General features: G+C 51.0%; 4 protein-coding genes across 6 annotated transcripts in view; all 4 read right to left on the reverse strand.

Moving 5' to 3' along the window:
• Nucleotides 1-3,274: 3,274 nt before the first annotated feature.
• IL2RB (interleukin 2 receptor subunit beta) lies at nucleotides 3,275-17,217 on the reverse strand. Its single transcript, XM_073330225.1, has 10 exons — nucleotides 16,958-17,217; nucleotides 15,647-15,755; nucleotides 15,147-15,267; nucleotides 14,106-14,181; nucleotides 13,228-13,336; nucleotides 12,161-12,309; nucleotides 11,469-11,637; nucleotides 9,048-9,159; nucleotides 7,032-7,116; nucleotides 3,275-6,243 (listed from the first exon to the last, which is right to left on the reverse strand). Exons 2-10 carry the CDS (start codon nucleotides 15,726-15,728, stop codon nucleotides 5,413-5,415), a joined length of 1,734 nt encoding a protein of 577 aa, XP_073186326.1. The 5' UTR covers nucleotides 15,729-15,755; nucleotides 16,958-17,217; the 3' UTR covers nucleotides 3,275-5,412.
• Nucleotides 17,218-38,593: 21,376 nt separating this feature from the next.
• Nucleotides 38,594-42,487, reverse strand: C1QTNF6 (C1q and TNF related 6). The gene is made up of 3 exons (XM_073330238.1): nucleotides 42,331-42,487; nucleotides 40,609-40,858; nucleotides 38,594-39,232 (listed from the first exon to the last, which is right to left on the reverse strand). Exons 2-3 carry the CDS (start codon nucleotides 40,850-40,852, stop codon nucleotides 38,685-38,687), a joined length of 792 nt encoding a protein of 263 aa, XP_073186339.1. The 5' UTR covers nucleotides 40,853-40,858; nucleotides 42,331-42,487; the 3' UTR covers nucleotides 38,594-38,684.
• A 10,373-nt stretch (nucleotides 42,488-52,860) lies between these two features.
• On the reverse strand, nucleotides 52,861-57,994 carry SSTR3 (somatostatin receptor 3). The gene is made up of 2 exons (XM_073325566.1): nucleotides 57,697-57,994; nucleotides 52,861-54,273 (listed from the first exon to the last, which is right to left on the reverse strand). Exon 2 carries the CDS (start codon nucleotides 54,234-54,236, stop codon nucleotides 53,016-53,018), a length of 1,221 nt encoding a protein of 406 aa, XP_073181667.1. The 5' UTR covers nucleotides 54,237-54,273; nucleotides 57,697-57,994; the 3' UTR covers nucleotides 52,861-53,015.
• A 3,687-nt stretch (nucleotides 57,995-61,681) lies between these two features.
• RAC2 (Rac family small GTPase 2) overlaps nucleotides 61,682-69,657 on the reverse strand; it is an 11,081-nt gene continuing 3,105 nt past the window's right edge. Inside the window, exons 3-8 of one of the 3 annotated variants that reach the window (XM_073325579.1) lie at nucleotides 68,544-68,615; nucleotides 66,619-66,736; nucleotides 65,168-65,230; nucleotides 64,141-64,300; nucleotides 62,632-62,764; nucleotides 61,682-61,926 (exon numbers count right to left, since the gene is read on the reverse strand). In XM_073325579.1, the coding sequence (XP_073181680.1) occupies nucleotides 62,634-62,764; nucleotides 64,141-64,300; nucleotides 65,168-65,230; nucleotides 66,619-66,736; nucleotides 68,544-68,615 (544 nt within the window). In that variant the 3' untranslated portion in view covers nucleotides 61,682-61,926; nucleotides 62,632-62,633. The other 2 variants (XM_073325599.1, XM_073325589.1) reach the window with 2 other exon arrangements.

The following is a 69,657-nucleotide window of genomic DNA, read 5'->3' on the forward strand; positions in this document are numbered from 1 at the left end:
AGATTAGAAATTAGACGAAGGTTTCTAACCATCAGAGGAGTGAAGTTTTGGAATAGCCTTCCGAGGGAAGTAGTGGGGGCAAAAGATCTATCTTGCTTTAAGATTAAACTCGATAAGTTTATGGAGGAGATGGTATGATGGGATAACATGGTTTTGGTAATTAAATATTCATGGTAAATAGGCCCAATGGCCTGTGATGGGTTTTTAGATGGGGTAAGATCCAAGTTACCCGGGAAAGAATTTTCTGTAGTATCTGGCTGATGAATCTTGCCCATATGCTCAGGGTTTAGCTGATCGCCATATTTGGGGTCGGGAAGGAATTTTCCTCCAGGGCAGATTGGAAGGCCCTGGAGGTTTTTCGCCTTCCTCTGTAGCATGGGGCACGGGTCACTTGCTGGAGGATTCTCTGCTCCTTGAGGTCTTCAAACTACAATTTGAGGACTTCAATAGCACAGATATAGGTGTGAGGTCTTTTTTAGGAGTGGTGGGTGAAATTCTGTGGCCTGCATTGTGCAGGAGGTCAGACTAGATGATCATAATGGTCCCTTCTGACCTAAATATCTATGAATCTATGAATCTATGAATCTATGTTACCTTACCCACCTCATCTCTGTAATATCCTGGGGCCAACATGGCTACAACAAAGTAAATGGAGTCACCTCAGTGATAATCATTAGTGGAAATTCCCTCTTAGCCGACAGAGGTTACCTTGATATAGCTCTCCCTTGGTATTGTCACTAGTCTGTTATTAGCTGGTGAGGAATAGTCTTTCAGCAGGAAGTCAGGGGTTCAAATCTAGCCTCGGGCCAGCTGAGAATGAAATCTGTTACTATACAGTGTCTTTACCGCAGTTTTTAGTGGACAAGTACTCAGATCACCAAAACTATGTGTTTATTATACAACTCTGGTCACTGTACTATCTGAGCACCTCTCACCCATGAATGAAATTACCCTCCCTACAGCCTGGGACTCAGGGAAGGATCATTATCACCACCATTTTACAGATGGGAAACTGAGGAACAGAGAGACTAAGGGTAAACATTTTAAAAGTGCCTAAAGGACTTAGAAGCCTAAGTCCCATTTTCAAAAGTGATTTAGGGTCATATTTTTAAAGGCATTTAAATGCTTAGCTGCCTTTCTAGGTACCTAATACCTTTATATATCTGGCACTTGAGCACCTAAGGGTAAAATTTTAGAAAACCCCTACATGGCTTAGGAGCTTAAGTCTTATTGAAAGTAAATGGGATGTGGGCTCCTAGGTGCTTAAATTCCTTTTGAAAATGGAACTTAGGCTCCTACATGATTTGGGTGCTTTTGAAAATTGTGCTCCAAGGTCACATGGGAAGTTTGTGACAGTGGGATTGAACCCAGATGTCGTGATTCCCAGGCCAGTGCCTTCAATACGAGATCATCCATCCTTCCTTCCAGAAAACAATTGCCTTGCCTTTGTTTATAGTCTTCGTAGAGAGGCCAAATACTGAGTCCAGGCTAATGTCTACATTACAATTTATGTCAGCAGAAATTATGTTGCACAGGGGTGTGTAAACCATCTCACTGACATAAGCGCCAGTGTGGACAGCAGTGTGTCAGGAGGTGGTTTTGTTATGCCAATGGGAGAGTTCTCTTCCATCAGCATAGAGCATCTTCACGAGACACGCTACTGCAGCACTGCTGCAGCACGGTACGTGTAGACATTAATCTAATCTAACCAATCTGAGTACCACATTCATCACTGTGGTATCTATGAATAAACCAAGAACACAGACCCAAAAGCAAATCTGACTTCAAAGGAGTTGCACCATCAAGGCTGAATTTGGCCCTGAATTACCACTTTCCCATGGTGCGGGATGGGGACTGGCTGTTGTGCAGTTCTCCGCAGGTCAGAAATGAGGTACGTTGGTAGGGATGTCAGGGTAGCGTGTGTGTGTAAACCTGCATTGCTGCTATCTATGTTGTACCTGTGCTCCAGATAGAGGACTCTGTCTCCAGGACTGCTGGCCCAGCACTTTTCACTGGTGCTGGAGTTCAGTTTAATAAGGAAACTATAATTGATGGACACTGTCCTGTGTTGTACTTTTTCTGTGGCTTTGTCCATGCTACATTTGGATCAGCTGGGGGCCCTTTAGACCTTCATGGCACTTCCAAGGAGTCTTCAGGACTCAGCAGAAAAGGGTCGTGAAGCAACTGGCAATGGCTCTTCTACGCCACAACTCAACTAATCTCATATCTGCAGCAACTTTAGACCACATGACCTGGTTTCCTGGAATAAAGGTCCAGTTATCTTCAGATCTTACGCTGAGCACTTCCTGCAACAACACATCACACATTCACACCCCAGAGTGGCTGCTGTCTCACTTCTAGCAGCTTACATGCTTGAAAACCATCAGCATTTTCAGAAGACATTTAGTTGGCCAAGTGATTCTCAGTGGCCTGCGGCAGTTTCGCTGCCAGCAATACTTCCTGAGTCTATCTGGAGGGGATCATAGTGACTAGGTTCTAAAATACAATTTACGTTACTTCTACCCTCCCTATTGCTGTCTGTGACTGAGGGTTAATTCCCCTGAAATGTCTTCCCCTTCCCCTGAAGCTGCTATCAATTACCCAGCTGTCTGTGACTGAAAACTATTCCTCCCGATGCCTCCTTTCTACTCCCTGAGCCCAGTGCTCAGCACATGAATGTCTGTGAATGAGGGTTCATCCCCCTGAAACTGCTATCTGATCCCTACATCTGCTGTCCAAAGGATCTAATTCAAAGCCCACTGAAGTCAATGGGAGTCTTGACATTCTTTTAATAGAGTCATAGAGTATAAGGTAGCCAGAAGGGAGCACAACTAGTCTGACCTCCTGTATAGCCCCAATACCAGCCACACCCTCACATTAAACCCAACAACTGAAATTAGACCAAAGGATTGCAGCCCACAGGAGACTAACTTTGGATCAGGCCCAACAGCTGAACTATCTATGAGTGAAGGACAATCCCCTAAAATACCTCCTTCTGCTCCCTGAGCCTAATCTACCAAGGTCCAACAATCTTTGGCTAAAGGCAAATTCCCTTTCTGCCCCCTGAACTCATTGTTTAGGCAGCAGACTATCTGTGACCAAGAGCTAACCCCCCTCATGCCATCTTCCTGATCCCTGAACTGTGATCAAGAACTAACTTCCATCCAACCAGTAGCATTTGTTAATATCCAAGTTCCCCTACCAAATGGCAAGGAAAAATGTACTATTTTGAAACTGCATTGATTTTTATTTTATTGACAAAAGGGCTGGTATTTGTTACTCATTTTAGCAGCAAGAATGATTAAAAAGCTTATGAAGAAATACGTAGGAACAGAGGAACCGCTATGGGATCATTGGCCATCTAAGCTAGCATTCAGCCTGGCAGTGCTTACTCTTTATGGTGCATCTTGAGAGCTTCCCATAGCACAGTAAATACACTGGGCGGCCTTGTCCTCACTCAGCTGGGAAGCAGTTGTTTCTTCTTTATCCCCAGTCTCTCTGAGATGGTGGGACAACAGGCATCCTGAGACATGTGCAGTGGTTTGGAGAAAGTGCTACAGGAACGGGTTGGCTCCCTGCAACCTTCTCACTGCTAACCAGGCCAGGCTCCATTCTATTGCCATATCAGCAGCACTTTAATGACAAAATCAAACCCAATGGACACCCATTTATCTGACAAGCACAGCGTTCAATTTAATAACTCAGGAGAATGAAAACTGGGAGAATAATTTTGGTGCTGAAACATGAGTACCAGGACAAAGGGGGAAACTCAACTCTAGTGTGGAAATGGGGAACGGTGAATTAAATTTGGGTGAATCTTGGAAGGTTTACAGAAGCGTCCTAAAGATCTGGATAAGTTCCTCAAAAGTTTGGATGCTTACCCAAATTTATTTGGTTTGGAAATCTCATGTGAGAGAGATCAGGTCTTTTTAGCATGAGGTTGGTATTTCCCATGTCTAGACAGGTCTGGAAAGATGGCAAGAAAAAGATACAATAGATACAAAGGATGGTCACAGGAATGGATGGACGGATACCATGGAACCAACATCAGCAGTCTTCCCTCTATCCCCAACCTCCCTGGATATTTCAGCACTTCTGTCCCAAATCAGAAAATATGGAGGCACTACAAAATGCTATCCAAACTTTTTTTGACCCAAATGAACGGACTGAGTTTTGGTTTTAGGCAAAGGTGAGGATCTGTAGTCATTTATCTGGAGCTGATTTACCTGCCTTTACTGCTAATTGGAGAATGATTCCCTCCAAACAAAGGAAGGAATGGGGATTACCAATTAGATGATTTCTACTTACTACAGGATGTGGGATGGACTCTTCCGCAATTATCTTAACATAGTCGAATGACAGGGTTTTGGTTTGTAGGGCAAAGAGGCTTTTGATTTCATTGAAAGATTGCACCAAGAATGGGAAATGTTGTACTCTATTTTATTGCTAGCATCTCACTTGCTTCCCCCACACCTCATAAGATGGGGGAATTTTCCCCAGTATTTTTTGCCGATAGTAGTGATTGTTTTTTTTAATCACATCCCTTGCATGACTTGACTCATTTCTAGCTTTGAATTGTCTTTGAAGACCCAAGCCCAAACCCAGATATCTGGTTGGGACCAAGCTGATTAGAATATTCACTTCACACAGTCTGGAGTGGGAAGGATGCAGGAAATGAAGTAAACCCCAGGCCAATCAGTAAGGACCATCCTTAACCCCTTCCATCACCCCCATCTTCAGCAGCCCCCAGCACTCACTAGCAGCTTAAGTATTTCTACTCCCCTATAGATGCTTACATGCCCTGTAAATTGGTACTTGAGGAATGGAAAGTTTGGCTGCTCAGCCTCAGAGTTTGGTACTATCCTTAAGCTGAGTTGCAGAGCAATCCAATTTCTCTTTCTCCACTTGTCCTATGTACTTTAATAGTTGTAATGCCCCTTTCTGACTTTCTCAATTTCATCTCTATCCATCTGTCTACCCATTCATCTATCTAGTTCTCCTTCCATGGTATCCATCCAGCCACAGTATCTACCAAGATGTTAGCATACCCATGGTGTTGTAAGTACCACAGAATCCATCCATGCACACATCTCTCTTCCTGAGCATCCTTTTTCTTAGGTTTTCATCCCTTCATATGTTCACCCATCCCCAATCCAAAGATGATCTATTAGGGCCTTTACTTTCCCTTCAGGTTGTAGGTTTGGATCACGCTTGTTCCATGTGCCACTAAAGGTCCCATTCCCTTGCAACAGTGAAAAGTACAAGGGTCTCTCTCCACGCTAGTAAAAAGATAGGTCCCACTGGGTTTGTTAAAACTAATGTCCAACTTCTTGTTCTCTCAGACAGTTTGTCTGTTTGTCCATCCCTCCCTCCAGAGAAGGCCTCAAGCTCAGAAGGTTCTCGAGGCAGATCTTAGACCGAATGATGGTTGTATTGGCTTTGGAGCTCACTCAAAGATAGGTAGGCCTCAGTGTTTGGGACCTGGCTGGAGAAAGCTGTCCTGTGGAGATCATCAGTTTGACTTTGCCTCAGAGGCATGGGCTGGGAAAACAAAGAGCTAGCATCTGCCATAGTAGTAGTGGAACTGATTTCAGGGCCTGCGTCCCCAGCCTCTTCTGTGGTTTGAATGGCATCGTTGTCATGCAACCCTGGGATATCTGAGAAGACCATGCCAGGCTTCTGTTGGGATTCAGAGAGCTGTAAAACTGTGACGTTTCCATTCACCTTCTCATCCTGCTCCAATACCGATGCTGGGGATGAGCTCTCGGGTGACAGAAGAGCCTCAGGAAGTGCCCCAAGCCCATTGGTTGTGTTCTGTATCTCTCCCACAAAGGAACTGTTCTGGAAACCTTGGTTTGCTTCGATGCAATGAAGAAATCCGGAAGAGAACAGTGGCAGGTCATTCTCCAGCATGCAGAGATCTGGGGAAGGGAGTGCTCCGTAGGAATCACCATCTTCACTGCCACTGCTCTTCCGGGCGAAAGGCTCGTAGGTGAAATACACCTGGCAGGGCTCAATCTCATAGGAGTCAGGGAGGTGGAAAAAGAAGTAGCCTTGGTTGGTGAAGCAGCTAGTCAGTGAGTGCCCGCTGGTTTCTGGGGGGGCACCAGAGGTGAGAAAAGCCTTGGGAAGGAGAAGCTGGGACTCCTGTTTCTCCTTCTGAATTATCTCTAGCTCTGAGATCTCTGGGGAGATACTGCTCATGCTGAAGAGAGACGTGGAAAATGGAGAGGAGAGCCATTTCTGAAGCGGAAGGAAGGGAAACACAGAAGAGATATTATTATGTTCAAAGTGGCAGCAGTATAACACTCTCACAACAGAGACACAGAGGCCTAGGGTCTCTTTTCCTTCATGCCCATGATGAATACACTCCGGACATCTCCCATACAGAATATACGCCCTTATCATCACTCCTCTGGGATCTCCATAGGGAATAGGTCCCTGGGGATCCCTCGCCAGGCTCTGAGCCATTTTAAAAGAAGGAACCAGCCTCAAGAGCTTTCCATGCGTGATCTCCATAAAAAAAGGGAGGAAGAAAAAGAAAGGGATCTAGAAATAGAGAAAGAGAGAGAGTAGCAGAGAAAAAGAGAGGAGTTGAAGGGAGAGAGAGGAAGAACATGACTAACAGCCAGAGGAGGGACTAGAGGAAGTGAAGAAGAAGGCATAGAAGCAGGATGGGATGGTCTCCAAGAGCCTTGAGCTCTCCTATACTCCTGTGTGCTCTCTCAGCCCTTCCTGTCAGCAGAGCAGAGTGCTGAGGTTTGGTGGTTTGTACTTTCTTGGTTCTTTACTTAGAGATGCAGCAGCCAAGTGGCAGCTTAGAAAGGTCAAAAATAAAACTAAAGCAAATCCCCCAGCAGCAACCAGTGCTGGAGGGTCCAGTGATACACGCACACACTAGATCTGGGAGCCGGACATCCTTCCCATCCATCTGCAGCATGAGGGAGGCAGCCAGTCGTCTCCTTCTTTCCCTCCTCGTCCTTCTCTGACCCCCCTCCCATGAACAGCCCGCCTGCCCCTGGTCCCCATACCTGAACGTCGCCTCTGTGCACAGTGCTCAGCGGGGGAAAGAACTTGTCTGGGTCTGGAATGTAAATCTTCAGCACCTTCTTAAGCCTTCACCAGAGAGAGAGAGAGAGAGAGAAGTGAACGTGATATGTAGACCTACGGTCTTCCAGGGGCCTGACCCTCTGCTCACTGGCACCAGTGTAAATGAATAATATCTCCACTAAAGTCACTGGAGTTATGCTGGTATAAAAATGGTGTAAGTAAGGGAGAACCAAGCCCCAGAGCTCTTTATCCCCCATCCCGCACCCGTAGCCTGAGAAAATCTCTGCATTTGCCGATGGATGTATTAGGGACACAGAAATTGAGAGAGAAAATGGTATTGCAAAAGCTATTTCCCTCAGCCCTATCCCCAGAGCTGATAATGTCGCCATTCACCAACATCCTTGCCTGCCTCTCCCTGTTGCCCAGGCCTGTCCATTCCTTTCATTAGCTGCCAAGCTGGGAGAGTCGCCATCTTTGGTCCAAATTCCTGGTATGGTTTCCAAGGCCTGGTTGCCATGAGCTGATTGTGCCTCACTTGGTTGCCATCACAGCGATGCAGAGATTGCAGAAATTGCAGTGCCATCATGAAATGGCAGCATGAGATGGCAACACTACAATCTCCATGTCCTGTCATCAGGATTCAGCATGGCAGTGTTGTATGGCGTTCACACTGCAGCACCACTTCATGACGCCTTACACCATCATGACATAACAAGCTACACTGGTATTGCCAGACCATACCAGAGCCAAGTCATCCTGTCTGCTTTTCCTGTCTCTCAAAGTGGCCAATACCGAATCCTTCAGATACTTAAAGGTCTCCTAATGCACCTTTACTGTGCAATAATCTATGGTGAGGGGAATTCCTCCTGACCCCCTTCAGCCTGTGCTCTGAAGCAGGAGGATTTGATAGTCCTTGTACATTTATACTAGCTTGCATCACTGCAGATGCTATTTTCATTCCTGCATGACTAATCCTTTTCTGCACAGCATTATCCTGCATCATTGAGTTCCACAGGTTAATTATACATTCCGGGAAGAGGATTAGCTGTGTTTATATGTGTTGTAAACAGAGTGCTCCCTTGCCCTTGCATTATGACACAGGGTAAACAGGAGAGGCCAGTTGGCTTTCTCTAGTCCCATAATCATTTTACACACTCCTAAAATCTCTCCTCCTCTGCAAATGAAATAGTCCCCCTCTGTAATCCATCTTTATAGGCAAGCACCTCCCCCCTCTGATATTTGGATTGCTTTTCCCTGTGTCTTTTTTTATTCTGCTGTGTCCCTTTCTGAAATGAGGTGACTAAAACTGAAACCATTTTCAATGTCCATGATGCTGTCAGGCTATTCTCTATATTATTGTACCGGGTGCCCTTGTGCGGCATGTTCAGCATTAATTCAGAACAATATCAGGACAGAAATGATGGACAGGAAGAGGTTTAAATCAGCATCCCACCAAAAAAAGGTAGAACTATCCTGAGTGCAGGGGCCTGTCCCATGACCTATAATCAGAGGGTGAAATCCAAACCTTATGCAGTGGGCCTGCATGCAGTCCAAGCACTAGTCATGTCCCACTGTAGCACTGTTTTGAGAGATTAAGGGGTGCATAGGCCTTGTTCTGGTTCTTCTACACAAAGGTGAATTTCAGCTAGACGGTCAGATTTCTAAAGGTATTTAGGCACCTAACTCCTATTGATTTCAATGTGAATTCCTTTAAAAATATGGCCCAAAGAGAGAGTGTCCTGTGGCTATTTTGAGCTTGGTGATGTTATGACATCTCGCTGTGTCACAGTGTCTCAGCATCATGGTGCAAACACTGAATTCCCTCACTGTCAGGGCGTCCCTTGGGACAATGCCAGTAGCAACCCAGAGAGGCAGAATGACTCAGCTCCAACTCAGACTAAGGAACTCTGGCCTCATCTGAGAGACAGAAAATGAGGACAGAAAGGCACTCTGGGCTTGGGACAGGGTCTGGAGGGGACCATTCATGTCCCTTTTACCTTTTCAATGGCTGTGAGGTGATGATCAAGACAATGATGACAACAACGAAGATGGTGCAGATGGTCCCCACAAGGGCTGGCATCGTAAGCTGAAGGTCCCCCGGGGCTAGTTCTGCAAGAGGGGAGAGAGAGTTACTGGAAAGAGCCAGCCAGAACAGAGGAAATGGGAACCCCAGTCACTCCAGTTGGTTTTTTTTCACTTCTGAACAAAGAGGTTTGAGATCCAGGTCAGATAAGTGGGTGACTGGCCTTTATGATTAGGAACAGATCTGAGCCCCCCGAGCCTTGCCAATGCACCTCACAGCTCACCTGCAGCCTCTCTCTGCTATTCCTGTCCTGGACTGCCACACAACTGCAATGACCATGCACTTCATCCTTGACTTGCCACCCCCCTGCTATTCCCTCTTCAGCATAGCTCTACAAATGCACCTCAGCTCCGTCCTGCCCCACTCCTGTTACTCTTCATCTTCTGTCCCCTCTGCCAGGGCGCCTCATTTTGGACCTGCCGAGCCCCCTGGAATAGGGGAAAGGGTGCAGAGGAGAGAAGAGGGAAGGGAGCAGTGGGACACCTTTGGAGAAGCTTCTCCCTCATGTCCTTGAGATGTTAATAAGATCCCTTTGTTTCCTCCACCTCGGGGAACTTTGGCTCCCAGTTGCCACGACAGCTGGTTGTAGTTGAATCCTTTTCACTGACATCATATGCTATCAAAGTTTGATAGCCACAGCAAAACACTGCCCCTTCTAAACATAGCTGCTCCGTTTATATCATTACCTGCCTCAGCATGGGGGGACCCACGAGCTGCCTACTTCCTGTGAAGAAACTAAAACTAAAAGGAGCCAAGGACTCACCAGACACTCCTGCTGGAGATGGGATTTGCCAAGGCTGCAGGCTGCACAGGCTTCTGACTGGCCTGGACAGCTAGCCCTGCTCTGCACTGCCCACAGAGGAGTCCTGGGGTAACATTTTGCAGAAGCTGTTTAGACAGCTAACTCCCATTGATTTCAACAGGCGTTAGGCACCTCAGGACATTTAAACATCAGGCCCCACGGCACTTCAGAGCCTAGGTCCCACTGATTTTCAGTGAGCCTTAAGCACTGAAGGGCCCAAGTCACTTTTGAAAATGGGACTTAGGCTCCTAAGTTACAGGGGCTCTCTGGAAAGTGTTCCCCAGGCCTCTTGCTCCCCTGGTCAGGGAGTTGCTCTGCTGCACTTAGTGAGGGGAGGCCCCCACTGGAGTCTGTGACTGGAATCATGGCCCACTCCCATTGACTTTAATGGGGCCAGGCTTTCACTCTGGGGCTCTTGTGCTTTGGACCAGCAGGCCCTGCTCACCTGACCTGGGTCTAGGATTACAGGAAAGGCTCCTCTCAAGCTATTCCCCATCTTTCTATTGTACTTTGATTTGTGCATCCCTCCACTCCCCTACTTTTCCTGCTCCCACATAACTCCAGCCCTTGTTGTCCCCTGTGCCTCTCTCCCAGGGCCAGATTTAGAGGAAGGCGACCCAGGGGCGCCGGGCTTGGGGTGCTGTTTTTGTTGTTAGCGACAAAAGGGAAAATAGAATGTTTGAAGTAAAATGTTTCAGGTATTCCATATGTGGATTCATTTTTGACTGACCCTGTACAATGTTCTGGACCTTTGTAGAATCTCATGGAACATTCCAGACTTTCTGAGAACTACATTTTCCTTGAACATCCTAGAATGTCGTCAGCCGTGCCCTCGTGGGTATATACGGGATGGGGCATCGCCAGTCAGTCAGTGAGATATAAGAACGAAGGGAAGTGATGTGAGATCCCAGCTGCGATACTGTGAACCTTGTTTTATTGTGTAATTGTGAAAGTCTACTTTTGTTTTAAGACTTGAAGAGAGTAAGTAGCGACTAATAAAGGACATATTTAATGAAACATCAGAGATATCTATCAAACCCCTACCTGTAGGGGTTATAATATAAAAGAATATATTGTTACTTCTTTTGAACTAAAGGACTAGCGTTAATAGTCTAAGGCTGTCACCACTGTAACACTAGTTAATACTGCCCCATCCAATGTTGGTGCACTGTTCAATTTCTTGACGTTAGTACACTTCAGTTATTCTTAAAATTAAAAAGTTTCTATAAGCTCAGAGGAAACAAATGTTTTTATTTGCTTATATATAGCATGAATAAATACTGATTTATAGATCCTAGCTTGCAAATTTATCATTTTGTATGCCAGCGACAAATCATGCAGGCAAACCATGCATCAAAGTTATGATATGCCCTACACATTCAATAAAAAATAAGGTACTCAAAAGTTTAACAAAGGGGGGAGGGTGCACCAAAGACGCCCCTCACCTGGGGCACCATTTGGACTAGGGTTGTCCCTGCTCTCTCATCACCTATCTCCAAGCCCTGGCCTACCCACTCCTCTGAGTCTCATTACCTGAATATCCGCTATGATTAGTCCTCCATGCAAGCGTCTTGCTCCAGTTGCTCCACACACCATATGTGTTTGGCTTCACGCGAACTGAAGCCTCATACTCTGAGTCTGGCGAAAGGTTCTCAAGCCTCACCCATTCCTGGTCCTGCTTGATAGAGAGGAGCATGGCAGGCTGGAATGGAGTAAAAGTTACAGAGTGATTGCTATGTTCTCCCATCCACAGTCTACACCATCACACCTCTCCGCTGTCTAATCAGAACAGAATTGGCTCGGGGCCTCTCCCAGCCAGCATATCCTATATCCAAAGCTGTACCAGGAGGGCACCCCTTGCCCACATCAAAGCCCCTCTGCTCCACAGTGGGAGGAGACCCATTCTACCTTTTCCATCGCCGCAGTCTTGTCTGTCCCATACTGGGAGGACACCATTCTGATGCCTCTCATCCCAGCACTGGGCAGACTGGAACTTCCCTTTGCTTCCCTGCCATCACCATACGCTGGCAGATAAAGCTGAAGTAGGAGTCACTGCCCCCTTTGGCCTCTCCTCTGAGGCAAGGGCATTGCAGCCATCTGGGGAAGGGTCTAGAGCACAAGCGGGAATAGCAGGTTCTTTGCAGTAAGGCGGCTCTGTCCTCCTCCACTAGTTACAGGCCTGAGGCCCATCAGCAGGAGAAGCTAGTCTGGGATCCTGCACTCACCTCCCAGGGCTTTGTGCGATCTCTGCACAACACTTCAAATTCCCGTTTCTTTTTTAAGTAGTGAGACGAAATAGGAATTCTCCAAGTTAAATTGTAGCTGGAGTCACTGGTGTTTACCACTTGGAGGTTGTCAGGTGGCCTCAGCTGTACTGGGGAGAGAAGAGTGAGAGAGGCATTGGGACACACACCATGGGAAACAAAAGCAAACGCTACAATAGCGTTTTGCGCTCTCTCTCTCTCTCTGTTATGTGGCTTCATTGGCAGACACCCCTCTCCGGGGATGATCTCTGGGCCGTTCCACTGGGTGTGCGCATCTGTGAACCCACCCCAATCATTTGTCCCAAACAATTCATTTTGTGAAGATTGTCTCTTTTCCTGTTCCCCAGGGCGCTCTGCTTCTGCCCCCATTGAAATAGATGGCAAAAGTCCCGATGACTTTAGTGGAACAGGATCAGAGTCAAGCAATCTGTAGTCTTGCTAGGATTTTTTCCCCCACTAACTACAGAGGGCCAGTTGCTCAGCTGGGGTAAATCGGCACTGCCCCATTGCAGGCAGTAGTGCTGCATAGATTGACACCAGCAAAGGATCTAGCTCAACTTTTGCCACCAAAGGGCACAGCTTTAACAGATGAAGCTCTTATCCCCAGATCAATGCACCCAGGCTGGGGGCAGAGGGTGGTTGGTACCAAGCAGTATGTCAGAGCCTGTGCCCAGGGGAGCGGCAGTGCAATGCTGGAAGCAACAGGAGGAGGCATGGCGAATCTGTGGCAGGTAGTGTGACTAGACAGCAAATGTGAAAAATCGGGACAAGGGGTAGGGGGTAATAGGAGCCTATATAAGAAAAAGACCCCAAAACTGGGACTGTCCCTATAAAATTGGGACATCTGGTCACCTAGTGGCATGGCGTGACCGAGTGAGCATACAGTGGCAGTGGGGCAGGGAGACGAGGCAAGCCTGAGATCAGGCATGGGGTAAACAGAAGGATGCCTGGGGCGGACAAGGTGGCACAGGGGACAGATCTAACCACAGACGGAAGCCTTGGAGGATCAAACACTGATTAACACTCACTGTTGTCCCATGGTTTGAATTCCTGCTGTTGCATCACAGTTGTCCAGTTTTCCCCAACTTGGCAGGACACAGTCAGGTTAAGTGAGTCTGCAATGGTGAAGACCTGCCACTGCAGGAAAATTTGCTATTCGCATTACTAGTCCCCCACTATGTATTGTTCACATTTCTAAGGCCTCTATCGTCACAGGGATGTTAATGCATGACCATCATGCCTCCCATCCTAAGGCTCTCAAAGTGCTTTTCACATCTTAATAAGCAGGGCAGTGTTAGATTAGCCCCACTGGGGAAACTGAGGGATAGAGATTAGATGAGTTAAATATTCAAGAAGTGTTATCTCTTTTTCCACAAGGAGTGGAGTGTAAAGCAGATTGAAGCTGGGTAGGGGTGGCAGGGGCTTCTCCTTAAGTACCATCGGTCCTGCAGGATGCGATAATCAGGTTGTGTCACAGCTTCTCTGCCTTTATGCCACAACAACGCAGCCTCAGAGAGCATCACCCTGTGAGTACACACGGTCAGCACCTGGGGAGGCCATAACTCTGTGGGCACCATAACAGACCTGTGACCTCAGGCTGCAAGGCTCTGGACTGACCCATGGAAACAGGCACTGGGGCCTGCGTAGTTCTTGATGGGCTATGACTGGCGACGCAAGGAAGGGAGCTAAATACAACTATAATAACAGTGTGACACCTCCTGGGGTTTGTAGCAGATTGGCTGGGACGGTGACTGGATACTGACCCCTTGGAACCCTGCCCCAAGTCAGGAAATAAAGTTTTCTCTCATAGCACCACTTCTGTGTGCCACACTGTTATTACAGTGATAACCCATATACCAATCACCCCCAGCCCCTTTTATTAGCCAGTACATTTCAGTTGGCTTACCTCAACAATGTCTTCACTGAAGGCTAGTTCACATCTCCTGGGTGCCATGCTAGGAAATTCACAACTCTTTAGATCCCTGTCAGAGAGAAGACCAGAATACTGCTGAGCTGGAGGGGCTTGTATGCATGTAATTATTTATTTAGATTGGAAATCATCACAGGCACCCATCCAAGGCATTAGGCACCCAGACATCCTTGCTACTCCAATACAACGGAATCCCAACAGCATTAAACTAATGGTAACAGGAACTCAGCCAGCCACCTATATCACCTTCACTGATGTGAGGAGCACACCCTCAGCCTCCCTCCAAAACCCATCTCAAACAGATGTCTTTGACAGCGTGCCCAGAAAGTCATCAGATTCAAAGTATTATGGACCAGGCAGGGGGGAAGTTGCAGAGTCCTGGTGCTCTCACAGGCAAAACCCTGCCAGCCACCCACTCTGTTTTATGCCCAGCACCGCTGTGGCAGCTGCTGCAAGAGGAACTGTCTCCTGCATCCCTCCCCAGTGCTGCAGGGAGCACTGAGAAGGTGAACCACATTTTCCCTCCTACACACCTTGCAAGGCACTACTGCAAGAGGAGGGGAGGAGATGGAGTCAAACTGCTGCTCTACTCAGTGGGAGTCCTCTAGCCACTGCCACCTGCCTCTCTCCCCACCGGTGCTGACCTGCCCAGTTCCTCACCCAGCTCAGAGTTCAAAGACCTAGTACTGGGCGGGCGCCTGGAGCCCATTTGCTCTGACTCACTGTCCCCATTCAAGGGAAACTTGCTCTGCTTTCCACCCCACACATCAGCCCTGGCGAGCCCACTACCACAGTGGACACACCCATGCAGTCTCAGGAAAGCCAACAGCCGTCTGTGGAGACCCACCAACCACAAGAACCAAAGCAGACCTGTTCCTCAAATGAGCACCCACCTAACCACCAAAGGGGGTCTGGCTCCTCACCTGACCAACAACCCCATAGCTATAGACCACCGAGCCAAGATGATAATTAGAGCCTGACATTCACTGGCTTTGCTAAATAATTTCAGCCACGTACCTCTCATCAGTGTGAAACAAAGCGTCAAGTTGGCACAGTGCTTCTGTGTCATTCCTGTCTGGAGCCCAGGTGCAAAAGAGAGTCGCCCGCGAGTCATAAAAACAAGTTAGATTTGAGGGTGCTATGAATGGAGAAAAGATGGCATTACATCAATCCTGTCATGACAAAGGCATTAAGCATTAATGATCATTTCATCCAGTTCCATGCAGTGCCCAATTCATAGGCTGGCTAGTGCCCTGAAGAAACATCCAAGAAACACCTCCAAACAAGAATGGAAGAAACCTATGGCCCTTCTCACTTCTTCAATGCCCCAGAATGAAGAACCCCCAATAGGAACATGTATATTGCGTCGCTTTTGCTTAGTGCTTCCTGCCCTGTTGCAAGACATGGACAAACCTTCAAATTTCAGTGATCTTCCCATATCACATAAGGATAAATAGTGTCCCCACCCGCACACATCCCTAATTCTCCTGCTGGGACATAGGAGGACATTTTCTTACCCTGAGTGATTTTTGATGCCAGTGAAACATCTAGAAGGATGGACAGCCAGAGGCAAAGCAGAAGGGGAGGAGAAGGCTTCATCTCTGCCGTACACAGGAAGGGCTCGCACTGGAAGAGAGAAGAAGACACACACCCCAGCACAGGTGAGGATGACAAAGTTCCACACTTCTCTGTGGAGGAGGTCCCTGCAATAATCTTCTCCCTTGGTGCTATTACCAGGAGTCTGAGGCACTTCCAAGGTCTGCCCCCAACTGAAGCTCTGCATACACCCCAAGCTGCCCATGCCTGATGCCCAGATTAAATCCCACTCAACAGATTGCACCTATCTCCATAATCTGACCTGTCTCCTTCCTTGTGTGCTTTGCTCCGCAGTGAAACACTTTGCAATGCTAGCATTTAAACTGATAACGAAGTCAATGCCTTCTTGAAATGAATATGAGAGCACACCACTCAGAGCTGTTGTTTCAGGGAGGCTGCTGACTCAGGCAGACAGTACTGCCGGAGTCGCACCCAGTTTACATTATGAAGGGGTTTCTTTTCAACCCTAAGAACTCGCGACTTCAGGGAGTGGTTGTAGTTAATTAGCTGTGGGGTCAGGGGCCTTCTGGGTGGTCGGGAGTGTTAGTGGAGGGGCTAGGGATTAGTGGACGGAGTCTGAAGAACCTGAGTGGGACAGGGAAAATGAGGGTCATAGAAAGGATTTCATGTTCGGTAAATCTAGGTTTCAACATACTGACACACCCCGGGTCTCCGTGTTTGGACAGTCCTGAGCTACACCCCACACATAGCTCCAAGGATGGGCCCCACCCAGCGCAGCCTCGGAAGGAGCATTCGCTCTCCATATCCGTACCGCCCCAGGCTTCACCCACACTCATGCAGCTCCTCCAATGGCACCCCATTTTGCCCAGGGTCGTGGCAGGGGGAATAGCCCTCTATGTGCTCGAAAGGGGAGCCCTGGGTTGGTTGTACAAAACGAGGCGGTGTCTTGAGCAAACCCCGGACCCTTGTGGGAGGGGGCAGGACCTGTGATGGCTTGCCAGAGGGCTGCCATAGGGCACGGTCAGATTCCAGTTCTGATAGAAGATTTCAGTTCAGAGAAAGAGAGCAAACAAACAACAACCATCCTGTTCTTGGGAAATGTGGGGCATGATGAGAGGAGGGATGTGGAAACAGAGAGAGAGAGAGACAGAGATAAATAAACGATCAGACCTGGCCAATAGCTAGAAAAATATGTCAGACTGAAACTCCTTCCAAGAAGCTTCTCAGTTCAGCCACCCCCGTGTGGGAGCCGCTTGACATCGCCCCATTACCTTCCTATGCGATGGCCTCCTTAGCTGTGCAGTCGTGCCAGAGATGGCCCTCGGGGACTGGACCAGTCCGTCCAGTGGAGCTCAGGTGCCAGCCTTCAAATGGCAAGAGGTGGGGTGGGGCAAGAGTGGCTTCCAGTTCAGCACATGGCACTGCTAGTGGGAATGGACAGGGGCCGGAGCCGGGCAGCTCTGCAAGCACAAAGGGCTTGCTAGCTATCTGTCATTTCTTCACCTTGAGCACAGGAAGCTGCATCTAGCTTGCCCCGTCAAAGCGAGACTAAGCTCCGGAGTCCCGAAATGGCTAGCGAGGCCGAGAATAAAAAGCCCCAAACCACGTCCACTTCCTGACGGTAAAGGTGATGAGAGGGGGTGGGAAGGAATCAGGTATGAGGCTGCAGCACTAGGCTGAATTGGAGACTGGTCTGTGCGCAGTGCTACGCGAAGATATATCTCTGGGTGCGTGCCCCCTGCACACAAACACGCCCACAGTGACACGTGGACATGCTGATATTGGTTTAAGACTAGTTACACTGGGTTTGCTTGCCCCTACACATACCCAATACCAAACCCGATATAAGCCAGGTGTAAACTGATTTAAAAGCAACCCCACATGCACACGTTATACCAACTTCACTAAATCAGTTTGAAATCATGCCTGTAGTTCAGCCTGTGCAACTTTGTGTGTCTAGAGGGCCTCAGAAACAACCTCCCCACTCACACACGCAGTTGCACCACACACAACTACACCCTTCCCGCACACACAACTCCTCTGCCCACACGCCACTCACACAAACAAACAGACCCCTTGCCCCACAGAAATAATGATGGTTGGCTCTGTGCGTCTACACTGGCTGCTACCTGAGGGGCTCAGTTAATTAATCCACACAACACAACCATGAGGCAAGGATAAGACCCATTTTACAGATGGCCCGGAGAGGTTATGAAGCAACTTGCTCACTCAACAGGTAAGCAGTAGTGCCAGGAATAGAACCCCAGGAGTCCTGGCTCCTTCTCCTCTGTAGTGACCAGGGCAGAAGGCTCCTTTCACGCGACAGCCCCCACAGAGATGGCTCCTTAAGATGCACTCCTGCACATTTTCACAACACCCAGATATTGCCTCCACCCCACACTACACACCCAGATAGACACAAACGCAACCCGATTCTCAAACTCCCCACACTTCACAACAAACACCGGCACACACGCATCCCCCGACGCCCACTCCTCCCCCCCGTCCCTCATACACACAAATAGCATTCTCTGAAGTACAACCGATCACATTTCCTGTCTGGTTAGGGCTGCACAAACATGGCCCATGGTGTTGGAGCCTAGCTGCGGCACGTCTGCAGTGATCACTGAGCTGAACACTCCCTGCGTCCAGGCCTCAGCACCTCTGAGGTGTGAGCACAGGTCCAGCAGAAGGTTTTGCTGAGCGTCTGGGAGATGAACCCTAAGTCACAGAGAGCTCCAGGATGGGCAATTTCAGAGAGCAGAATGCAGGGATGTTGTGGGACTGGCCCTCTGCGACGGCCAACCTGGACAAGTGGGTTCAGGGAGTGCTGGGGAGAGGGTTAGCTCTTTGTCACGGACAGGCCAGCACAGAAAGTGGGTGTGAGAGAGGTTAGCTCTCAAATACAGAGAATCCAGGAGTAAGACAGTGGTTTGAGGGAATGGGAACAGTTATTTTTACAGAGATTGCAGTTGAGGGCTGTGTGGGGTGTAACTCCTCACATGAATCCTGAGAGGGTAAATTAAGCCCAGCAGGAACAGGAGGGGCTTGTATAAAGCCAGCTGTTGGAAAAGGCTGCAGTCACTCCCCAGGAGAAGGGAGGAGTGTTTGGAGGCTGCAGAGCCATGTAGCCTGCAGTAGCTCTCTGGGAGCAGGGAGTGGTGAAGCTGGCTGACCCAGCGAAGGAAGGTTAGGAAAGGGATCAGGGAAAGGCAGTAAGGTCTAAGAGGGAACAGATCTTAGCTGCTGGCTAGAGAGTCCCTAAGCCGGAACCCGGAGTAGAGGATGGGCCCAGTTTCCCCGACCAGACACTGAGGGAGTGGCACATTGGGGCAGTGAAAGGGAAGACTGCCTGAGACTGCTCGGGAGAAGGGACTTTGTTACCCCGGAAGTGGAAAACATGTAAAATGACCTGGCCGGAGGGCTAAGTTATGAAGAAGAAGCAGCAGCTCGTGCAGTGAGAGAGGGGCCGCAAACCCAAAGAGAAAGGCGGAGGATGGGAAGGGGCATCAACCTTGCGAGCTATTCCCCAGAGTGACCAGGAGCCATCCTAGCAGGGCATGGAGCACCCTGTCACAGGGGCTCGAGGGCACCATTTCACACAAAGCATTACAGTCCAGACACCAAGGAGGCATCAAGCTCCTGGTCAAAATGCTGCAGTAGAGAACACAACACATCAGCCTCCAATAGAGACAATCTGCTGTGAATGCCATGGGTCGCAGCGCCCTGCTCCATATAATCTGGCAGTGCAAAGGGGCCATAACAGGACATAAGCTTGGTATTCCTGAGCCAGGGAAATCTCTGCATGGCATAGGCAGACAAAGAATCTGGCCAGCTACACCCTAGTGGAGAGGGTGTAGCCAAGGAGTGGGTGTGCGGGCTAAGTGCTACCACGTTCCAGCAAGCCCTAGCTCAAGGGTGGCCAACCTGTGGCTCCGGAGCCCCATGCGGCTCTTCTGCAGTTAATATGCGGCTCCTTGTAGAGGCACCGACTCCGGGGCTGGAGCTACAAGCGCCAACTTTCCCATGTGCTGGGGGGTGCTCCCTGCTCAACCCCTGGCTCTGCCACAGGCCCTGCCCCCACTCCCCCCTTCCCTCCCCATCCCCTGAGCCTGGCGTGCCCTCGCTCCTCTCCCTAACCCCCAGAGCCTCCTGCATGCCATGAAACAGCTGATTGGGAGGTGCAGGGAGGAAGGGGGAGGTGCTGATCAGCGGGGCTGCCGATGGACGGGAGGCGCTGGGAGCTGGGGTAGGGGGGAACTGATGCGGGGCTGCTGACGTATTACTGTGGCTCTTTGGCAATGTAAATTCTGGCTTCTTCTCAGGCTCAGGTTGGCCACCCCGATGAAGCTAGTGTAATGGCCACTTGGGGACTGTAACCCACCAGAGTAAATTAGACTAGCCTACTCTAGGGGCTGAATTGCCCTGGAAATTGAGAAAAGACAAAGCTAGGGTGGAGAGCCCTTAATCATAATCAAATACTTTCAATATTTATGGTGCAGATGCCGAAACTCTTTCCCCACTTGGAGGGCTTTTGTTTGCACCGGTCGTAGTGAAATGGCCAGCATACCTGTGCTGCCCTGGTGAGGGTTGCCAACCCTTCACGGTTGTCTGGGAGTCTCCAGGAATTACAGATTAATCTTTCATTTAAAATCACATCATGTGATGAAACTTCCAGGAATAGATCCAACCAAAATTGGCAACCCTAGCCCTGGAGTAAAGCAGTGTTCCCTCGGCACAACTTATCCTGCCTACATTAGCGATTTTGTAACAGTGTCATTTACATCGGTGCAAAAATCTGTAATGCGGACAAGCCCCATGCAGCAGCCTACTCTGTGATTTAGTTCCCTGGGTATCAAGGGGACTGCCTGCAGACAAAGGTACTACTCGGTGGGAATAAAGGTAATGGAGCCAGGTCCTATGTGTTTGGACAGCACTGCAGCCAGGGCCGTCCCTAGCTATTCTGGGGCCCTACGCAGCCTCTGTGGGGGGGGGAGGGGAGCTGGCTTGGGGGGCAGGGGGTAACCACCCCCCAGCACTCACCGGCAGCGTGGCTGGGGCCGGGTCCCTGCACTTCCTGCCGCCAGTGAGTGCATGCCTGGCCGTGCTGCACTCCTCAGGGGCAGGAAGAGGCAGGGCTGGGGCGGGGGTGGGAAGAGGTGGGGCGGGGGGGGGGGGGGCTTTGGGGAAGGGGTAGAGTGGGAGCGAGGTGGGGGCAGAACAGGGGAGGGGCAGGGCTGGGGGGCCTGGGGCTAGAGCAGCACGCTGCTGCGCTAGGCACCTGGAAATCTGGTGCCCCAAGTTTCCTGGAGCCCTATGCAGCTGCGTACTTTGCGTATGGGTAGGGACGGCCCTGATCGCCGCTTTTTCAGTAGCAAAACTTCTTGCTAAACTTGCAATGCAGCATTTATTATACTCATCCTCTCCCCCAGTTCCCTTTCGGGCCGGGCCTGCTCTCAGCCCAAATATCAATCGCTTTGGAAAGTTGGAGCTCACAGCAATTTAAGCGAGTTGGCCATAAAAACCCTTTTTCCTCTTTCCAAACAATGCATACAATGTTAGCTGAGCACAGATGAGGCCAAGCAGAAGGGTAAGACATCCAGCTTCATGGGCAGTTAGTCCTCCATGAGGAGCACCTGCTGGGATGGCTGAAAAAAATACATAGAAAGTCACTCTTGTGCATGCATAGTACAAGAATTGAATCAGCTCCACCGTGGGCATAGTTCCATTGCCTTCAATTAGCTGCATTTGATTCACACCAGCTGAGGATCAGGCCCATTACCTTTGGTTGTTAGTTACATCATTTCCTATGAAATTGCGCTAATGAAGCTACGGGCTGTTTTTTTGTGAAGCTGAGCAACACTCCCATCCTCATAGAGCCCCAGTGAAGATGTTCTCCTTTTGGTTTCTTTTCTGTCTTTAAAACAGATTATCAGACATGGGAATTCAATACAAAAACCTTTGTTAATGCAACATCAAGGCTTCATATTTGAACATAGACGTGCAAAAAGTTGAGGTTCAGATTGGATGTATCAATGGGGCCTTTCCCTACTTAAGGGTGAAGCACAGTTGTTCGTTAAAAGCCTGGTTTTGATTCCCCCTTCTCCTACCTGACTGAAACAAACCAACCCCCCTGAAATTTCACATGCACAATCACATGTCAGTGTAGAATTTCTTTGGAATGAGAAGTCATTTGCGTGGTATGAGAGTGCAGAAAATTGCGTGCAAATTATTTGCGTGGAATTATTCTGTTCTGGGTGGTTGTCGGCTCATCATAGCATAAAAAATGGTTTGGCCTAGAAACTCTGCGTTTGTTTTCTTCTGTTGCCCTTGTGGAGGACCGAAGCCCTGGGCTATTTTTGGAGACGTTGAGTATGGTTTATTAACAATATCATCTACAGGGAGGTTCGTATGGCGGGCATGCCATTGGTGCATGACCATCACCATGTATCTTGGAGGAGAAGCTGGAAGTGTGAAGGACTCCTGAGCCTTCCTCCCACCCAAAAGCATTAGTGAGGTTTCTCGACACCCCTGGGGTTAGTTTTGGTACCTTCCAAAGAATGGGGTTTTTTTAAGTGTAACCTTTACTTTGAATTTCCTGTCTTTCAGACATTTACATTTCTTAAAACTACAACCTTCTGTCAAGCATATTTTCCCTTAAATTGTGGTTCTACTCTGAAAAGTGTCTCTGTTAAAATGGGGGTAAGGGAAGCTCTGCTTGTCATCTCAGGGAGGTCTATAGCGAATGTGCTCCCTTTACAGTAAAAAGATGCTTTGGTTTGTTTCCTAACGGCCAGTCTTGCAAACTCAGCTGTGGTTCTGAAAGTCAAGTTGACGTCTTTCCTTCTCGTGCGTCAGTCCCAGTAAGAAAGTTTCTGCAGGCCAATTATGCCCTCCGTTACACCTCTGCAATGCCACAGGGGCTGCTTGGTCCAGTAATAAGACATGAAACCAGATTCTAGTCCTGGTCATGGCACTGCCTCCCTCTGTGACCTTGCCCAAGTAACTTATGGCCAGGCTTGGTGCCTGAAGAACTTTCCTGAAAAGCTGTTGATAAAGCGGCATACGTACCTATGAGATGACCATCGGGTTTATGCAGCATTAACCTCTTGACCTTAGCCTCAATTACTCTACTGGAAAATGGTGATAATGACCCTCACCCAGCTCTGTGAAGGACTGAGACCTGCAGATGAAGGGCCAGATCCTGCATCACACTCAGCCCTCTTGTGCTGCTGCAGCTTGGACATTATTATTATTATTGATTTAAAAACTGTTCTAACCTGAGGATCCCTGCAGTGGGAGACAGCCTGGCTAGAGTGCCGCCTGGAACTTCCCACCTGGACCTGGACCGAAGGGTCCCACCTGGCAGCAGCAGCAGTACCAAAAAAATGGGTCCTGTGCAAGAGTCAGATCTTCATGAGATGGCCACAGCAGCTCCACACAGCTGACTTGCACTAGGAGGCCAGCATTGCATCAAAGCAGCACCGTAGCCACCTAATCAGTGAGCATTCCGCTGGCTGGTCTGGCGTTAAGTCAGTTACCTGTATTGCCCTGAAAGGAGATTATGATGACCTTGTTGCATGGATGAGTTTAGAAGTGTCAGGTGTGACATGCTGTACCTCAAAGGAGCATCCTGTAACCCCCATATTCATAACTGGTAGATGGTTGTGATATTTCATACACAGCATGCCATTTAAGACACCACAGGAAAGGCCATGATCTGCTGAAACTCACTGTTCTGTCAAAATATGTATATCTTTAGTATGTATGAAGTTATGAGCTTTTGCTATAGGGTTGTTATTGAAACATGTTGTGACTTTGGGAGTCGCCCACTGCTACTTCTCCAGTGACAACAAAGGAGGTGACCCACACCCAGGCGGCCGTAAAACGACCATTGACCAATGGGGGAATTGTAATCAAGAAATCTACAATTCAATTCAAACACCACACAAAAGGGATTTCTCAACTCTGTGACTCAGCAAAGCTCACCAGGACATTCCCAGGCCACTACCTTTCCAGGGACACAGATTAAGAGTATAAAATAAGGGACAGTGACATCATGAGACCACCTCTTTCCTCCAGCACCTATGCTGAACGCAACATAAACAGAGATTTGCTGTTGTTTCCCTGTGTATAGTTCATGAGTGGCGTGGAGAGTATTCATGCAAGTTAGCTGGCTGTGCCTCTGCATGCTGGTGGCTGAGTGATGATAGTGCCTGGAGGGGTTTGCTGTTGGTCACTGGCAAAGCAATGTCAGAGACAACCCAGGCTGGAGTGTTAAGGGGGCACAGTGGTCCCACAGTTCCAGGTTGTACCCCGAGGATCCTGTCACAGTGGTGCAGTGAGCAGGGTGAAATGCACAACCTGTTGTACTGAGTGAGATTTGCACTTTATGCACTGGTGTAGCAATTTTAAGTGGGATCTTAAATGTGGTGGCAGTCAAAAAGAAGGTTACAAGTTTGTTATTTTCTGTTTGCTTATTTCAGGGGAAAGAAATAGTGACAGAAAGGCATAAAGATGAGCGAGAGTGAAGCAGCTGCAAAGTTAGAGATATACCTATTACAGATAAACAACGAGGAGTCCGGTGGCCCCCTAAAGACTAACAGATTTGTTTGGGCATAAACTTTCGTGGGTAAAATGTCTACTTCTTCAGATGCATGGGGTGAAAATTAAGGATACAGGCATAAATATATATTGGCACATGAAGAGAAGAAAGTTACCTTACAAGTGGAGAACCAATGTTGAAGCCCAATTCAGTCAGGGTGGATGTGGTCCACTCCCAATAATTGATGAGGAGGTGTCAATACCAAGAGAGAGAGGGAAAATTGTTTTTGTAGTGAGCCAGCCACTCCCAGTCCCTATTCAAGCCCAAATTGATGGTTTTAAGTTTGCAAACGAATTGTAGCTCTGCAGTTTCTCTTTGAAGTCTGTTTCTGAAGTTTGTTTGTTGAAGAATGGCTACTTTTAAATCTGTTATTGAATGTCCAGGGAGATTGAAGTGTTCTCCTTCTGGCTTTTGTATGTTACCATTCCTGATGATCCTCTTTGTAAAAGGATAAATGGAACATACAAAAGCCAGTAGGAGAACCCTTCTATCTCCCTGGACATTCAATAACAGATTTAAAAGTAGCCATTCTTCAACAAACAAACTTCAGAAACAGACTTCAAAGAGAAACTGCAGAGCTACAATTCGTTTGCAAACTTAAAACCATCAATTTGGGCTTGAATAGGGACTGGGAGTGGCTGGCTCACTACAAAAACAATTTTCCCTCTCTTGGTATTGATACCTCCCCATCAATTATTGGGAGTGGACTACATCCACCCTGCCTGAATTGGGCTTTAACACTGGTTCTCCACTTGTAAGGTAACTCCCTTCTCTTCATGTGCCAATATATATTTATGCCTGTATCCTTAATTTTCACTCCATGCATCTGAAGAAGTGAGTTTTTTACCCACAAAAGTTTATGCCCAAATAAATCTGTTAGTCTTTAAGGTGTCACTGGACTCCTCATTGTTTTTGTGGATACAGACTAACACAGCTACCCCTGTGATACCTATTACGGATAGCGGAAAAAGAGAGAGACTGTGAGCATCAGTTAAGAATGAAAGAACTGGAGATAAAGGAGAAAGAGAAAGAGGCTTCTAAATGGGAGACAGCACATCAGTGGGCCCTAGAGCTGAAAGCCAAAGAAGCTGAGGAAAGAGAGAGAGAATGAAAACACCAACTGGACTTGCTAGAAAAGCAGAACCAGAAATCACGAAACCCAACTAGTCCCATCACTCCAAGAATCCACAATTGGGACCAGTTAGGTCCTGCATACAAGGAAACAGATGATATCACAGAATATTTTACTACTTTTGAGAGGCTGGGTGCAGTTCATGAAATTCCTGCTGATAAGAAAGTCCCCACCCTGATTGCAAAGTTAACTGGTAAAGCTCTAAATATATTCAATGAAATGCCAATTGAGGCTGCTTTAGATTACTGCACATTTAAAAATACTGTTTTGCAAAAGTTTCAAATCACCCCTGAAATATATTGGGTAAAATGTAGAACTCTTAAGAGGGGTGCTGGTACGAATAATGGTGAATATGTAAACAGGATGAATGACTCAATCAGAAAATGGGTGAGGGGGAAAGGAATTGAAAACCTTGAGCAAATGATTGATCTCATTGGTCAATAACATTTCCTAAGTATATGTGAAGAGGATGTAAAACAGTGTTCCTGGGATACAGATGTGATCTCTGTGGAGGAGATGACTTCTCTAACTGATGCCTTTGAGTAGACCCAGGCATCTACTGAAAGTAAACAACAGAAAGAGGAGTTTAAACCAGTGGGAAGGGAGGTTCCTGTTTTACCCCTGGGAGAAAGGAGGGTGGCTGGGTATTCACCTTCCCAAAACCATTCCTCTAATCCCCATCTCAAACCTCCTTTGAAAACAGACAAGCCCAACAGGTGTTATCACTGTGATTCCACTGATCACCTGAGGAATAAATGCCCTGTGCAGGCAACACGTAGCCCATGTTAGTGCTGCTGTCCTCAGCACAGAAGCCTCTGAGGTGCCTGAAACTTATCGTATTGGTTTTGTGGGACTGGATTCTGCAGAACCAGACATAGAGCATATAAAAGTTGTCAACATTAATGGCAGGGAATACTTAGGATGGGAAGATACAGGTGCACTGATTTCTGTGGTTAAGCAGAGTTTAATTCAAAAAGGTGACATATTGCCAGGACAGAGGGCAGAGCTTTCATTAGTAGGAGGATTCAGGATTCTTATGCCTTTATCCAAAATGGACGTAGAAACTGATGGGTTAGAAAGTGAATTAAAAGTGAGAATAGCGGACAGTATCCCCATTGACATGCTTATTGGGAATGATTTTTCTGGGTAGCTCAGGCTGTTAAGGTGTTTGCCCACAGCAAGAAGGAATACTATGCTGTGACCCCAGAGGGAAAGAGTAAAGTCCCATAAACTGCTGAAGGAATGAGAGAAATTCCTCTGCAGTATGCTTCCAGGTGTGGGTGGGGGGGTGAGCTGAGACCGGCTCCTGCACCACAGCTAAAGGCAGCATCTCCTCAGGAAGGGAGATGGGTGGAGTACCTGTCGCTGTTCCAGATGTTAGTTGCGAGCCCTGCAGATGAACCAGGGATAGATCCCACTCTAGTGAGCATAGAAAGATGTGTCCTAGAGGGGGGCCCAGAGAAGGAAAACAGGGAAAGGATTTCTGTAGGAGATAACAACTCTATAAGCAATTGGCTTTGCCTAGCCAGCATCATGGGGAAAGAATAGTGAGAGCACATAAATGTCTCCACAGTGGTCACTTGGGAGAGAATGCCCAGGACAAAGTGGCTGATCCAGCATCTGTGCACCCACAGCCTGTAACTCAGCTTCAGGGAGGGAACTGTGTAACTGACCTTTCAGAGGGAAACAGTCACACAGCTGACTTCTCGGGGATAGAGAAGGGGTGATGGGTGGTGCCCCAATCCAGGTCCCAGTTTTCCAGGACACTGGTCCTGACATGCTTGTGGAAAATAACTGTGTCTCTTTAAGTCAAGATGCAGCTCACACAGCTGTAACAGCCGAGAAATTGAGTCCAGGAAGCTTCCAAGCATCGGTTGTCTGTGAGCACACAAATGACCCAGCTGGCCGAGGGGAGAGGGTCTTCCTCCAGGCTGGTAAGGCACAGAAAGCAGCAAAGGAAATGCTGCTGAGAACAGAAACATCTGGTCAAAGAGCAAACACTCTGAACCCAGAGAGCAGGGATCACAACAATCTAAGGAAAGGAGGTGGGGAAGGACTCAGTGCTGGGAATGGGGAACACAGGGTGATCCTAAGAGGAGAGATGGATTTTTTTTTATATGTACAGTCCCAGGGTAGGGAGACAGCACAACAAAGGGTCAGCCAATATGCAGGATCCCCCTTAACCCTTACTTCACCAGGCCCTGAGGTTCCAGAATCCCAGAGATATGAGTAGATTAAGAATCCATGCAGAAGGGGACATGGTAGTGAAAGCAAAGTCAGTAAATGATTACATGCAAAGGTTCAAGAAGGAGAAAAAGACACAATGGGTATTGAACAAACAAACCTCAAAACCAGAATGTCTGACCAGAAGGCATGGTATGATAAAGATACTTGTAAACACCCATCTGTGATAAAAAATATGGTATTAATGTTAAATCTTGTGATAAGGTATGGTATGTTATGCACAGTTTTTGGGAAAAGCCTTTGGACATGCTAGAAATGGTAACTGAGAACATATGTAATGTCAGAAGCTTACAGCCTTCTCAGCTACTACCTGTAAACAGACTTAAAGCTTGTCACAGCAGAGAAAACCATAATAAACCTGGACTGCTGTGTGGAAGGGAAAACTGAGGCACACCGCCTCATTGCTTTAGTGACTGGATGCCAAGATAACTACATGTTGGAAAACATTAATATCTATATTGAGTTAACACTAGTTGGGAAAGCAGAAGTGTTAGCAGTAATGCAAAGGTATAAAGAGATGCTTTTTAGTAAGCCAGAGAAAACACACTAGTTAACTTATGAGTTCACTAAACTAGTCAACAGAGTGCTAAAAAGTACACAAAACTTTGCAGGAGCATATGCGGTTAACACTACAATGTTTAGCAACACTTGGGAATTATGTTGTTAAAATTCAAAAGAACCTTAACACACACTGCCTTCGAGTTTGTCAGCAACTGACCATCTTGCAATAAAGTAAGGAGGGAGCTGTAACGTGCTATATCTCAAAGGAGCACCCTGTAACCCCCATATTCATCACTGGTAGATGGTTGTGATATTTCATATACAGCATGCCATTTAAGATACCACAGGAAAGACCATGATCTGCTGAAACTCATTGTTCTGTCAAAATATGTATATCATTAGTATGTATGAAGTTATGAGCTTTTGCAATACGGTTGTTGTTGAAACATATTGTGACTTTGGGAGTCACCCACTGCTACTTCTCCAGTGACAAAAATGGAGGTGACCAACACCCAGGCAGGTATTAAACAACCATTGATCAGTGGGGGAATTGTAAACATGAAATCTACAGTTCAATAAGAGACAGTTGGGTAAGCACCACATAATGAGAATTGCTCAACTCTGTGATTCAGCAAGGTGCACCAGGACATTCCCAGGCCAGTACCTTTCCAGGGACTAAGAGTATAAAATAAGGGACAGTGACATCATGAGACCACCTCTTTCCTCCAGCACCTATGCTGAATGCAACATAAACAGTGAGAAAACAAAGACTTGAACTGAGGAGACTGGTCCCAGGCTGAGAAGGAAATGCCACCTGTGTACTAAGAACTGTAACCTACCTGCAACATCCAGTGAGGCGAGAAAAGCTGTTTGATTCAACTTTTGCTTAGTCTAAAAGTTTAGGATTTAGAATGCCCGTTTACTTTTTATTTTCTTAAGGTAACTGTCTCTGACCTTTAAGCCTACCACTTATAAACACTTAAAATCAATCTTTCTGTAGTTAATAAACTTATTTTAATGTTTTATCCTTACCAGTGAGTTTGTCTAAAGTGCTTGGGAAATCTGCTCAGGTTCCAAAGGTTAGTGCATGTCCACTTTCCTTTGATGAAGTGGCAAACTATTTAATAAGCTTGCACTGTTCAAGAGACGGTCTTGAGCAGTGTAAGATGGTATATTTCTGGGGTGCAAGGCTGGGGCTAGGGAGATTTGCTGTTGTTTCCCTGTGTATAGTTCATGAGTGGCGTGGAGAGTATTCATGCAAGTTAGCTGGCTGTGCCTCTGCATGCTGGTGGCTGAGTGATGATAGTGCCTGGAGGGGTTTGCTGCTGGTCACTGGCAAAGCATTGTCAGAGACAGCCCAGGCTGGAGTGTTAAGGGGGCACAGTGGTCCCACAGTTCCACATTGTCCCCCGGGAATCCCATCACATAGGGTGACCAGATGTCCCAATTTTATTGGGACAGTCCCGATATTTGGGGCTTTTTCTTATATAGGTGCCTTTTACCCCCAAACCCTGTCCTGATTTTTCACACTTGCTATCTGATCACCCTACCGTCACACGATAGCCCCGGGATGTTAGAGCCTTGTGTGCTTACAGTAAGAATAGCTTGTATTCAACTACACAACAGATTTGTTATGCAGTAACAAAAGGCTCTAAGGCCTAATAAATTAAGATAATTTCAAAGGTTTATTGTACGTTCAAAATGACTTCAAGAAAGTACACGCTGCTTCAGGGAAATGCAATGGAAATAAACCCAGAGCAGTTATTACAAGGGCCTATTTGATGTTTAATCACACTTCCTTTCTTTCTCCAGAGGAGTTTTTCATTATAACCAGAGTCCCCTTTCTGCTTAAAACCTTCCTCCTGCCCCTTTTGTCCCATGAAAAGTCTCCCCCTCTATTTGTCTGTGGGGGCAGCTTTAGAGAGAGAAGATTAGACGGTTGGTTTCTGAATGGGGGAGGTGGCTCATGAACACAACTATTATTACTCTTAATGACATTAATGTGGTTGAATAGAAACTATTTATTTTCAGCAGTGCAAGAGGTGAGTGTGCCTCCCTGAAGCCCTGTGATTTGCACTGGTGGCTCTGAATGTTTTGCCTTTACGGCTCCTCATTGGTGCAGCCTTTTACCCACGCCACATAAGTCTATGGTTTTGCTAATGTAAGGGTGTGGGCTGTCCTTCCAGATTCCATCTGTGTTCTCCTAGGGCTCCCATCACTGCAGTATGGGAGCACCTCACAGCGCCCCCGGGAGGTAGGGAACTATTCGAAGGACAGTGTTACAGGCCACTCTGCAGGGACCTGGGAGGAAGAAATCAAGAAAGAAGCCCTGGGACAACGCACAGATCAAAGAGCTGAGTGGCCTGAAGACCAGTGGCATGTAGACCAGACACATCCTGCACGCCAGAGCCCAAAGGGCTTTGCCAGGCCAAGAAATATGAGGCATGAAGTGCCCCTCATTTGTCTTCAGTGCCTGCCCCTTGGCGGCACCTATTGTCTTAGTAGCTCTGCTGAGCTGCCGGAGGAGCCGCCTCATGGCAGACTTTTCCCGTGAACGACGCCAGTTCTCTGCCAGCGTAAATGGGTGTCAGGGAGCCAGTGGAGCTGCAGCAGGGAGCTGGGCCCTGGAACTCTACCGCTTGCAGCTGCACACGACATGACACGTTGCAGGCACAATGGCTACTGCTGGTTAGCCCTGAGTGAGTCTCTTTGCAGGGCCTTTGCATATGTGTCAGCTCTGTTGTGAGAGTGGTGCGGCTCCCAGGAGGAGAAGGCAGAAAGGGTGGGGATTATTTTTATCCACATGTGGTCACCGAGGAGCCTTCAGGCTCTGCTTAAGTGGAGGAGTGACATAGAGCCACTTGCAGGTAACATTTCAGGGGTATTATGCTAAAAACTGCCTAAAGTGCTCCACTCACCAGGCCCACTTCAGGGGAGCACCATGGGGGAGACTTGCAGGAGATGTGATTTGACCTTCAGGGCAAGGGGAGGCTGGGATGTTGCTTAACCCATTATCTGCCAGCTCCTAGAAGGTGGGGGGGGGGGGGGGAGGTGTCTTTTGCAATGCCAGCATCCTATGAAGTGCTGGCTACTCAAGCGAGACAGGTGGTAAGTGACAGAGCACTGAAGCCGTTAATATCTCCTTCTCCCTCTACTCATAGCTCATCAGCAGACTGAGCAATTGTGTCCCCTGTGGCGCCCCCACCAACCTCTCTGTGGAGGTGATCACAACCAGAGGGATGCAGCCAGAGGGATGCAGTATGCCACTGAGGGTGGGGTGTGGAGAAGTCCTCCGGGGTCCCCTACTGTGCATGCGTACACACACGCACACCTGACTGGTGAGGGAGCATCAAAAAAGTTCAAAAGTTTGGCTCAGCTTGAATGCTTTGCTTGGAAACAGACCACGGACAGAATGAACTCTGGGGATTGCTCACCCTTTCTATGTGGTCTCTCCATGTCAGGATCGGGATTCCTTGGGCAGGGCGTGTGTGAGCACACTGCCACAGCCCCTGCCGCACTAAGCCCGGTACAGGGATCAGTCATGAGTTTCAGCCTCAAGGGCAGCCAGGCTGGAACCTTTCACCAGCACTGACCTCCACCCTAGGAGATGGGCCCATGCAAAATCAACACCCCCCCCCACCACTGAATGGGGATCAGGGTGAAGCTCTCTGCGAACTGTTTTTGTCCATTTGGAAGTGATGCTGGCAGCCTGGTGAAAAATCCCCCTTCCCCTGCTGTAAGCCATAGGAGGGGGAGGAACAGCGTGGGCGGTGGAAGGAGTTGTGGTTGCCAGATGTGTGAATTGCTGCTGAGCAGAACAAATGCAACCCAGCCACTTTAACCAAAGAGAAGCAGCTCAGGTGAGAGAGCTAGGTCTCTGACCCTTTCCTGTTGCTTTTCTCAGTCCTCATCTGACCCTCTGATTGCTCCCCCTCCACTTCACACCCAGGGCCCTCCTTTGAGGGTCTTTGAAATGACAGAGCCAGCTGACACTGGAATGAAACATAAAACAAGGGGAAAGTGGGCCCACCAGAATGCTGGCCAAGCAGAGTGCAATGCAAAAGAGGGTTCCACCCTCTCCCACCCCAAGAGCTGTCCTGTGCTTGTTTTTAACCCTGCAGGAGAAAAGAATCATGTGACACAACCGAATCGCACACCAGCGCCCAGGGCATTGTCATCACTTAGTGCATAATAATACTGATGCTGCCTCACAATAGGGGGAGGCTGGATTAAAGCATAAGTACCTCAGGCCAATGCCTGCGGCCCAGTTCCTGGAGTCACATGACAGCAGCAGACTCTCAGCTTTCATTAAAAAAGGTTCTAGCCCTCACAGCTGCAAAGCAAAGCTTGAAAATGTGTAACCAAAGCAGCACTGTCTGCCTGAGTCTGCAGAGAGCCTGAAACAGTCGCTCCACCTCAATGGCTGTTAACTCCAAGACCCACTGCTTAGGGGACAAGGCCAAGGACTCCGTGGGAGGAGCAGAAGGAGTGCTGCAAACCTAGCCCGGCCAAAACGTACACCCCATTGCTGGGTAAGTGGGGGGTGGGGTGTGTGTGTGTGCAGTTTGCTGCTACCCTGCCTCACAGCCACCACTGCTCCATGTAGGGGGTGGGGCCACTGTCATGACTTGCCTGAGGATGTGTATTGCTTTAACACAGCCCCGGGAGGCCCAGTGTAGGTGTCACAACAACCAATACGCATGCTGGACTTTTTAAATGACCTACAAGCTGGGCTTGACAGATAGATGACAGGCCCCAGAAAATCGTGATTGACCTGCACGCACACACATACACATGTTTCTGTTGTGGTAGGGTTCCTATCCAGAAGCCCTGGAGATCTGGTCACCTCTGAGACTCTGCCAGCGGAACCCGGGACTCCTAGAGAGCAGTCCGTGTCAGAGTCATTTCACTATGTTTATGGAAACAGGCCAGAGTTAAAGTGGGAACTGTGGGGAGCTCCCCTCCTGAAAGCAGAGGGAGGGCTCCCTAGTTGAGATAAGGGGCACTGCCCCAAAGCTCCCCGTTCCCCTCAGACAGGGTCTGATCCTAAACCCAGTGAGGTCAGTGGAAAGACTCCCAATGACTTCAATAGATCAGGCCCGCGGTGTGGCAAGAGCCCCTCATTTTAGGTCAATCTACTTTAACCACTGACAATAGGGAATGAAAAGGGCTCTCAGTCTGCAGTGACGCCCTGGCAGTTTGTGTGGCAAGTGTCTGAGAGGCACAACAAGACAAGCCCGTGGGCTGCAAACATGTCACAAGCCTGAGTGCATGTCCTCTGTCCTGCCACTCAAACCTGGGCGAGGGAGAGATCAAAGTGACCCGTGGAGCCATTCACACAGCGCCCCAGCCCCTCCCCTGCCTCCTCCTCAAGTCGTCTCAACGGCAAAGCTGGGCTTGAAAAGGGCAACTGTTTCTGTGGGTAAAAGGTGAGATGTGTCCACCTGGGGATGGGAGATACCAGACTGCGGCTCCGAGCTAGACCCTGCAGTGCTGCTGGAGAGTCTGCCCTTCACCACCTGGCCGTGCTCCAGCCCCCAGCCTCCTAGCACAGGCTCTGAGCTGCTGCCCTGCTGCCCTCTCCCTCCATGGTGCGCAGGGTCACACTGCTGATGGAGCTGCTCTCTCTCTCTCACCTGCCACGGCCCACCTCCAGCAGCCCAGCCTGGTGCCAGGAGGGGGCGCTCTGCCGCTGGAGGCTCTCGCCTGCTCCCTGCGCTCAGCATGGAAAAGAGAAGGAGGCGAGCTGGGTGGTGATTAATTCGCCACAGGCACCAAGTGGGAACGTGCAGGGAGGGACGCTGGGGCTGCTCAGCCTGCTTTTATACCAGCTCTCGGGGCTGCTGGCCAGAGCATTCTTCCCTGCTCCCAGCTGTAAACCTCGCTTGGGTTCGAGCAGCTCACAGGGGCGGGGGAAGGGCAGGCTGGGCTGGAGGGAAAACCAGCCACATCACAGCACAGCTGGCCCCCACGCGGAATGCGCTGAGCAAAGCTCCCCGGCGGGCCTGTCAGTAGAGCCCATTGAACGCCCTGACACGCATACCAGTGCTCCCCTCGGGGCCGACCGCGATGCCCAGCTAGGCCAGGGGGCCAGCTGACAGCTGCCTTGGAGTTTGCAACAAGGGGCCTGTGGACCGTGTTTGCTGCTCCTCCTCCCCCCCACTGCATGTGTGGCACGGCTGCTGAAGGTGGTCCCCTTCTGGGATGCTCTCTTTGGTGCTGGGCTCTCTCTCCCTCCCCTCCCTGCTTCTCCCTTGATTTTTTTTTTCCATCTCTTTTTCTTTTTCTTGGGGGTGGGTAGGAAGGGGGAGTAACACGTGGCAAGGAGCTACTGCACAGCTCTCCAACTGGGCTGGGGCTGCAGCCACCATTTCTTCCTCCAGGATAGCCTGTCCTCACGCCTCTGATCTCTCACTTCCCCCACTTTACCTGTTAGATCACAAAAGGGGCAGGAAGCCAATTAAAGGGACAGTCCTTCGGCAGGCACCTTTGAACACTAACGAATAATAAAACCCACCTGTTATAGAGGGCTTTTCAGTCACCACTCTCAAAGTGCTTTACAAAGGAGACCAGTATCCTTATCTTACAGATAAGGAAACTGAGGCACACACTGACAGCCTGACTTGCACAAGCACCCAGTAAGTCAGCAGCAGAGTCAGGAACAGAACCCGCAACTCTTGAATCCCAGACGAGTGCTTTAACCACTAGGCTACATTGCCACTCTTTCACCACGTTATTCATGTGATCCCTCAAAACAGGGTGAGCCAGATCCTCAGCTCCTGTAAACCAGAACAGTTCCATTGAAGTCAATGCTGTTTACACTAGCTATGAGTTTGGCCTGGAGACCCTGAGGTGAGTCAGTGGCTGGTGAAGCAGCCTTGTCAGTGGGTCAAACAAGCTATTTGAGCCCTGATGCTCTGACAGGCACTAACAAAATACTATGGCTATGCAGCCAGCTGGGCTGTGAGATCCCTTTAAGGCTTGGTATCACTCATTCACCTTGTATATGTGGAGTCATAAAGGAAAATGCCATGGTCCACCTGAGATTAGGACACATCACACTGGCTAGTAAATGGCTGACTCACAGGCCAGCCCTCACTGGTGTGCTGGGCACCTTCCTTCTCAGTCAGTCAGGATGGCCCGTCACTCAGTGCCAGGTGGCCAAGCTAGCTAGGCCATTAATGCAGCTTCCCCTTGTGTGGAATGAAGTGGGGGTGATTAGCGAGGGAGCAAAAGAAAGGGCATTATTTGCTCAAATCACACAAAGGCTGAGCATGTCAGCCCCTCACCCCACCCTACCGAATGGCTCCTGCAGGGGCTACACTGGGGTGCAATAGACATAGCGATTCTAGCAGCATCTCCGCTAATGGCACTGAGATGTGAGCATGCTCTGCGCTTCGTGAGGATCTTCCTGTTTGTTTCGTTCTATTAAGGGTGGGGTAGGAGAGAAAAGCCACAGCGGCTCAGGCAGGACCTGGAGATGTGCAAGGTTCCAGCCTGGAGTCCGGAACTGGCACTGGGACCATGGAGAGAGGGAGGAGGAATGTAATTATATCTGCCCCATCCCATCCCAAATGAGTTAAAAACCAATCAGAGGCTCCTGGCACATGAGGCAGCTGAGACCAGGGTCTTACATAAGACCCAAAGCTGAGCCATCCCCAGGCCTCCACTTTCCCCCACAGATCTCCCCAGCCTGAGCCATCACCTCAACCTGGCTCTCAAACTCCCCCCTCACCCCGCCCCGTAACATTACCGACGTTTGTAAACGTTCATTCAATTACTTCATTTCCCTCCGCTATGGTTCAGACGTCACATCTTCCTGGAAATACCACAGGGAAAGCCCGTTCTTCCTGTGTAGAGCAACCAACCAGGACCAAGATCAGCAACAGCACAAGAAAAAACATCTGTTCTCTTACAAGCGACTTCCAGCTCCTTCCCCATGTTCAGCTAAAAAGACCCCTCAAACAACTTGTACTTTTCCCTTCGCTAGTAGTTTATTCTCCAATAACTCCTGCACTGTCTTGGAGCTTTGGTAGCTGAGAACATTTTCTATGAAGGATTAGAAATGTCCTACTAATGACAAATCTCACATAGCGCCTTTCATCCATAGATCTCAAAGCCCTTTACAAAGGAGGTTGAGCATCATTATCTCCGTCTGACAGATGGAGAAACAGAGGCACCGAGAGTCACTCAGTGGGTGAGTGACTGCGCCAGGAATAGAAGCCAGGTCTTCTGGCCTCCCAGACCAGTGGGGCCCCTTGCCTTAACCTGACTGGAGACAGAAAGAAATGATCCTATAAGGGAAATCATCTCAAAGTGCAAAAAAAGTTTTAATAAAACTGAAAACATATATACAAAAGTTCTTGGTAGTTTTCTGTAATGTAAAGCACCATTAAGTCCACAGTACTGTGTGTCTCTGCTACCCTGACACCCCACCCAGTAAGCACCAGTGACTCTTGAAACCTGGTTTAGCACCAAGGGGCTGAAGCTGGCCCACAAAACGCACATTCCCCTGCCCCCCAATGTATTTTAAGCACCGACCAGCTGCCCCTTTGGACTGTTTGAGCTGGCCCTCACCCTGCAGAAGTAAACAGTGACATTGGAAAGGGAGGGAGTTCAGAGCTCAGGTCTGGAAGTTATTCAGCATTAGAGATTCCTGCTGCTCTCTGGGGAGACACAGGGACGCCACACACTGTAAATACACAACAGCTGGGTTGGCAGTCTGTGGCTTCTAAAAAGAGAGGGAGAGGAATTCAATTGCTAGTTCCTTCACTCCTAAACCTCACCCCCAGCATGTGGCTCCCTCACGACTCCCCCAAGCCCGACTCTGGAGTCTTTCCACACTCCGCTGGGCCGGGAAAGGGGAATTCCAGTCTCCATGTTCCTCACACATCACACCCTGGCATTCCATCAGACACACGGGGCCCCTGATAGGACCAACCTTCCTTGGAGGGACCCTGCTTTTCATACCAGTTGTGCTAATGCAAGCGGTTATGAGGGTCATGTGGGGAAGGTCCTGAGACTCGATCCTTTCCCCTCAGCTCCTCATCCTGAGGAAATGAGGGGCAGCAATATGAACAAGAGAGAAACTGGCCTGCAGTGCCCTCGAGTTCACCTCTCCTTTTCTTTCCCTCTGATGTCTTTCTGGTGTGAGTTCCGTCCTGTGGAAAATGGACCCAGTGATAGCCTGGCATCTCATCTTTAGTGTGTCCTCAGTACACGTAGCGTGGGGTTTGCAAAAGCACTCAGAGCTGATTCTGCTGCTAGTGAAGTCAGTGGCAAAGCTCCCTTTGATGTCAGCGGGAGCAGAGCGAGGTCAGCGCTGAGGGCCGCTGAAAACCCCAGCTGTCACGCACAGGCCGTGGAAGCACAAGCTTTGCCGTGCAGCCCTGCCAACGTGTCTGACCCGACTGCGAGGGGTGGGCGTGTATTTCAGTCTCCGTGGCTTCTCCACTGAGATCACCAGCAAAGGAGACAGAGTCAGAGGTGGGGACGTTTTTGATGATGTGGACACCTGTTCACTGGGAGCAGGACTGAGATGCCCAACTCACCTTGTACAGGCTACCAAGCAACCACTGGCTATCCCTCTTCCATTGGAGTAGCAGGGAGGTACTGGACAGAAGCTGACCCTGTGCATTAGTAGTAGAAGGTGTTACCTACCACCAGACTCAGCCAGTCCCTCCCCATTGTGTTCTCAAATGGATTGGAGGTGGGATTTTAAAGGAATGATGGTCTCCTAGCAGAGCTGTTCCAGTCATGCCCAGGGGACTGCGGCAGTGGAATCCAGTGGCTGACCACTGGGCCGGATTCTCTTCTCACACCAGCGTGCAGTAGGGGGAATGCTGCTGAAGTCGATAGAGTTACGCTGGTGTAAATCTGGTGGGGGTGGGGGAGCAGGAGCAGGTCTGCTTTCAGCCTCCAGAAAAGGAACAGTCCAAAGCTGGCATGGCTTTGAACCCAACACGAGAGTTGAGACTGGAGAGCACCCCATGGGAGGCTTGGAGGGGAGCTTTGCTGATGGCCGACAGGGTCTCGCTCTCTTTCAACACTTAGGGCTAGATCCACAGCAGGTGTAGCTGGGTGTGACTCTGTTGACTTCAGTGGAGTGACACCGATTTACACCAGCGGAGGATCCGGTCCTCTACGTCCCAGATGAGCGACAGTTTCCACAGCCGGGGACTGTACCATCACTCCCTTGCTTTGTATCAATTCCTGTGTCCCTACTGCTGTGTTAGGCCGTGGGAAGGCTCACATGGCCTAGCAAGACTAGTGGTGACCTGAGGCACCTTCTATTCAAGGCGAATGGGGCTATCCTGGAAGCCAATGACACACTTTGAATGAGGATGGCCCTGATTTGGAGAACTGGTGTTTTCTTTCGGGCTCCCTGGTGCCCACCCACCCCATGACCCTCCCAGGGAACCCCCAGTCCATTTCCTCCCCTGTAGTTTGCAGTGATTATGGGCAGTGAAAAGAGAGAAGGAGCAAGAGAGAGAAGGACAGACAGGGAGGAGGGTGGTCATTCCAGGCTGGGTTTGATCAAATAGCCGCTGAAGGTGATGTAGATGTCCACATCATCACTGTAGATGGCGTTCTCCCGCTCCCGCTTGTAGAGGCGCACCCAGACCTCATCGTTTTCCCGCAGCTCCAGCATGAGGCTCTGGCTCTGCATGATACTGCGGTCGCTGGGCTGGGCATACAGGATGACCTGCTCCTGGTCGTTGTGCATGACGTGCATGTAGGTCTCCTTGAAGTTCCAGGTGTGGACGTTTAGGCTGAAGTAGTAGAGGCCGGCCGTGTAGCAGTAGAACTTGCCTTTGAACATGTCGAAGTGGCCATAGAGGTTGACGAAGACGGTGTCGAAGATCAGGGCCTGGTAGCCCTCGCTGCTGTGCAGTGCCTTCTTGCGGCCCACCGAGAAAGCGGCATACTGGTGCTTGCAGGGATCCCCCGGGGCACCCATCTGCCCCTTGCTGCCTTTCTGACCCTGGGAGCCCCGCTCGCCTGGTGCCCCCTCTTTTCCCCATTTCCCTGGAATCCCAGGCTCCCCCCGATCTCCTTTGTCTCCTAGGAAACAAAGCAGAGGGATGCACTCCATGAGATGTGAAAGCTGCCAAGCAAGATGTGAAAGCTGCCAAGCACTGGGCTGTCTTGAGGAGGCCAAGGTTGTGGCCAGAAACTAGAGCTGTATACAGAGAACCTGATTCTTCCCTGTGCAGACACCAGCACAGGTAGTCTGTGCCTTCCCTGTTCAGGGGCTGTGGGGGCCAGTGCAGCCTCCCACACAGGCTAGGGCACTCCTAACTTGTTACCCTGTTTCACAGGCCTCTTTGGGCCTTTGCAGGAACGCAAACTTCCTTGAGCACCGGTTCCCCCGGCCACCCCCTCCCTGCTCTGTCCCCAGAATGCCCCCACTGCTGGGAGCTGTTCTGGAGGTGGTTCTGAGCACCCCTATGCCTAGCGAGCACAAAGGGGCTGCAGAGCAATGATGAACTGGGTCCAAAGAGCAGAATCTCCCATTCGGTGCCAGGACTCACCATGCATGCACATCCTATGCATTAAGCACAGCTGAGATTCAAATGGGGACCCTTGAGGAAGTAGCTGATCTGCACTGGGGAGCCACCCCCATTCCACCCTGAGCTAAGCCAGCAGGAGCTGCCTGGAGCAGGTCTTGGCTGGAAGTCACACTTTGCAAATATGAGTGTTGGGGTGTTCATGCAACCATCCTCCTAGCTGCCTGGGGAGAAAAGTGAATGTTAGGGCTCACGTCATTCCCCTCCTCCCTCTCCCAGATGACATGAGATCCACGGAGATGGCCTCCCATTAGCCTTCCCAGCACAGGACATTAGTGCTGACATTGTGTCTTTGTTAACAGCACGCCCTCTCCTTCTTCCTGGCTGGGGAAAGACCCGCTGCTCCCTCCCTCTGCACTGCAGGACAGCCTAATCCTGAAGTAGGTTCAGATTGGCAAGAGGCAACTGCTGATGCTTCTCCCCCAGTGGCAATAAACAGGAGCCAGTGGAAAGCAGGAGAAGACGTGGCTCCCCTGAATTCAGAGGCTACAGCAGGACGACTGCTGGGTTCAGGGGAAAACCAGCATTCTACAGGCTGATTGCACCTCTCTGGCGACATGAGCCCAAGTCTACACGTACCAGCATGGGCACATTCCCTTGATAATGACAGACAACTAGACGTCCATCAGTCTGGACATCAGGAACTGGATATGCTGGGGCATGCCCTTCAGTCTGGCAACTGGGAGTTTGATGGGTATAACTGATGCACTGGCTATGCTAGCATGTACCAGTTGCCCTTCTGTATGGTGACACTGAAGTCACTGGTAGTCTGTGGGCACTGGTATGCCAGCACAGAACCTTACCTTTCACTAGGGTGAAGCTGGTTCCCAAGCAGACCTTGGGTCCCAGGCACACCGGCTTGGCACTTACCCTTCAGTATGGTGATGTTGATGTACGGACGCACCTCCGGCATTGGGTACAGTGACGAATGGCGTCCAGCAGGGCCGGGGGTGACCTCTGAGGAGCCATGGGAATCCAGTGGGTCGCAGCAGCGTCTGCAGCCATTTGGGAGGGTGGTTGCTTCTTTGGGGTCGGGCTCATCAGCAGGTGCCCCAAATACAAACAGAGGGAGCACAAGGAAGGCCACGCGAGCTCGTAGCTGAATCATTACCATAGTGACCTGGAAGACATGAGCCAGTAAGAGAGAGAGACAGAAGAAGGGGATGACTGAGCCAAGGCAGAGGCCAACATGAAAGGGCAGGGCACTGCACCTCCATTCTCTGTGGCTAAAGCCAGTTCATTTCATCGCAGGAGCAGAGAGGGAAAGAAGGAGACAGAAAGACAGAGTTAGTAACTGTTCTGTAGAGAGCTGCTACTTTGGAATCTAATACATGGCTGTCCCTGGAGGGCTAAGGCTGCAGGCCAAGCCTCAGTGGTGTCATGGCTAGGGCATGCCTGACTCCCTGGAGTCCTGGCGCTAAGAGGAGGCCTGTCCTCCAGAACCTACAGCACCAGCACCCACAGTGCAACCAGTGGAACCCAGGGCACCAGTGCCTAGGGATTCAATCTTCAGGCTGCAATAAAAGGAGAAGAGGCAAATCCAGAAGCCCCTGGTGAGGAAAACAAACTCAGGTCTGAGGTTAGCTCTGTGATAAGGGTCGTGACCTTACAACACTAAAAACATCCTGCTTGGGTCATTTTCTCACCTCATACAGCTGGCAAAGCCGAAACCATACCTACTTCTGAGCTGATGCCCTGACATATTGGGGGGCGGAGGGAAAGCACATTACCAGGGTATTCCTGAGCGGTCTGCTGCTATCAGGACGGACAGGAGATCTTGTAGGGGAACGATAAACCTGTTAGCTCATGGGAGCCTCAAATCACCTTAAGAAAAGGAGGACTTGTGGCACCTTAGAGACTAACCAATTTATTTGAGCATGAGCTTTCGTGAGCTACAGCTCACTTCATCGGATGCATCCGCTGTAGCTCACAAAAGCTTATGCTCAAATAAATTTTTTAGTCTCTGAGGTGCCACAAGTACTCCTTTTCTTTTTGCGAATACAGACTAACACGGCTGTTACTCTGAAATCAAATCACTTTCTAACCTTGCAGGAGGGTCCCAGACAAACTTCTTGCGGCTCACTCAGCAATGGGTGTTTTCTTTCATTGGAGCCTTGCCCTAAATCCCATTAGAGAGCATCTAGCCAGCTCACGCCCCAGTGGGTACTGTTCCATCGCGGCCAAGGTCACAAGGTGCGGCCTGGTGACCCGCTCACAGGACTAGAAACCGCATGCTGCTGAGTCCTCTCCACTGACTGAGTCTGTGACCTTGGCCAAGTCACTTCCCCGCTCTCTGGCTCAGCCCCCCGTGGGGGAGTAGCAATATTTACATGCGGGGGGGAGCGGCGTTGGAGGCTTAGCTAGCAGTGGCCAGCTTCTGCTCTCAGCGGCACGAAGCCGGGGCAGGCAGCCGAGGGCCACCTCTGGCCCTGCGGTGCTCCCACAGCAGGAGCCTTCCGAGGGGCAGCGCGGAAGGGGCCGCGTGGTTGCTCAGCTCCGCCTGGCCGCGCCTACGCCGGAGCTGGGGGGGGCGCAAAGGGCCCCGGCGAGCCGCGCTTGCGATCCAACCCGCAGCCCTCGCCCCCGGCTCACCCTGGAGGAGAGGCGACAGGCCGCCGGCGGAAGGGTCCCCGGGCGCTGCGAGCCGCTCACGCCCCGCTGCTGGCCGGGCAGCCTCTGCTGGCGCCGCCCGCCCCGAGTCGCAGGGCGCGGGGAGCTCGCTCGCTCGCTCGCTCGCTGCCGCCAAAGGCACCGCAAACCGCTGGCTTCGGCGCAGAGCCGGTCTGCGCCTCCCTCCCCGCCCCCGGCGCGCCCCCTTCTCCCCGCACCGCCGCCTTTAACCCTTGCGTGCGGCTGGGGAAGGTTGGAAAGCGAGGAGACCCCCCCCGGGCCCTGCCTTCAAGCCCCCCCGGGGGCAGTGGCAGCAGCTCCCTGCTCGGGTTTGACACGCACAGGGGGTGTCCCTCGGGAGCAGGGGCATTGGGCAAGTCCCCGTCCATCACTTGCCCTTCTGGCCGAGACAGTCCCTCCAGGCCTGACCTTTCCCTGCCAGCCCCCTCTGCTCTGCTGCGGCACAGCGGGCCCCGAGCCCTGCACAAACATCCCCCCCCGCAGCATGACCCACTCCTCGCTACTGGCCTGCCCATGCATTAGCCCCCCTGCTGCCACTGGGGCAGAGCTGATGCTCACCCCGAGCCCCTACTGGGTGGCTAGGGCAGGCTTTCCCCAGTGTTCCCTCCTCTGCTCCATTTCCTTACAGCGCCTCCTATTGACTGGGGCAGGGATCTGTCTCTTCCCTGTTTTGGTTCCCTCTCTGGCACGCGGGTCATGTCCTCTGCCTGAAATCTTGCCCAGAAAGGGCGTCTCCAGCTGGAAACGCTCTGAAACGTGACCTCGCTGGGGAAAGCCCACACCACCAACTCTTCCCCAGCTAGCACTCTCGAGCCAGGTGTGTACATGGCTCTTTGTAGCCAGCCCTGGGCTAGCTCATCATGCCATCTGCAATGGGCCTTACGTGATGGGTCTGGGGCCAAGATGCCGTGCTGTTGCAGGGTTCCCTTTACCCTCAATTCCCCATGCAGCTAAGCCAGAGGCCTTCCAGGCTCCTTCTCTAGTCAGACCTGGCTCAGGCCTGCGGCCGCGTTCCTCAGGATGGACAGCCAGGGGTGAGCAAAGCGATTTCCCCCTCCACCCTGTGAGCATAAGTGTCGACTCAGCAGGTTTGCTCCACTCCTGTAATTCCAGAGGGAAGCCGGAGAATGTTTAACAGGCCATGGGAGCCTGAGGAAAGGAAAAGTTTTTCCAATTTGTTTAGTTTGGGAGTCAGAGGCGGTTACAGCCGGCTCGCTTCCCGAGGAGTAGCTGTGGCTTGGCAAGAACCCCAGCACCACTGGTAAAGCAAACGGAAAGTCTGGGGAAATATGTGCAGAGAGCGTGGGGCAAAGGAGGGAGGGGGAGCACTGGAGATGTTATTGCCCTGCCTATTCTACTGGAACCCCCACAAGTGAACGCACATAGACACATGCCCCTTTCGTCCCAGCCGGCAGGGTGGACTCACCAGGGCAGAGGTGCTCTTCAGTAATTCACAACAGTACTCCTGACTTCTAATCCAGGTTCTGCCATGGACCTGCCTGGTCACCTCTCTGTGCCTCAGTTTCCCCATATGTAAAATGGGGATGCTAGGCCAAATTCCCTGCTAATGGAGTTGTGCTAGTTGATAGTGACAGAGATTATGACCCTGAATTAGCTACCTCCCATATCTAGTGGGGAGGCTTAATTAGTTAATTTTTTGTAGAATGCTAAACATTATTATTCTTAGGGTTGGGAGCCTACTGCGGGGTGTGAAAGTGAAGCCACAGCACTGAGTGAATATGAAGGTAGAGCCAGTCTCCGAGTCATCTTGGCCTAGCTCAGGGGTAGGCAACCTATGGCACATGTGCCAAAGGTGGCATGCGAGCTGATTTTCAGTGGCACTCACCGTGCCTGGGTCCTGGCCACCGGGCCGGGGGCGCTGCATTTTAATATAATTTTAAATGAAGCTTCTTAAACATTTTTAAAACCTTATTTACTTTACCTACAACAATCGTTTAGTTCTATATTATAGACTTACAGAAAGAGGCCTTCTAAAAATGTTTAAATGTATTACTGGCACGCGAAACCTTAAATTAGAGTGAAGAAATGAAGACTTGGCCCCCTACTTCTGAAAGGCTGCTGACCCCTCGCCTAGCTCATCTGGGAGCTATTGACTATTTCCAAGTAGGATATTTTCCATCCCCTTTTGCAGCTCAGCATCTTATCTATGGGAGACATTTTTCCTTGGAGCAGTGGGAGAAGGTTGGCTTCCATCTTCTCTCCAGTCTTCTCGCTACACTCTTGTGAGCTAGCGGAGTGGGTAAAAACACGGTTTACATGGGCTATTTTATCGTCTGATCAAGAGCACATGGGGAATCCACAGGGCTTTGCGCACGCGCACACATATGCTTTCTCTCTGCCTTGAAGCCAACCCAGGAAAGCTCTTGCCAGATTGGATTCCAGTACTCTCTGCTGAAGTGCAGCTGCTCCCCTGCCCCCCACTAGACAAAACCTGGAGGGTGAAAGAAATGAGCTTCCCCACTGTCCCCTTCATTACATTGTCCCTCCCCACCCATCACATGCACGACTCCTAACCTATCTACAGAGACTGACCCCTGCCCTGTCTCCCCGCCACCCATCCCCTGCAAGTGTCCCCTAACCCATCGAGAAGGACTACTGTCCCCTCCCCTGCACTGACCCCTTCCTGGCCTAATCACAGGAGCTCCTCCAACCCCCTGCAGTCCAAGCACCACACGCACAAACACACGCTTCCTTGCATCATCCACAGTCACTGAGCAGAGCTGGCTCTTTCTCTAGGCTAGAGGCATTATGCATATCTGGAGGAAGGCAAATAGCCCCTTCCCACTTCTTCCCAGCCACTTATCCTTTATCATTAAGTAGCTTTTCTATTTCCACCCCTTCCCACTCTCCAGGTGCTTTGCCTTGCAAGTGGAAGACAGGGAACCCCTTACCTCTGAACCCCTTAAGAGAGGTCCTGCACTGAGCTACGTGTATCCTCAGCTGCTCCTTGTTAGCACTGCAAGAGGAGCCCCTGAGAGGAGGCCCAGCTGATTGAAACCAGCTGCTGGCCAAGGACTCTTATGTAATTACTGTCTTTTCCATCCTCCCTTGGAGGAGGGTCTGGTCCTTTGTGAGTCCCTCCCTCATGCTGTGGACTGTACCAGGCTAAGCAATCTCCTGCCTTTCTCTCCTCCTCCCCCCCACCCCGCCCCCATTACTTGTTCAACTCAACAGCTGATTCCCCTTTTAGAGCAGGGCCTACTCCTTAGAAGCAGAGCTAGCTCTGTCCTGGAAAGGAGTGAGTGCTTTCTAATAGTCAGCGTAGGGAGTTGTTAGTCCTCTGTTATCTTCCCAGCCCTGCCACTGACTCACTGTGTTACAGGCAAGTCACTTAGGCTCTCCTGGCCTTAGTGAAATGGGCCAATAGGCCAAGATATTGAAAAATGACCAGTCATTTTAGGTGCCTGAATATTTGGGTACCCAAAAGACACCATAAAGGGGCCTGATTGTCAGGAAGTGCTGAGCTCCTGCCTCTGACAGCCAGGCCCCTTTAAGGCAGCTCAGGTTGGGCCCCCAGAATGACTAGTCACATCTGATCATCTCAGCCCTAATTCTTACCTTGCAGGGGTGTTATGAGGCTAAATTACTTCATGTTAGTAGACCCTCCGAGGCCTGTGTTTTATGCACCCAGTGCAGTGCCATCCACAGCTCTGCCGGAGGATGAATTAAGGCTAGATGGAGCCTGAAATGACAGCGAAGGAGAGCCCCAGACTGGTCCATGTCCTAGGGAGGGCAGCTGCAGGATTTTAGGGCGCCTTTGGAAAATGTAAAGCACTGCCTGAGTCCAGGTTTGCTTCTGCTTTCGTCTGTTCTTCCTGTGCAGCAGCTCAGCGCAAACGCACTTGCTTCGTGGTGCGCAGACGGTGACGTTGCACCCCTGCGTCTGCCCCATTTGCAGGGCCTTTCGCCCAGGCCCCGCCAGCAAGGAGCACATTAAAGTCACCTAAATGAGAGGGGTCTCACAGATAGCTGGAGTGCAGGGCTGGTTTGGGTTGCCATCTAAGCCGTTTGCTCAGTCCTGACTCTTCACACAGGGGTCCCATTTGCTCACATGACCCACTCTCCTCCCACTCGCCTCATGCCCAGCCCCACAGTCAGCTGCCCTGCACAATTCCACATTTTCAGAGTGGAGGAGACTGTGCCCCTCCCAGCACAGGGCGCCTCCAGGTGGGGAGACCCCACTTCTGCAGGACAGAACTACCCACCTCCCACCCTGAGGAAATATTCTGCTTGCTTTGTGTTGGCCAGCACGTGTGGTAGTGTTACCTTGGCCACCGCTAGGAACTGTCTGCAAGGGAGTAATGGGAATCTCATGGTTTGGGCCTTGCTCACCCCTACTCCTGCCCCCTCAAATCTGCCTTGACAGCTGTGCTGGGAACTGGGCAGCCCCTGATATTGCAGGGGGGGGCAGGTGTAGCGGGATAGGGGCCAATGTGAGCAAATAGCTCCCCCTGCAGGAGAAACGGGGAGCAGCACTTACAGGCATGATTAGATTTTCTCTCTGCTTCAAGCCTTGTCCACACTGGCATGTTCTGGGCCCGGTTGTGAGCAGGAAGTGCAGCTGCCTGTCTTGGCAACACTGTAAGTCCTCTTCGCATGGGGCCCAGCCCAAATCCCACATGGTCAGTGGAAAGACTACCACTTATTGCAGTGAGTGTCGGATGAAGCCATGGTGCCCAAGCAGTTTAGCCCTGCCTACCGCAGGCCTTAAAAACATGGGTGCAGCTGTACCTATGGCCGACAACAGGCACAGAATGTGCTAGGCAAGGTGTCTTCCTGTACTACAGCCCCTTGCTCCTCACTTAACTGGAGATGCCGATATAACACCATTTGCAGGGAACAGGATGTGTTGCAAGCGTGTTTCTAAATGCCTGCCTAGGCACCATACATGAGTTAGCATGCACATATATGCTTTGAGCAGGGGGTTGAACTAGATGACCTCCTGAAGTCCCTTCCAACCCTGATATTCTATGATTCTATGATATGTTTTTACATGTATGCATCTGTGTGTATATTTTTAGGGTTGCATTTGTGTCCCACAGGGGGAGTGTATACTTATTAGATGGTACCTGTTACGCTGAGCGTGCATGTGTTTAGATGGGCGCTGCGTCTGTGTTTCTGTGCCGGGGGTTTTGTGTGTCTGGGTGTGAGATCTGTGCAAGGTGGGTGCCTTATGTTTGCATTTGCATATTTTAAGCTTGGGAAGGCAAAGAACACTAAGTTTTCATGAGCAAATATTTGCATATTTTCCCCTCGTTCAAGCAGATAAAGGGTTTCAGTTCGCTATTGCATTCCCCAGGAGATCAGGGAGCATCTAATCTGTTCACATCTCTCTGCATTTTTGTGTGTTTGGTTCTCCTGCATCAAGAACTGTTTAGAAACCACCCCCAGCCTGCAGCCTTGACCCATGCTCCAAACAATTCAGAAGCGAAGGCACATGCCATGTGCCTGCGTGGGTTTGCCATTCACCTTATCGGAGCTGCTGTTTTACCATACGGATCGTGTAAACAATGGCTTCCTGAAAATAGCTGAGAAGGATATCAAGTGCAGGCTGTGTAAGCAGCACAGCCTTGTAACGTGCCCTTCCCTCAGTGAGGCTGAACCCCTCCACGTGGCCCTTTTCATCTCTGCAAAGTTCTCTTCAACAAAGTTACAGCAGCAGGGTATGGTCGAGCAGGGAGTAGGTACAGCTCAGTGACTGTGTGGGTGCAGACTGTGGCTTAGTGGGGGTACATAGGGTGTTGTGTTGTGAGTATATTTTCAAGGTCAGTAATCAGAGCCCTGCTTTAAATACACACACGCATGCGCATGCTGGCAAGCGCACACACACATTCTTGCAGTGCCAGCAGAACGGGGTCCTTTTATTTCTAAGCACCCTGACTATGATCAAATACAAGCAGGAAAGAGGCATTGCAGGGGCTGCTGGAAGAGCTGTGGCCTCTGCTAGACTTGCAGCTCTAGTCTCTACGTGATAAGAATGAAACCCTTTGTGTGGCGGAGGGTTTGATGGCACCCTTATCTCTGTTTCTCTGCAGCCAGAATAGAAAAATCCATTTCCACGTCTGATTAGAACAAATCCCCCTGAACATGTCCAGAATTCAACTAGCTGCTGTGCATGACTTCAGCCCCTATCGTTCCCAGAGCCAGCCCAGTGCAGGGCCCAAACCAGAAGGGATGCACAGGGCCAGCCACATGAATGCAATTTGCACACGGCAGCACAAGCAGACTGCAGCTGTGAACTCAGCAGTGAGAGGAGCAGGGGCAGGTAGGGCTGTGGGACAGAACTAGCTGAAATTTTTCACTCCCCTACCCCCTCAATGAAAACCAGCCTTTTCATCAACAAGGGAAAATTCTGCAGACAATTTTTTATTTTAATTTTTTTTCTGACTTTTTGATGAAAAAAGTAAAAAAAAAAAAAAAAGGATTTGTTTTTCATTTTCTATTTGTTTTCTCCACCCCCTTCTCCCCCCCACCAATTTTGCAACTGGAAAAAAGAGGGGAAACCAGGAGGGAAAGGTAGAAAACGTGGGAGGGCGAACTTGTTTCCATGCAAAAATTAGAACGTGTTGCAATTTTTCACGAAATAGCTTGAAAAAATAAAAATGGTTGAATATTTCCCCCCAAACATACCGTTTTTCAACCAGCTCCATGTTGGGAGACAAAGAGCGGCCTTTCCAGTGGGCACTCTGAGTCCCGTCTGCAGGGCTGAGCAGCCTAGTGTTTCTGCACCTAGGGGTTGCAGGCAAAAATGTCTTTGAGGTTTCATTCCTGATCTCTTGTAGCAGAGGGGGCTGCAGAGGTTGACCATGAGTTCCCCCTAATCCATGAATCTGGCAAAGGGTTTCTACTTCATCCTATGGCCCAGGTGGCATGCATAGTACATTGATAATATAATTGACAGCCAGGGATCCCTCCCTCCCCAAGCCAGGAGCTAGAGCAGTCATGTAGCCAGTCTAAAAGGAGATGGGAAACCTTCATGTGTCTGCTCTCCATGTACTCTGAGCTGCCTCTCTCCTGCTGTGTCCTCTCCTGGCTGTTACACTCATTCCACTCACTGCTCAGAAATAAGCCATCAGCTGCCTCCCTTCCCAGAAGTCCAATGCTATCTTCACTACTGTCTTCCAGCAGTCCTTTTTGCTTCAGAATTACCCAGCATTGCCCTTGCTGTGATACCACCTAATAGCAGGATCAAGACATCTACCTATTTACCTCTCATAATGACAGGTTTCAGAGTAGCAGCCGTGTTAGTCTGTATTCGTGAGCTACAGCTCACTTCATAAGCTTATGCTCAAATAAATTGGTTAGTCTCTAAGGTGCCACTAGTACTCCTTTTCTATTTACTTCTATCATTGTGGAATCTAGGCCCTTTCCTCTCCAGTACCTGTTGTCTCTTATACCATGCCATAGACGGGAGCTCTGGAAGATCGTCATGGTTTGGTGGGGATCTCATGATCCCGTCTCTTCCTGGTGACCAGATGACAGCTGGAATTCTTTCCACAGTCAGAATGGCCTTTTTGGCTAGCCACTGAGATTGGCTAACTCCCTGCAATTGCTGTGGGTTTGCTCCTTAGACTGCAGACTGCATTAGAGTCCATGAGAGTGTATCTCTGCATGGATTGAGCCTCCAGAGATATAGGAGAAAGGAGGAGACATGAAGAGTCACCACAACAAGTGATTTACAAGGAAAGAGATCAGATGCTAAGGCCCTGAAATCTCACGTTGTGATATATACCTATCTTTATACGTGCACCCCTTTCCCAGCCAAGCAAAGGGAATGCATGTCACCAAAGAGAGTCTTGCAATATCTGGCACAAGGGTGGATGCTTCAGGAATCAGAAAAGGGGATTTGTGGGGATTACTCTTCACTCATGGATTGTCTGGTACCAAGACACTGGGTTCAAAGAGAAGAAACAATGGGCCTGGGGTGGGGGGAGGGTTATTACTCACAGAGAGTCCAGTGCTGGGACTGCAGGGTTAGGGGTATCAGCCCCAACCCCACCCCCAGTCACAGACAATCCAGCACCAAGACAGCTGGGTCAGTATCTGTTAACCCTCCTTGACAGCCAGTCCAGCTGGAAGACACCCACCCTAGTACACTCCTTGCCCAGCCCTGGCTGCTTTCCCTGGGCTTGGGTATCGCCACAGTGACCGACAAGTTCTCATTTAGCCACATATTGATTCTGAGTGAATTTGTTCCTCAGGAATGTGATTCCATTGTGCGGCTGATCTTACCATTCAAGCCTGCTTTCTCTGCTGTTCCCACTGCATTTTTCTACCCTGGCTTCAAATCTGTTCTGTGTTTTTGGTCTTGTGGCTGCTCCCTACGATGATACAACTAGCCCCTCACAGTCTTGCCCCCTCCCTCTCGGAGGTGCCCCTTGAACTGAAAAGTATTTCTGCCCCAGAGAGACACCGTTTACACATCCCGCAGGATCTTCCTTATCTCTTGGAGCACTTTCTCCTTTTGGCTGGTCTTTAACACACACACGCCCACACTGCCTCCAATTTCCCCAAAGCCGCCCCTGGAGGAAGGTGCCCAGAATCCTACCGAAGACTCTGGATTTAAAGTCGCTCTTACTGATTGCTGTATCTTAGCAACAGCATTTATAGAAAAGTTCAAGATATGGGGAGAGGCATTTATCAGAACCTGCAAGAATGGAGCAAGGGAGAGGGAGAGATGCTCACACATACACCCCCATATGTAGCCACCTCTCCACCACACACATGCAGATAAATCCACCTTCGTACCCATGCGCTCCCACCCCTGTACAGACACCCCACGGACACTGCCAGAGACAAATCAACCCCCTGCACCCATACAGACACCCCCACAGAGACAATCAACCCCCTGCACCTGTACAGACACCCCCACAGAGACACCCAAAGACAAATCAACCCCTGCACCTGTACAAACACCCCCACAGAGACAAAATCAGTCCTTGTACCTATACAAAAACCTCACATACACACACCCACGGAAAAAACAGTCCCGAACCCCTGTACACACACACACAAATCTGCCCACCATACAGCTATATGGGCATTACCATATTCTCAAAAATTCACACCCTCACTCCCAGTATGGTTGCCATCTTTCCAATTTTTTAAAAACCAGACACTACAGCCTCCTCCCAGTCGCTCGCTCCACTCTCCCATGGGACTCGTCTGCCACCTGCAGAGCGGGCTGGGAGGAGCTGACATGGAGCCTGCCTGCTTGCCCAATTGGGGCATGGCAGGGCAGGGGACAATCAGGGGCCCAGCAGAGGGGGGTGTCAGTCCCTGGAGCAAGAGTGAGGGGACATGGGAGGGTGGAGCGGGGCCCAGCTGAGAAGTCGGTACCTACCTCCTCTCCCCCGGAGCTGGGAGCCAGTTCTTAAGCTTCTCTCCAGTCCATCAACTGAGCTTTTCCAGCAGCAGCTGCTCTTCCCACCCACCCGGCAGCGGAGGCTGGTCAGTGCGGTAACCGGACTTTTGGTGTCCAAAACCCCCAGACACTGCACAGGTCGTCTTTTGACTGGACTTTCCAGTCAAAAGCCAGCCACCTGGCAACCCTAACTCCCACACAGCTGCCCCCCTGCCCACAGCCACCCCCGTTTTTCACACATGTGCCCTCATCCTCCCAGCACAATCATACGCACACCACACAGACTGATCCTTTGAAATTGTTCACGGGGTCCTAAATCTTTATGTCTATTCATGATAAGATGGAGGAGGGTGGTGGAAATTACAGCTTGCAGAACGCCCTGCCCCCAACCCATGGCCTCTTGGTCTTCTTCAGTCGTCCACCAGGGCACAATAACACCATGAAACCCTGGGATCTCGAGATGGGGAAGGGTGTGTCTCATACTCTGCCCCACTGTCCTAAACCAGCCCTATCAGAACAGTCTGCAGGTGGGACGTGAGAACCCTTTAAAGAACCAGGATATTCCATGCAGTTGAGACGGTATCAGATCATACAGGAGGTGGGGAGCTGTCCCCAAGAGATACTAGAGCAGCTGGGGAGGACAGTGGGGAGGGATAGCTCAGTGGTTTGAGCATTGGCCTGCTAAACCCAGGGTTGTAAGTTCAATCCTTGAGGGGGCCATTTAGGGATGGGGCAAAAATTGGGGATTGGTCCTGCTTTGAGCAGGGGGTTGGACTAGTTGACTTCCTGAGGTCCCTTCCAAGCCTGATATTTTATGATTCTATGACAGCCCTAGGGGGCAGACTTTATGTGTTTGTTGGGGGGTGGGAATTGTTCCCATGATCCTGCCCCAGAGTGTCTGGTTCCCATGGACACTGGAACAACTTGGGCAGTGACGAGGGCATTAGAGTAATTGGCAACCACTCATAATACTCTATGTGGGTTACAGGGGGATTCAGTGCTGGACTCCTCTCTGCAGCTCCCCACCCCCGTCTGCCCTTATCCGGTCCCCCTTCCGAGCCCAGCCCAGATGCTGTTGCCCCGCCCCTCCCACAGGGATTTCTGAAGTCACAGGAGGCGCTCTGCCCTTCCCGACACTCCTCGAGCTCGCCTCATCTTCAAGTGGAACCTTAGACCTTGCTGCCTCGCAGTCCGCAACCCCCCACAGATACAGACTGGAGTGTCCAGGAGACCGAGGGACAGAGCCTCCCCCTTCCGTTCTCTACAAATAACTGATGTGCAGTGCATTGGGTTTATCACAGCTCCCAGGCTCCTCCGGGAGTGGCTTCTGCTCACTGCCTCCTGCTGCTGCACTGGCCAGGGGACACTCCTGTCTGCCATTGCCATTCTGGGCAATCTTGCTGACCCCGCTCTCCTCCGCTTCCTCCTCCTCCTCTTCCGTCTTCTCTGGGGGGCGTGCCTGGCTCTGCACCTCCTGGCTCTGCACCCGGCGGGACGGCCTCAGGATGGCCCTGCGGAAACCCTGCTTGAACCGGTAGGAGAGGAAGCCGTAGATGATGGGGTTGGCGCAGCTGTTGGCGTAGGGCAGCACCACGACGAGGAAGTAGACCCCGAAGAGAGACGGCTCCTCGGGCAGCGGGCAGACCACGTTGATGATGTTGAGCACGTAGAAGGGAAGCCAGCAGAGCACGAAGACGGCCACCACAGCCACCACCATGCGAGTGACCCTGCGCTCTGACCGCTTGCGCTTGGCCGAAAGGGCCCGCACCCTCCGGCCGGAAGAGCGGACCTTGACGACGATGAGCAGGTAGCAGAGGCAGATCACTAGCAGCGGCCCGAAGAAGCCCAGCGCGGCCGTGTAGATGATAAAGCCAGCTCTCCACATGGAGGCTGGCTCGGGCCACTGGATGTGGCAGGTGCTCATCCCCAGGGGGACGTTCGAGAACACCACCACCGGCAGCACCACGACTGACGACAGCACCCACACCGTGGCGCTAACGGCCTTGGCCACGCGGGCCGTCCGCCACTTTGACGATTTCCCTGGGTGCACCACGGCCAGGTAGCGGTCGACGCTCATCACAGTCAGGCAGAAGATGCTTGTGAACTGGTTTATGGCATCCACAGCCATCACCAGGCGGCACATGAAGGAGCCGAAGGGCCAATAGGAGAGAGCGTTCTGCGCAGCCAGGAAAGGCAGCCCCAGCATGAACAGCTCGTCCGCCAGCGCCAGGTTGAGGATATAGACGTTGGTCACCGATTCGCTCACCGAGTGGCACAGGACCACGTAGATGACCAGGGAGTTCCCAACCAGCCCAACCACGCAGACAATGAGGTAGACCAGAGGGATGAGGACTCCGCTGACATCCATGCCCGGGCTGGCAGCTGTGGATAGGTTCCCTGGGGTAAAACTTGCCCAGCTGGTGGAGATGTTCCCCTCCTCAGAAGCCACAGGAGTGGGGAAGGCGAAAGCAGGAGAGTCCATGGCAGAGGAAGGATGGGGTGATCTCCCACTGGGTCAGCTGGAGAGTTGGAGGCAGGAGGAGAGGAAGAAGAAAGGTATTTACACTTTAAAAGTCAGAGCCGAACAAGCCACAGATAAAACAGCAGGCATAACGACACGTGGGCACAGCCACAGGTGGGAAGGAGAGGGGGGTTCAGATGCCAGAGTCTCTGGAGCACATGGGAGAATGTCAGATGTGACCAGCTGTTTAAGAACCACCATTGGGTGATCAGGACCAGCAGGAAAATGGCCTGGTATACAGCCAAGGGACTTCCCAGGGGAAAGAGACCAAGGGAGCAATCACAGGCCTCCGTTTCCTATTGAAAATGGCTCAGGGGCTGGTGAAGTTAGTTTCAGGGGGCCTGCTTCTCATGTATGCTGAAGCCTCTTTACACTGGCCCAGGAGCATATTCCTTACGTCTGTCCTGGGGAAGAACTCCCAGGCAGGGTCCCTCATTGGAGCTGCCCCACCCAGACCTTGCCTCCACATTGCCTACGTGCTCTCTGCATCAACACTGCTGCCTGGGCAATTGGACCAGGACATTATTGTCCACCCCCACCACTGAGGCTGAGAAATCCCCTTGAAGTCCAGAGCAACTGTCAGAGGCTTGGCTTAGTGTCCTGGAAGAAGGAGAGGCAGGTTTGCATCATCCCTGCACATGAATAAGGGAGGAGATGGAGTATTTATAACATTCCCATTGGAGGCAGATGGCGTTATACATCCAGTGACCACCCGCTCTCACTCTCCCTACACCGCAGCAGCAGCTCTCAGCCTTCTCGAATCCAAGTCCCTAATGGAAGGGGCAGTCCCTGCCTTACCACTCCACAGCACAAAAATAAACTTCAAGGGCTCTTAATCTTTTGATGCCCAATTGCCCATCACATCAGGCTTTGGCATGGAAACGCTTAGAGTGAACCCTGCACAAACAGGCAGCTTGTGTGTGTGCCAGATCTCCACCGACAATGGCAGAGATTGAACATGGGACAGGAGGGACACGATTCTTTGCGGCGGGGCTGGGGCCATGTGGGAGCCGCAGCCCAGCACAGGGCAAAGTGTGGAGACACAGCCTCTTGCCCCAAGCTATGCCAGAGGCTTCTATGGTGGCATGTCTGCGATGCTCTTGGATTAGCATCTGGAAGAGCCCCTCTGAGATTTCAAATGGCAGCCCCATGCCTTTGTCACCCTTTGGTGTATTGATCCCACTGCTTGGTTAGCTCCTCAAATAGCCATATTGTAAGTGGGGAGGACTTGCATGGAAGGGGATGGATGCTTAGCCCCAGGAATAGATGGCACCTTCCCCACCCCAGTCTCACCTGAGGGTCTGGGCCGGGAGACCCCTCAATGTTTCAAAGCTTAGCCCAGCTTTTCCCTAGTAACAAGGGCTGGGAATCTCAAAGGACACGATTTCCAATCCTACCCATCTCCAGCAGTTCAGAAATTAGCTAAGAACTATTTTCCCTCATGGTATTTTTCAAACTGTACAAAACCAGGGCAGGCAAAATTAGATATTAAAAATCTAAAACATTAATCAAACTTCTGGAAGCCTCAGGCAAAGTCTGAGGTTTGGGCTGGTTCTTATCATATCGGAATGTGTTGTGATGAACCTCTCAGATACACCTCCTCTGGTCACCACCGCGCCTCCCGTGTTTCACACCTTCTACTTGTGCCCACATTCCAGCAGACACCCTCTGCCCTGATTCTCTAGCAAACACAACTAGGACATCCTTACGTTATCCTTGTTATCTGTGTTGAATGAGCTTCTGGTTTATGACAGGGATAGAGTGGAAATGCCCAGAGAGGGAGCTGAACAGTTTAGGGAAGTCTAAGGGGGGTGTAATGGGATGAAATTGAACAATGGGAAGCTCAAGTTTCCTGACAGTGAAGTCCATTGGACTGTGGAATAACTTTGCAATGGAAGCCCCATCACTTGGGCCACTTAATACGAGGCAGGCAAAGCCCTGAGAATACACTGCAAGGGGCTGCCATGCGCTGGCGGGAAAGATGGACTGAATAGAAAGCTTATCCTGCATCTTGGCAGGGGGTTAGACTAGATGATCCCTGAGGTACCTTCTAACCCTCTGGTTTTATAATTCTATGATTCAATCCTTTCCAATTTCTAACCTTTATGATTCTTTGAACTCTTCTCCAAGCTTTTCCAGAGCCTTCTCAGTGGTGTATATACATGTTCATTTTTTCAGGGGAGTGGCAGGCATGGGGGCCAGGTAGAGTGATAGAGGGTATGTCCCCACTGCACAGTAAAGCCCAGGTCTGTGGGACCTGGGCTTGTGGACGCAGTGTTTCCAACCTCACACTTGAGCATCCACCCTGCATTGTATGCCTGAGTTTACAATTGCTGGCCCCAAGTCTTACAGCTGTGCTAACATGTCCATATTGCGCTACGCAGATCTTCTGACTCAGGTCAGTGACTTGACCTGCCTCCCCACTGCACAATGACAGGGCTTGGACCTGAGTCTCAACTGGACTCAGGCTCTGACCCACCCAGGTCCTGAATGCTTGCTGACCCAAGGCAGGCTGATTTGTGTGTGGACGGAAGGGGGCTTGGGCTCAAACTTGAGTCAGAGCCCAGACTTAGTGTGCCATGTAGACATACCTAGAGAATAGGAATAGGCTGATGGCAGGAAGTAAGGAGTGTTGAAATCTAAGTCCCATAAAGAGCAGCAGGTAGAGGCAAGGGATCTCAGTGGGCGCTCTGACTGCAGGCATGGGGATCATGGGAGTATTGGTGTGGTTGGACCTCTGGGAGGGGGGTGCAGATGTGGTGGACCCAATGAGGCTGAGGAAACTATTGAGGTATAGGATCAAAAACCTGGTTACTTAGCTTATAAGCTCTTTGGGGCCAGGACTTTTTGTACTGGGGCACCTGATGGGGTCTCTAGGTACTCCAGTAATGCAAATAAACAATAACAGTGGTACGAGTGTGTTTGTGCTGAGGGGTTGGGGACCCAGGGAGGTGGGGGTTTGTGAGGTAAATGCCAATTTCTATTTTTATCTAATAAATCCAAAGTCTTTAGGAATAAGAAACCTTTTTACTCCACATTGTCAGTGGGAAATGAGGAATCAGAGGGAGAAATTGGGGGGGGGGGGAGGGGAATCACCCAAGTATAGATCAGCTTTGTAAGTGATGGGAAACCCACCTAGAATTCCCTGCAACAATGTACATAGCATCCCTCTCGAATCCTGCACCTTCTCTGTCCCTCCCACCTTGCCTTGCCCCCATTCATTCCTACTCCAGTTCATGACTCTCTCACCCCCTGCACTGGGTACAGACACCATGGCCGTCGCCAGCCCCCAGTCTGTGGGGACGGAGCAGGGCAGGGGAGGCAGCAGGTTCCATGTGGGGGGACGGCAGAACCAACTTCTGCACATGAGAGCGCCTGGAGGAGAGGGCGGAAAGAGGAGGCAGATCTGCCTGGTACTTACGCGTCAATGGAATTTACGTGTTCCTCCACGCGCAGGGAGAATGTGTGTCATATTGTTTCTTCTCCTTTAAAAACAATTTCCCAGTGAAATCTCTGTGTGGTTTGAGTCCTTGAGGGGCTGGAATTGCTTGTCACACTTCTCTCCAGAGGTGCCTGCTGCCCTCACCTCTTCTGCTGTTCCAGAGGTGGTGGGACTTTTCTGCCTTCCTCCAGCACTGCCTCATCTGGATGTTCACACTCTCCCATCTGGTCTCCAGGGCTTGCCTGCTGCAGGGACCAGACCCAGCTCCCAGCACCGCTCAGGGGAGCCAGGACTCACCTCTCCAGCTCTCCATCCACTGAAGTGGGGGCTTGGTGGACAGGGTTAGGTATATCAAGCGTGTCAGTTACTCCTGGGAATGATCCCATCAGCCAATCAGCATAGACTTGGTGGGGTGGGGGGGAGAGCGAGCATGAGAATAAGAGAGAGAGAATGAATGGTAGGGGAGGGAGAACGGGGAGAAGGAAAAGAGGGGAGTACCAGAGTGATTATGATGGAGAGAGAGAGGGAGGGAGGGAGAAAGGAAGAGGGGGAGGGAGAGAGAGAACAGGAATGAGGGGGTGGTTGTGACAGATGGTGACGGAGGGCAAGCCAGACACGGAGAAGGAATGAGGGGGAGTGGAGGAGAGTGAAAGCAGGAAAGGAGAGATGCAGAGAGCGGCTGGGTGCTGTGAGAACGCAGTGCAGGGGAGGCAGGCTGGATGGAGCAGGTGGCTGATCCCTACTCTCTAGGGGGAGTTTTTTTATAGGGCCGCAGGCGAGGTGGGGGATTACGGACGTGCAGCAGAGGAGTTCCCTGCCCCAAGGGGCTTACAGTCTAGGCAGGCACAATTGGTGCCCTCAGGGCTTCATCATGATCACAGCGCATTGGTATATGTAGGGGTCTCAGAGGGGGGCATGAACCCCAGCTTCCACTGCCACCCTTCTCCCCGCCTCTGTCCCACAAGCATCTCCAATAGGACAAGGGAGGGTGAATGGGGGAGTAGGGATCTTTCTGTCTCTACCACCTACCTATCTGAGGGCATATTCCATTTCCCTGCTGGAGCTCTCCTAGGGAACGAGACCCCCCCCCTTCCTCTGCCCATTGCCTCACCTCAGCAAACAGGTGATCGGATCTCGGGCTCAGAAAGGGATTGGCTCCAAGGGGAGAAATCCAGCCCCCTCTGCAAACACGTCCCTCTGGATAAAAACAATAACCCCACATTGCCAAGCATTGTTCCTTCTGCGGGCCTCCCACTAATGGCTTCTCTTTCCCTGAATCCTTTCCTCACCTCCTTCATGAGAGTGATTTCTGTTTGTTTCCTATTCCTCTCTGGGGGCGCATCTGAGATCCTGCTGGTTGCCACTTCCCACCTTCAATATCTGAGCTCCTAGGGCCAAATTCGGACCTGATACAAATGGGCACAAGTGCAACTCCATCGACTGAACATAAAATCACAGAAATGTAGGGCTGGAGAGGACCTTGAGTTGTCGACTCAAGTCCCGTGTCCCATGTGCTGAGGCAGGGCCAAGTAAACCTAGAGCATCCCTGACAGGTATTTGTCCAACCTGTTCTTAAAAACCTCCCGTGATGGGGGATTCCACAACTGCCCTTGGAAGCCTGGTCCAGAGCCTAACTACCCTTGCAGTTAGCAAGTTTTTCCGGCTATCGAACCTAAATCTCCCTTGCTGCAGATTAAGCCCCATTACTTCTTGTCCTACCTTCAGTGGACATAGAAAACAATTGATCACCGTCCTCTTTATAACAGCTCTTAACATAGCTGAAGACTGTTATCAGGTCCCTGCACCGCAAGTCTTCTTTTCTCAAGATTAAGCACGCCCAGTTTTTTCAACCTTTCCTCATAGGTCAGGTTTTCGAACCCTATCCTCTTTGTTGCTCTCCTCTGGACTCCCTCCCATTTGTCCACACTTTAGGAAAGAACTGGACACAGTTCCCCAGGTGAGGCCTCCCCAGTGCAGAATGGAGCAGGACAGTTACCTCCCATGTCTTACATACAACACTCCTGTTAATACACCCCAGAGTGATATTAGCCTTTTTTTGCAACTGCATCACACTGCTGGCTCATATTCAATTTGTGATCCAATAAACCCCAGATCCTTTTCTGCAGGACTACCGCCTAGCCTGTTAATTCCCATTTTGTAGTTGTGCATTTGATTTTTCCTTCCTAGGTGTAGTACTTGGCACTTGTCTTCATTGATGTTCATCTTGATTTCAGAGCAATTCTCCAATTTGTCAAGGTCATTTTGAATTCTAATCCTATCCTGCAAAGTGCTTGCAACCCCTCCCAGCTTGCTTGCAGCTTACAGTTTGGGATCCCAGTTCTGGGCTCTGCTGGAACCTTTTTGTGTCAGCTAAGCTGCAATAAAAGGACCGCAATGCTGGCTTAGGCCTGGTTTACACTTAAAATGTAGATCAACATAGCTATGGCGCTCAGGGGTGTGAAAAAGTTATTTGTTTAATTTATCGATTAGTTCCCAAACTTCCTCTGCCGACACCTCAGCCTGGGATGAGTCCTCAGATTTTAAGCCACTCTCATGATTTGTTGGGGGGAGGGGGAGGCCTGCCTGACTCATGAGTTTTGAAAGCTTGGGGTTGGTGATAGATTCTGGTGTTTACACCCCCCATACATATGCGTGTGTAGGGAACTTGAGACCAGACTCCACTGTGTTGTGCCTACCGCACCCACACCAGCTGTGACTTGGGCCCAGGCACTTCATCTCGCAGTGCAGGCATCTGCGGAGCCCACCGCCACTGAATGTTACCAGGAGTTAATGCATGAAACATAGTGCCACAGGCTGTCTCTGAGGTGCGCCTTGCCTCTGAGCTACCCCTGAAGTAACCTGAGGAACTCCCCACCACCAGGGTTTAACCCATGGAATTTTCTGTTACAGACCTTAGCTGACATTAACCTGTGAAACTCTTTGTTGCAGAGTGGAAAGCTGGTTCAATCCAGTCCCCCTGCCCTTTCCTATTACTGCCTCTGGATTTTTCTTTACCGTTTGCTTTGTCCTGAACCCTCCTCCAGCTCGTTAGACTCCTGGTAATGGGGGTGGGGAGAAGGGAAACCTGGGTGAGCCAGGATCTGCAGTGCTCGGGAGAAGTCTGCTCGGGAATCTGCCCTAACAGCCATCACGTAATGTTGCTTTCCCTATTCTTAGCAGCAGCCAAGGCTCCTGGTGCCCCTGCAGTGAATCAGTCACCCAGGTGCCGTCAGCTGCAGATTCCATCGCCCTGCTGGGGCAGCTCTCATCTGCTGGATTTCAGCAGATCGGTGGGCTATTTGCCTTGGTTGATGACTCATCCCCACCCCGCCCCCCACTTCCTGCTTACCGCTCTGTATGTCTGGCTATGTAAGTGAGTGCCAATGTATGTATAGGTGTGTGTATGGGTGTAGGCATAAGTGACGGTGTGTACAGGTCCGTTGAGGAAAGTATGTAAGCTCTGACAGACCGTATTAGCAGGCGCTCTAGAGGATCCATAAGTTCAGGTAGTCCTAGGCTCCCTTCCTGTGCCCCTCACAACAGACTTGCTAGCCTTACCTTTCCTCTGCCTTTGGGGAAGAGGCTTGCCTGGGCTCTGTCAGGCTAGGCCCTTTGGCTGATAGGTCCCTGAGGAGAGGAGACTTTCTCCCACAGAAACAGGCAGATCTGAAGGAAGGTTAGCAACAGCTAAATGCAGGCACCTACCAGCTCAGCCAGAGATAGGAGGCCACTCCCTTTCAGCTGACACTGCCTTCAGAACCCCCCGCCACCGCCACCGTCCCCAGCTTGAATCTCAGCTGCGGTGACGCCCAGCCAGTCTGACGGCTGCAGGAGGGATTCAGCTGGTTGGCTGTGGTCCCTCCGAGTGTCCAGAGATGCCACAGCCAGCATGGTGCAGCCACAGCATCAAACCCGGACAGCCAAGCTTGCAGCGAAGTGCCAGAGAAGGGACACAAGACACCAATGGCAGGAAGGTACAGTTGGTTTATTAACTCTCATTCCCTATACAGAAATTGACGGGAGGAGGGAGGGAGGTTGTGCAAATGGACAAATGAGTGCTACAGACCCATATTGGTCCTTCTAGGCAGCAGAAACAAACAAGCACTGTGACCACCAAGCAGTACCAAGGTCCAAGACGCTGAAACCTTCAACCACTGTTACATCAGCAGAGCCTGGTGTCATGAGCGAGCTGAGGACTGGGGCTGGAATCTGTGTATGGAATAACAAGAGGAGGCAGGTTGTGACACCAGCTTGTACCCTTCCATCCTGCCTTCCCCACCTCATCCATCCCTCCCATTCCAGCCCAGCTGTGGTGTGAGGAGAGAAGAGAGCCTTTTTTCTCCCTCACCTGGCCCTGATCAGCTCTGTCTCCTGTCCCTGGCCACTCTGTGCCTCTCTCCTGCCTCCCTGGGGTCTTATGCGGAGGGTGGGGGAAGAGCAGGGGAAGCAATGTGAAGGGGGAGGAGAGGCAGCGGCTGCCTGGTAATGGACAGCTACAAAGCAGCCCCTAGTGACCAAGCAGGAAAATTGCAGGGGGAGGGGCTTTTTTGCTGTTTTCCGTATATGTCGAGTTGATTTTTAAGGGGAGGGGCTTAAGCTCCACACCCCCCACAACAGGTCGCCCCTGTCTCCAAGGAAGCACTGAGGTCCCAGATCAGAGGCAGGTTTGGGGGTCCCATTGGGGGAAGCTGGCAACAGCAGCCTCTCTTCAGGGTAGAGTCAGGAAGTTCATGAGAGTGGTGCGGCAGGAAGGGGAGTCCTGCAAGGGGTCTTCTTCAGGGCAGAGGGCTCCCCCCAGGCAGCATCAGGGTCCTTTCAAGGGAGAGAAGGGGCGAGGGGGTTATCGACAGAGACAAATCCCCTTAGTGCTGATAGACTGGGGTCTGGAGGGGAGGGGAGCCATTTTTCACCTACCCCTAGAGGAGGCTGCACCCCCGTTTTTTTGGTCTGGTGGGCTGGGGACAGAGAACTGCTCGGATCGCCTCGTCAAACACCGTTTTCAGGCCACGTTGCGTCAGTGCCGAGCACTCGAGGTATTTCACAGAATCTGCCAGGAGAGAAGACTGCACCATCACTGGGAGGAAATGGGAGTGAATCCAGGAGGTCCCCAGCCCAGCCCTGCAACTCTGAAGGGTCCTCACCCAGAAGAGACGCCATCAATGAAGAAATCTCAGGGGCCAATGTCAGCCAGAACAGATGCATCCATCTGTCTCTCTCTGTCTGTCTGCTCTGGCCCCCAACACTGCCATGGCTGAGCATCTCACAATAAATAACACATCAATCCTCACAACACCCCTGTGAGGTAGAGCAGTGCTATTACCCCCATTTCACAGTTGGGGAACTGAGGATCAGAGAGACTGACTTGGCCCTAGCCCTGCCAAACCTGCTTCACAGCCATGTGAGACAGATTTGATGGATCCCCAACCCTGGTCGGGCTGTCAAGATATGTGGCCAGGCTGGTGGAGCGGAGAGCATCCTCGCTCTGAGAGGGGAGGATGAGGTGGCTGTGTGGAGAATGGGAGGTAGGTTGGGGGCGAGTGCTTGTGATTCGTCCCTGGGGGAATGGCTGTGCTTCACTGACTAGCCCGCTCTTCTCTGAAATCCCAGCTGAAAACACCCCATTTCTCCCTACCTTGTGCCTCTGCTTCTCACCCTCTCCTCTCACCTAGCTACGTCTCGGGTTCAGGGGCTACACGAGGCAAGGAAGTGCTGTACCGTGCAGCGGAGCAGGGGAAAGAGACACACACAGATGAACAAAAAAGGATGGGGCAGAGCTACCATCTTCCCCGAGTCACTCGCACAAACGCCAGATCACGGGGACAGGAAGAGGAAGCAGCGGTTGGGTCTCTCTGAGACAAATTAAAGACCTCACTGTCCCTCCTACTTCCGGACTTGGGGAGGAGGGTTCTGCCAGCAGAGCAGCTGTGGCTTTCACAGAAAAGACTGACCAGCTAGAAGAGGCCGGGGAGGGGTAGCTGGTGGGGGATGTCTCAGCAAAAGATCCTGGCCAGAAGAGGGGCAGAAGACAGGGAGCTGAGGGGTCGGACCCCTCACAAAGAGTGTCACAAAAAGAAAAGGTTGAGGCCATGTGTTGGGATGGGGGACGGGCATTTTCCGGGGCAGGTGTACAAGGCCCACTGAAGCACGAACTATTTGTAGGTTGGCCAATCTCCCCTAGATGAAGGTGTCGCCTCTATACACAGCCTGCCCTTCCAGAGCCCCCAATACCCTGTTCTGTCACACACCCCTTGGCATTTCTTCCAGGTGCCCGGTAGCAGCTCCCGCTCAGCTTCATGGGATCCTGCCCATGTTCCCCATCCCCTGCCAAGGAAGCGCGTGCCAAACTGGTGGAGAGCTTACACACACACACCCGTCCTCTCCCCCAGCAGCCTCGGCGTATTGCCAGTAAGGCCTTCTACCTACCGATCTCCTTGGCCAGCGCAAGGCCCTGCGGGTACGTGATGGGCGACAACTTCTTCTCCTTCAACTTCTCGATCGTATCCTTGTCATCACGGAGATCCAGCTTGGTGCCCACGAGGATGATGGGGGTGCTGGGGCAGTGGTGTCGGACTTCAGGGAACCACTAGAGGGAGGTCGAGAATGGGCCGGGAGGAGAGAGAGAAAGACACACACCCACACACCAAATAAAATCCAGCTGCCACTGTTTTCTCCTACACTGTCCTGTGTGGTAGTGTGGACAACTGCAGCCAGACTCCAATCAGCTCCATGGTGGGGTCCAGAGGCAAAGCCCCTGACAAGAGAGCCCAAAGTGGGACTTCCCTCCCCCGGAGCTGAGACACCGGAGTGGCAGAAGGGAGAGAGCTATGCAACAGCCTCAGGCTTCGCCCCCCAGCTGCCTCCCTCCCCTTTAGGTGGGAGCTGAAAGTTGCGGGGAAATACACTGTTGGTTCCCACCCCGCCCCAAGCTGAATGTTGGGGGAACGTATCCCCATGCCCCAGAAACTACCCACGCATAAGAGCTGTGCTGAGCTGGTCTTGGTTGAAAGTTGCCCCCTGAACGTGCAGGCTGCAGCAGTGAAAGCTGCTGGGGCCAGGGCAGTAAAGGGGCAGGAGTGGGGGGCGGGTGCTAAGGAAGCACCCAGGTGAGAACGGGGAACAGTGTGTTACCCACTCTCATGTCCTGGAGCAGCACAGTTGGTGGGCCCTAGAATCTAGCCCGGTTTGTTCGTTAATCTCTCTTGGACAACCCAGAGGCTGTGGTAGGCCAATATTCTAGCTACTCCTGAGAGAGACACAAAGAAAAATAGCTCTCAGGATCCAGCTAATCCATCAGCTGTTACCGCCCACACTCACTGCACAAACGTTCCTTTTTCAAGGCCAGCATCTATTTGTGCGGCTCTCGCTGGCTCCTTGAGCTGCACGTGGCGAGTTAGTGCCTACCTCGGCCCTCTGCGCACAGATACCTCCACACCAGCCACGATGCGCTTACCTTGGCGCGGACGTTTTCATAAGAGGCCGGGCTGACCAGAGAGAAGCAGATCAGGAAGACGTCCTGTAAGGACACAGCAGCATTCGAGGATTAGGCCGTGCACGTCGCATTGCGTGAGGGGGACCCCTCCCAGCACTATACTGGAGCATTCTGTCCAGCATTGGAGTGGGGGTGGGCCGGTGAAAGGGGCTGGATTGACAGCCCTGGAGACTCAAGCTCTCTTGTTATCCCCCCCCCCCCCAAAAGGTACCGCACCATGCACTTTCCCTCCATCCCTCCCAATCTGTGCAACTCAGTCCTGACATTTGTGAGCCGCCTGGAGGGGAGAGAAGGTTGTTCAGTCTCCTGGCGCAGCCAGCCCTTGGTAACAGCTGACGCTGTTACTGAGGGAATCTATCATTGCTAAGTGTGGCAGTGGAGCTTTTGTGATGGGGACTCCTGTCCTCCTGGGAAATGGACTGACGCCCCCTCACTCACTTCCCACAGATCATCAACCAACCATCAGATGGGGATGGTTTGGGTCTCTGCCAAGGTGGGGCCAGATTCAAACTGGTCACTATAAATGCAGGAGTGAGACCCAGTGGGTACTTGGGTACTCAGAAAAATACTTCTCTGGTGGCCCCATCACTGCAGAATTTAAGCTTTAGTTTAAAAACAACAATTCTGAGCCTATGTTTCTAGCCCTTCCAAGTTGTGAAGGAAACCTGCTGAATGTGAACTGATACAGTGTTGTCTTCCCGAATCTGCAGCCGGACTGCCTGGGGCAATGGCACTAATGTGTGTTGACTCTGAATCCCACTGATGACCATATCAACACAATTAACTAACATCATGCATCCGATGAAGTGAGCTGTAGCTCACGAAAGCTCATGCTCAAATAAATGGGTTAGTCTCTAAGGTGCCACAAGTACTCCTGTTCTTTTTACGGATACAGACTAACACGGCTGTTACTCTGAAACCAACAATTAACTATTTCACTCCTGATTGTTTTAGCAGCCTGTGGATGGAGCTTGAGTAAAGTACCACCATCCCCGCTTCTTAAAGGTAAGAAGCTCTGTTTCATGGACTCGGAACGCTCCAGTCTCACAATCAGGACACAAGAAGACATGAAAGTCTCCATACCTCATTTGCAAATCCCCAGAGTCATTCAAATCCTGTGAGAGACACCTTAATGCTGAATGATACCGTATGATATTTAGATGGCTCTCCAAAATATTCCCCATAATCCCTGCACCCTTTTGGACCCCCAAATGCATGCATATAAAATAATGGGGATGGGGTCTTCGGGGGCTGGTGAGCTCTGAGATAGGAGCAAATTAAGAGTGGAACTCTAGCTCCATCACAGGCCAATAGTAAGTCCGACTTCTCCAGCACAGGGAGGAGATGTTGCCAAGGGAATGTGCCCTGGATGCAATGAGTGGGGGAGCAGGGCACAGTGAGAAATGACCCACCGTCTGCGGATAGGAGAGGGGTCTTAACCGGTCATAATCCTCCTGTCCAGCTGTATCCCACAGCCCCAGGTTTACGGGCTTGCTGTCAACCATCACGTTGGCGGAATAGTTATCGAACCTGCAACGCAAAGAGAGAGAGAGAGTCGGTTCCTCAAACAAGGGAGAAGAGAGCTCAGGGGGCAGGAGGCCATGGCTACAATGCGCCTCTTCCTCATGCGCCCGGGAGGGAAAGAGACACCCCCCTGCAGAGCTCCGATGCTGCTGGCTCACCGAATGCCTGCACCCATCCCACCGCAACCTACCTCCCCATAGCCCAGCCGTCCCGAAATCCTTCCCAGCTCCAGCTTCTCCCACTGCCTTTGGGGCTCCATCCTGCCTGCGAAGTCCCAATCTCTTACTTCCCCTCAAGTTCCCCTCGCCAAGCTCTCCCCACGCCCCACTCCAGCTCTGTGCTCTCTAAGCCTTCGTCTGTACCCTTTTGTTTTAGAAGCCAGATTGCCCTCTTAACCGGATTCACGCCATCCGCCTTCTCTGTATCACACAGGACCGTGCTCCCTGCCAAACCCCCACTGGAACTGGGTCAGGACGCCATGGCTTGCACCCCTACTCGTACAAAACACGCTGTGGTATCTCTAATGCCTATAGCCAGTGAGGCTTTCCTGTCTTGGGGCAGAGCGTCCCCTGGCACCGTGCTGGGACACAGGGTCACTGGCAGCACAGAGAACAGTTGCCACCCACACAGGTGCTCCTCGTAGGTCTCCCATCCTGACCCCATTTGTTATATTTTTCCCTATGCAGAGAGCAACCACAAGCTCTCAGTCTAAAGTGAAGGAAAAAAGCAACAAGAAAGAACCAAAGTAAAGTCCCCGTGAGGGAGCACACCATGTGCATGTCTCCTCTGGAACAGGCAGCCCCAACTCAGAGAACAAAATGGCTGCCTCTCTCGGCACACAGGGCAGGGGTCCTAGATACGAACCGGTGTGGTGCACAGCAAGTAGAAGGAGTCGCACAGCTACACGCACCACACCGTTTGGCACGCAGGAGGTGACAGTATCGCAGCACAATCCGGCTGCCAAGAAGAGGCGGCTTCTCGTGGCCAAAAGCTCAGCTCAAACTGACCGTGCCAAAGGGCGAGGATTTCAGGTGCTCCCAGCCCTGTCTGCACAGTGATTTATATGCAGCTTCCCAGGACACTTTCCTTTGCTACTGTAGTATAACAGCAACACACACCTGGCTCTTCCAGGGAGCTGGAACCCCAAGGGCCAGATTCTGACACCCTTACCCCCACACACAGGGAGTAGCCCCAGTGACTTCAGTGGGACTTCTTGTGCAGTACGGTGCTATTCACTGAGAACAAGGGCACATGCCAGCGGTGGTGAAGGGAGAGAAGAACGTCAGCTTGCACCATCCCTAATCAAGAGCTGCTAGTAGCCTGTGCTTGGGGCCATCCTAAATTGCATCCCCGATTCAGTGGCCCCTAAAAGAGTTTGCAGTGGTGCAGATCTGTCCTGGCCTTGCACCTTGCTGCCTGGACACGCTCCTTGCATCCTTTACCCTGTCCCCTACAGCTAGGGTTCCCCCTGAGGCAGCACAGAATTGGCTCTGCACCAGGTATGAAGGCTCCCTGTGCCAGGGCTTATGTCTTCCTTGTGGTCCCTTTAGGTCAGGCTTCCTGGTGTAAAGGAGTCACAGGGCAATGATGAAGTGGGCCCCTTGTCCCTTTCACAGCTGGCAAAATGAAGGCTGGGACTATCCAGATGCCGGACAACCCCATAGCCTACAAATGAACAGCTTTCTGGTGTCGAGGCTTGACCCAATACTGACTTATGGGTGCAGAGAGCTGGTCCTCCCGATGGCTGTGTGTTCCTCTGCCCTCCTGCTTGCCCTCTGCCTGGCCCCCAGCCCTCCATCTGCTGGATACTCACACAGTGGGGATGTATTCGCCTGGGAAGGCATTGGTGGTGTAGCTGATGAGGAGACAGGTTTTACCCACAGCTCTGGAAGAGACAGAAAACACACCCAGGATCTGTTACTGTGATTCCTGCTGGGGGCGGAGGGGCGGGGGGGATGGATATCACGCCTTCCCTGGCCAGAAAGCCAGACATAGCAGAGGGCTGGAGGAGAAGAACAGAGAAACCAGATTCCCAGCCCTAATCACTGCACAAGCAGGGTTAGAGTGTTAGAGGGAAAGGGAAGGACAGAAGATGTTACATTGCTCTAGTGTTCTTCTAGTCTGAAAGCTGAGGCATTTTATAGACCTTACACAGGGACCGCTCAGCTGAAATGCAGCCGTACTGGGGTAGAGCACAGCAGCTGCTTTTCAGTGCACAGCAACAAAGAATTTCTGACAGGAGACGGAGGAGTATATGTGTCCGTTTGATACAGCAGTGACAACGTAGAGTAACAGAATGCAATTGCCCAGATGGCACCCCCGACAGGACAGCACCTTCTAATGCCACACTGGGACATGGCGTCAGTACGAGGGAAAGGACACCTCATGCTGTATGCGCACGGCACCATGTTGGCTTTCCTGAGGCTACCTACCAAACGTCATCGCTCGCTCCTTCCAGCTGACATGGCACTCGTGAGCTAGGCTGCCAGCAGCGAGGCTGCTCTTGGGGCTTCTGAGCAAGCAGCCAAAGCTTCCTCCCCCCTCCTCCCCTTCTCCTCTCATAGAGTCATAAGGTTTAAAGCCAGAATGGGCCATCAGATCATCTAGTCTGACTTCCTGTATAACACAGCAACTAGACACCTGCGGCTGGCCTGTGCACGCCAACTCAGACTCATAGAGCAGGACTGTTTCTTTGCTGTGTAGACTTCTGGGCTCGGCCTGGAGCACAGTGGGAGGGTCCAGAGCCCAGGGTCCAGCCTAAGGCCAGAAGTCTACACAGCAATGAAACAGCCCTGTAAGCCTGAGTCGGCTGGCACGGGCAACTACGGGTTTTTCTTTGCTGTGCAGACCTACCCTTGCAGGCCACCAGCACCACCCCTCTTTCAATGGAGCATCGTGGAGCACTAGGTGGCCAGAGCCACAACACA

The sequence above is a fragment of the Lepidochelys kempii genome, chromosome 1, assembly GCF_965140265.1.
Source record: "Lepidochelys kempii isolate rLepKem1 chromosome 1, rLepKem1.hap2, whole genome shotgun sequence".
Lineage (NCBI taxonomy): Eukaryota > Metazoa > Chordata > Testudines > Cheloniidae > Lepidochelys > Lepidochelys kempii.

What these genes read in the sequence shown, in the direction of transcription:
- IL2RB (XM_073330225.1), bottom strand. Translation starts at nt 15,728, where the DNA reads ATGAAGCCTTCTCCTCCCCTTCTGCTTTGCCTCTGGCTGTCCATCCTT. An exon ending in TTGTTTCACACTGATGAGAG is followed by an intron (nt 14,182 to 15,146) that starts GTACGTGGCTGA and finishes TCTCTCTGACAG; the next exon opens with GGATCTAAAGAGTTGTGAAT. An exon ending in ATCGCACAAAGCCCTGGGAG is followed by an intron (nt 11,638 to 12,160) that starts GTGAGTGCAGGA and finishes ACTCCATTCCAG; the next exon opens with CCTGCCATGCTCCTCTCTAT.
- C1QTNF6 (XM_073330238.1), bottom strand. Translation starts at nt 40,852, where the DNA reads ATGGTAATGATTCAGCTACGAGCTCGCGTGGCCTTCCTTGTGCTCCCT. An exon ending in CAACATCACCATACTGAAGG is followed by an intron (nt 39,233 to 40,608) that starts GTAAGTGCCAAG and finishes TTTGTTTCCTAG; the next exon opens with GAGACAAAGGAGATCGGGGG.
- SSTR3 (XM_073325566.1), bottom strand. Translation starts at nt 54,236, where the DNA reads ATGGACTCTCCTGCTTTCGCCTTCCCCACTCCTGTGGCTTCTGAGGAG.